The following is a 71871-nucleotide window of genomic DNA, read 5'->3' as shown; positions in this document are numbered from 1 at the left end:
AGAAAAATTGGCCTACAGATGAAGACCATGTCTACAGGCTCAAAAACTTCACAAGGGTATACCAAATCATGCAATCAGCAGCACAGTATCAAGTAGCAAGTAATGAAATCCAAGAATCAAGAACCAAGCCTAAGCAGAAATTTCTATCAAACCCTGTGATTCAAGTATAATCCATGTATAACTCACTAATCATAAGAGAACAAGAAAATCAATCAACTTTTTTTTATTGAAATCCAAACGTGAAAAACAAAGCTAAGAAAGGAAGTGAACTCCCTGTCCTCCTTAAGGAGGGTAAACAACATCAAGCAGCCGAAGCTCTGCATCTGTCTATGTCTCTACAAGCTGCTGCCGCTGTACTCCTTCATAAAAGGGCTTCAGACGATGCCCATTCACAGTGAAGGTGTTTCCAGTCTGCTTATCACTTAATTCAACTACACCATAAGGAAAAATAGCAGTAATAATAAAGGGGCCATCCCATCTTGATCTGAGTTTACCAGGCATAAACTTAAGACGGGAATTGAATAACAGCACATTCTGGCCCACTGCAAATTCTTTCCTCAGGATCTGCTTATCATGAAATTCCTTTGTCTTTTCCTTGTATAGGCGTGAGCTCTCATAAGCATCCAAACGAAGCTCTTCTAACTCTTGCAGTTGTAATTTCCTTTCTCCCCCTGACTGGATTAGGTCCATGTTACACTGCTTCACAGCCCAATATGCCCGATGCTCCAACTCCACTGGTAGGTGGCATGCCTTACCATAAACAAGCTGGTAAGGGGACATCCCAATCGGAGTCTTATAGGCAGTCCTGTATGCCCACAAAGCATCTTCTAACTTCTTGCTCCAATCCTTTCTATTAGCATTGACAGTCTTCTGAAGGATTTGCTTAACTTCTCTGTTTGAAACTTCAGCTTGGCCATTTGTCTGTGGATGGTATGCTGTAGATACTTTGTGGAGGACTCCATATTTTTTCAGCAAGGCATCCATGCTCCTATTGCAAAAATGTGAGCCCTGATCACTGATAATGGCTCGAGGAATGCCAAACCTACAGAAAATATGAGAACGAACAAAATCTACAACAACAGCAGAATCATCAGTTCGGGTGGCTTTCGCCTCAATCCACTTAGAAACATAATCCACAGCTAAGAGTATGTAAGCAAAACCAAAGGAAACAAGAAAGGGACCCATAAAATCAATACCCCAAACATCAAAAACCTCACAGAAAAGTATAGGGTTTTGGGGTATCTCATGTCTACGGAAAATGCTAGCTGCTCTCTGACAATTAGCGCAAGACTTACAAAACTCATAAGCATCATGAAATAGAGAAGGCCAGAATAAACCAGAATCTAGAACCTTCCTTGCAGTTCTTTGTGGTCCAAAATGACCACCACAGGGAGATGCATGACAAAAATTTAAAACAGATAGAGTGTCACTGTCAGGCACACATCTCCTAACCACTTGGTCACTACAAAATCTCCACAAGTAAGGATCATCCCACACATAGTATTTAGACTCACTTTTCAGTTTCAAGGTCTGAGCCTTAGTAGAGTCAACAGGTAATGCACTAGCAACCAAGTAATTAACTATATCAGCAAACCAAGGGAACTTACCTTGCAGCTGTAAAAGCTGCTCATCAGGGAATCATCCCCAATAGGTATAGGGTCAGATGAAGAGAGGTGATGTGGCTCAGATGATCAGCAACTTGGTTTTCCGCTCCACTTCTATCTTTAATCTCAATATCAAACTCTTGGAGCAGCAACATCCACCGGATGAGTCTAGGCTTAGCATCTGCTTTCTTTAAAAGAAATTTCAAAGCTGCATGGTCATGGAAACAATAACCTTAGTATCTAACAGATACGACCGAAACTTTTCAAGAGCAAACACTATAGCCAAGAGTTCTTTTTCAGTGGTGGTATAGTTGGATTGAGCAGAATCCAATGTCCTGGATGCATATGCAATGACATGTGGGGCCTTGTTGACCCGCTGAGCAAGAACAGCTCCAACAGCATAATTAGATGCATCGCACATCAACTCAAATGGGAGAGACCAATCAGGTGCCCAGATCACAGGAGCTATGGTTAGGCAGCGCTTCAGGTGATCAAAAGCTGCCTTGCATGCATCACCAAACTCAAAGTCAATGTCTTTCTGGAGGAGATTGGACAAGTGGAAGAGCAATCTTGCTGAAATCCTGAATGAAACGTCTATAAAAACCTGCATGGCCAAGAAAAGAACGAATTTCCCGCACAGAAGCGGGGTAAGGCAAAGCAGTAATAACATCAATTTTAGCAGGATCCACTTCAATACCCTTTTTAGAAACAACATGCCCTAAAACTATCACTGACTCAACCATGAAATGACATTTTTCAAAATTCAACACAAGATTGGTTTGAATGCATTTGTTCAGAACTCTACCCAGATTACCCAAACATGCATCAAAAAAAGAACCATAGAAACTGAAATCATCCATAAAAACCTCCATGCAATCCTCTAACAACTCAGCAAAGATGCTTACCATGCAACGCTGAAAAGTACCTGGTGCGTTGCAAAGTCCAAAGGGCATTCGCATGTATGCATATGTGCCAAAGGGGCATGTGAAGGTCGTCTTCTCCTGATCCTCAAGTGCAATGTGGATCTGGAAGTAGCCTGAGTACCCATCCAAAAAACAGTAGTGGGATTTACCAGCCAACCGCTCCAACATCTGATCAATAAATGGAAGAGGATAGTGATCCTTGCAGGTTTCCTGATTGAGCCTACGGTAGTCTATGCAGACTCTCCAACTATTTTGAGCTCTTGTTGTAATCAACTCATTATTCTGGTTGGCAATCACAGTGACTCCCGACTTTTTAGGGACCACCTAAACAGGACTAACCCGCTGGCTATCAGAGATGGGGTAAATCATTCCAGCTTGCAAGAGTTTTGTTACTTCCTTCTTCACCACATCTAGAATTAGTGGGTTCAAACGCCTTTGGGGCTGTCTCACTTGTTTAGCTCCTTCTTCAAGTAGAATGCGGTGCATGCGCATGGAAGGACTAATGCCAATAATGTCAGCCATTGTCCACCCAATTGCCCTCTTATTTGCTTTCAGCAGGGTTAACAGTTTATCCTCCTGCTCAGGTAGAAGGTTCTTTGCCACAATGACTGGTAGCTGCTCATTCTCTTCAAGGAATACATATTTCAAGTGGTCAGGCAGAACCTTCAACTCCAATTTCGGAGGCTGCTCAATGGATGGAAGAGGTGTAGTTGGTGGTGCAAATTCTGCAAAAAAACAAGTCAGCAGCTATGCCTGTAAACAAATCCTCAGAAACAGAATTAGGATCATCAATAATATCAGCAGGCAATTCAGATAATGCAGATTTACGCTCAGAATCAGATTCATCAATCAGTGCATCATTAAAACCAGAAAGATGTGATGCTATTTCAGCAGACACAATGCACTCTTGACTATCACCACAACCACAAAAATCAGAATCATTAGTAGATGAAAAATCAGAAAAATCAGCAAGGAATTCAGCAGAAACATCCTCACCAACTTCATCTATCACATCAATGCAGAAAACAGAATGCTCTTCCATAGGATGTTTCATGGCATCAAATATATTAAAATGCACAATGCTATCACCAAACTCCATGGAAAGAGTACCAGAATGAACATCTATCTTGGTCCTAGCTGTTCTCATGAAAGGCCTACCAAGTATGATTGGTGATCTATTAGTAGCAGTCTCACTCTCCATTTCTAAAATGTAGAAGTCAGTAGGAAAAATCAGATTATTAACCCTGACCAATACATCCTCAATCAAACCAGATGGGTGAATACTACTCCTATTAGCTAACGTAACCACAATAGTAGTAGCACACAAAGGACCAAGACCAAGAGACTTATAAACAGATGCAGGCATAACATTAATGGAAGCTCCTAAGTCTAGCATACAATCATGAAAAACAGAATTGCCAATCACACAAGGAATAGTAAATGTCCCTGGATCTTGACACTTTTTAGGCATAGGCTGGATGAGTGCCGATACATTCTGACTCAGGTTAACCTGCTCATCTCCCTTCAGTCTCCTCTTGTTAGTGCACAGCTCCTTTAGAAATTTGGCATATCTCAGAATCTGCTGTATTGCATCCAGAAGAGGGATGTTCACCTCAACTTTCCGGAAGGTGTCAAGTATTTTTTTATCTTGAGCCTTTGTTGACTACTTCTTTGACTGAGTGGCTCTCTGAGGGAATGGCAGAGGGATATAAACATCAGATGTATCAGTGCTCTGCTTCTTGGAGCTAGTGTCACTTCTCTTAGATGACTCAGCAATAATGTGGTTTGGCTCCTCCATTTGCTTGCCAGACCGCAGAGTAATAACACTCACATTTCCGCTTCCTTTTGGATTTGGAACTGTTTGGGATGGAAGGGAGCTGCCACTTGCTTGTTGATTTTGACTCATTGATGTTGCAAGTTGGCCAATATGTGTTTGCAGATTCTGGATGGAAGACTCAATCCTCTGCTGGAACTGCAGATTGTTAGTTGTCATCTGCTTCACTAAATCCTCCAAAGAAGGACCATTGCCACTAGCTTGTTGCTGCATTGGTGGCTGCTGTACTTGCTGTTGAGGTGCAAATTGTTGAAAATTATGCCTCTGTTGTGAAGGTACAAACTGCTGCCTCTGCTGGAATGGTGAATGTAAGAACCGGCACCGTTAATTAAGGTATTTAATTAATAAATTACGAGAAAATGGGAAATGATTCCATAATTGACCCTAATAATTATTTATGAGGCTTAATAATCGTAATAAGTGATTAAGAATGCTGAACCTTATGAAAATTGAGCCTGGCTGAACCTTATGAAACTAATTGGCTTTAGTTGTCCCTTTTCCTCTATTCGATATAGGGTTGGTAAAACGAGTCAACCCGGCTTGACCCGACCCGCATGCAACTCGAAAAAATGAGTCGGCTTAGAGTTGGCTAAAAAAAAAATGAACCAGAAAACCCAACCCAATCGGACCGAGTTGGGTTAGGGTTGGCTCGCGGGTTGGTTCAAAAATATAGCTTGTGGGTTGGCTTGAAAAAAATAGCTCGCGAGTTGGCTCGAAATTTGGCTTGTGGATTGGCTCGAAAATTGCTTGTGGGTTGGCTCGTTTTCAGCCTATTTAAATGAACATATAGTATTAATGCACTAGCTATGTGGCTTCCAACGACATAAACAAAGGATTACAAAATGAGAAATAAAAGAAAAATATTCTAGTTTTGAATTTTTTTTCACTACAAATTTGCACCAACATCAAGAAACAATCAGAACCACTCGCTACCAAATGGGAAAGATATTTGAACCAAACAGAGCTAGCACAGCCTAAGACTATAGAAATGGCAGGGATATGAGAAGATTAGGAATTTAGGTTTAGAGAAGGAAGGAAGACCATGACAACGTGTGGATGTTGTCCATTTTTGTATATTATATTTTGTATTTTTTATAATAAAAAAAAAACTCAACCCGTGAGCTGACCCGTTTGACCCGCAGTTTGACTCATTTTTTCTCGAGCTAGCTCGGGTCGGGTTGGCAGCTTATTTTTATCAACTTAACCCGACTCATTTTTTACGGGTTACGAGCCAACTAAACGGGTTGGCTCATTTTTGCCAACCCTAATTCGATATATCACTTTCAAACAACATCCTATTTGTTTTGGGGGGATTTGGGTTCTGATCATTGTGAAAGGGAACCGGTAGTTTCTCTCTCTCTTTTTGGTATTTTTATATTTTTTTAAATTGTTATTATTATACTTTTAATTTTTATTATCTAAAGAACTTGGCCTTTAAAGAAAACTTGTGTCCTAATTGTTTTTCTTCCTTTTCTTTTTTTTCACAATATTATTTTATATTTGTTTTATTTGAACTTTACTTACGTCAAGACCAATCTTTCAACCTCAGGATCAATCATTTGTCAAGTAACAACCAATTTCTTTATGGGAAAACTATTTCTACAGTGACTGTACCTATTATTATCTACAGTGGCTGCCAAAACGTCACCGTTTCGCTTAAACAATTAAAAACATCTAATCTAATCGGGGTTTTCTGAAAACTACTATTCACCATCCCTAATTCTTTCGCAATCCATAACTCAGCAAAGGCAGCGACAATCCATAACAGCGGCAACTGTAAAAAAGACTCTCTGATTAGATAGTGGAGGCAAAGCCATGTCCCTCTAACCCATCCCACATTGATAGGGTATATTTTCCTCTTCTTTTGTTTCATACTTGCATGTCTGATTTTGTATCCTCTTCTTTTACATAATTATTTTGTTAAAAATAGTATCGTATTTGTGTCTCTATCGAGATATAGCACGTGATGCCACAAATCAAATCCCACCCCAATTCCATAATTAATGTTGGAACACTAAAATAGAAATTGGGTTATTTAATTCACAACTAAACCCCACACACTTCCCACCCAACAAGATTTTAAATGTTATTCTTTTTTGCAAGTTGCAACTTTGTATTCTTCATTCAAAGACCATATTGGTTGTGATGACTTACTGCATTTGGTGTTTTAAATTTTGTGTTTATATTATTTGCAAGTGTGTCTCTTTGTTAAAGTTGCACGAAAAAGTCAAATTACTTTGTAAAAAGTATTAGAAATCTTTGTTGGTATGGTTGTGATGAATTACTGTATTTGGTGTTTTATGAGTTTGGTGTCATATAAATTTAGTTCATCTTCCAAGATTTTGGTATATATTTTCCAGATTAAAATGCCTGAGAAAAACTTGGTTATAATGTGAAGTATTTGCTTTAACAGAATGCAACGAGCTTATTTTATTTTATGTAACACCTCAGGTTCATAAATTTTATTCTAATGGGTGTTTTGACTGAACTAAAATAGTGCTTGCATTGTGAAAGATGATAGCCAAGCAAAGCAACAATTAAGCTTGAAAATACTGCCTTAATTTATAAATTAACAATGTCTGGCTTAATTCCCCTGAATTCCAATTTTCTAACTTGCTTAATTTTTTTTTATCTGAATTCCGTTTAACGTAGAGCATGTTTTTTTATCCATATTAAAATTTAAAATCAAATGCCTTTTTCTTTTGTTTTCGTTAACCATTTCCTTATATAAAACAAGTTTATTTATATATCCTCATTGTTGTACATTTGAGTGAGTTTGGTATCTATATTAAACTGGGTGGTGTTGCTTAAGTTGTGATATCTTTATCATGGACCACTCACAAATAACAACTATTGAAGACATGGACATAAGTGAAAGTTTGGTATCTTTTGACGATGTTGTTGATTTGGAGAAAGACATTGATGAATTTGGAGAAGATGATCAATGCGAAATCATGGAAGACAAAGATGGTGATTGTGGGGAAGATAATGTACATGAAATTGTGGGAGATGATGAAAGTGAATTTAGTGAAACCCCTATTTTGGGTAGAGTCTTTAAGACAGCAGAAGAAGCTTATGATTTTTATAATGATTATGCAGAAGGTAAGGGGTTTGGGATACGTAAGCACTACTATAGCAAGAATACGAAAACACAACAACTATATAGGTGGAGATATGTGTGCTCAAAAGCAAGGTGTCAAGAGACTAAATGACAAAAGAGTTGATGTTCATAATGTCAAAAGGCGAAGGGATACAAGGACTAATTTCTTAGCCATGTTCCAAATAAAGTTAGTAGATCAATCATGGATCGTGGAGAATTTCAATGATACACACAATCATCCATTGATTAACACTCATACAAAGGTGAAGAAGTTTACTTCTCATAATGATTTACGACGCTTAGAGTTTACTAAATCTATTGTTTCTAAGCTTTATCAAGAGGGTTTAACGTCTTCAAAAATTTCAAAGGTGGTGAACGCTATGGACAAAGAAGTTAATATACCCCAGTTCAAATTAGCACTATTATATCAAGCCAAAGAAAGAATAATGTTGGGCAAGAATGTCAAGGCATCATTAAACACTTTCAAAGGAAGTCTGCTCTTGATGGAGCTTTTTATTTTGATATGCATCTGGCAGAGGATGGCACATTAAGAAGCATCTTTTGGGCGGATGGTAGGTCGGGAGCTTCTTATGATCAATTTGGCGAAGTCCTTGTGTTTGATGTGACTTACAAAACAAATAAGTTCAAGTTTCCTTTTGCCCCTTTTGTGGGGGTTAATCACCATGGGCAATCAACTTTATTTGCTGCCGCTTTGTTAGAAGATGAAATAGAGGCAACATTCAAATGGTTATTTAAACAGTTTCGAACATGTAAGTTTAACAAGTCTCCGGTTGCTATTATCACTGATCAAGACAGAGCTATGGGAAACGCAATTGCTAAGATATTCCCAAAAGCACGACACCATTTTTGTGCGTGGCACATCAAAAAACATGTTATGGAGCATAGTCAAGCACTGTGAACACAATTTAAAGATAGTTTTGATGTTGACTTTCGTGAGTGGTATAAAAGTCGAAGCATTCATGAATTTGAAAGCAAGTGGGAAGCAATGAGGACTAAATATAATATTAAAGCAGGTAGTTGGTTGGCAAACATGTATAATTCACGTCACCATTGGGCAAACACATACTTGAAAGATACTTTTTTTGCCAGAATGACCACGAGTGGCCGGAGTGAGAGCATTAATGCATTTTTTTATGGATACGTCAACTCTAATACAATGTTAAATGACTTTGTTACCCAACATGACAAAGCAATCAAGTCTAGGAAGGATGCAGAAGAAGATGAGGAATTCAAAACTAGAAATTGAAAAGCAAATTTGGAGACTAATCATCCAATTGAAACAATAGCTAGAGAACGCTACACAAAAAAATTATTTGAGATCTTTAAAAGGGAGTGGAAAGCTGCCTTGTTTGATTACATTCATGAAAAGATCTCATCAAACGAAAATCTTATCAAGTACCAGGTAGGGTCTCGCGAAGTTAATAAAAAGTGGTGGGCGATCGTCGACTACCATTTGACAGAAACCTTCACAGCTTATTGTTCATGTGAAAAATTTGAGACTATGGGAATTTTGTGTAGACATATTTTATACATCATGAAGAATAAATAAATAATAACCCTTCCTAAAAAATATATTTTGTTTAGATGGATAATGGATGCAAGCTATATGGCTGAAAATCTTGTAGACATTCATGCTGAAACAACTTCTAATAAAGTCAGTGCATTGTCTTTGTGGTTGGTACGCTCCAAAATCAATATGGCTGTTTCTGAAGCAAAAGATTCTATTTCTGAGATTAGAAGACTGGACGCTATGATTGCTGAATTTTTGCAACAACAATTGGAAAGAAAGAGAAAGAGAATAGAAGACGAACCAATTCCTAGTATCGTCTCACAAGTTTCACTTATTAAAGATGTGCGCGATCCCACTCAATTTGTCAAAACTAAAGGGCATCCTAAGGTTGCTTCACGTATAAAATCCAGCATATAAATGTCATCAAAACAGCAAAAGACTTGCAGTTATTATGGAGGAAAGGGTTATAATAAGACCGGTTGTCAGAAGCAAAAGGTTTTTGTGTAGTTGATGTATGCGTTTTTTATTCCATTGAACTTTTAATTAAAATTTGCGTTGTTTTATTTGTAGATGGATGTTGCAAGAGAGAAGCAAAATGAATAACAATTACTGTACATATTTTCATGGTTTTATTTTGGTAAGAATTTATTTATTTATTTATTTTAAAATATAGTATTTCAATGTTATACACATGCATTTAATTTCTTTTTCTTATTTTCAACTAACAATTAGAAGCTTTGCTGGAGAATAGAAGTTGATGCAGCTATTCTAATTTATTTGGAGAATAAAAGTTGATGCAATTGTTCTAATTTATTTGAAATGACTTTGCAAGAGGAGTTGAGCTTTCCCAAAATATTTAGTCCCATTTAGTTGTTCTCTTTTGCGATTTTGATCTGACATTATCTTAAGTGATATTTCTTGGATCTGTCAAATGTTTGTAATATAATTGCGAAGTTGATTACTACATAATCAAAATTGTTTTTTGTTGGGGCGATCTATATAACCATCAGTTACTTGAGAAATATTGCAAGTATAATTGCGAAGTTGATACAGATGTTCTAATTTTTGATTGCTTACGTAAGTTACAAATATTGCAAGTTTAACGCTAAAACAAAAGAAACAGAGGTCAGTCACCAATGATGTTCCCTCGGAGACACACGAAGACATCTCCACTCGCTAGGCATAACTATCAATCAAACAAACACAAAACTTGGACAACCAATCCTTGCCAAGGATGATTTCCAAATTGGCCATCGGCAATCCTATCAGATCTACCGAGAACTCACGGCCATCCCACAGAAACGCTACATCGCGATGTACAGTGGTAGCAATCACACTTTTCTCCGGTGGCGATAGTCACCCGTAACTGTGGAGAAGCACAGACATGGGCAACTCAAGCCCCAAAGCAATCGGGGTAGCAACAAACGAATGCGTAGCCCCGGAATCAAACAATGCATCAACAGAAAAACCACCAATAGACACAGTACCTCTAACAAGGTTCGGAGCGCGGTCAGACTGCTTCCTATCCAAGGTGTAAACACGCCCAACAGAAAGTGGCACTACAGGTTCCGAAGTAGAAGCCATCGGAACCATCTTCAAAGGAACTGCTTGAACAGCTGCAGCTCTCGCCGTCGACGACGGACAGTATCTAGAGAAGTGGCCTTCCTTGCCACACTGGAAACAGATCAGCTGGCCTGAAGCACAACGACCAGCATGCTCCTTTCCGCACCCCGCACATCTCGGAGTAGAAGGAGGCCTAGCAAAACTCCCCTGCTGTGAAGCAGTCCTCTTGAACTGACCAGGCATCTGCGTAGTCGCCAACTGTTTAACCTTGCCCTTCCCAGCAAACTTCCTGTCCTTCCAGGACGTAGGAGCAGGAGTGGAACTAACAGTCCCCTTGGTCTCGTCGACCTTGGCCCTCTTGGCCTTGCTCACAATGCAGACATCCTCAATGTCCTTACACTGTTGAACCAGTGTACCAAAGTCCCTCGAAGCAGCTCCAGCAATATGCTCAGCAATCACCTCACTAAGTCCTGTGCAGAACTTAGCAGCCAGAAACATCGGAGTAGGAGGAACCATCCGGAAGTACGAAAACTTCACAAGTATAACAACCCTAAATATTGTATCATGATTAATGAAGAATTATGATAATTAATAAACGAGACATTTCAGATGAAATAGTTTATGATTAAGTAAATTAGAAGTATGGGTCCAATGGACCAAAGACATAAGCATTAGGGATCCAATGAATTCATGGATCAAAGTATAACCCAACAAAGGAAGTTTTAATTCCATTTAATGTGGACAAGTCCAAGTGATACAAAGAAAGCTCTATATGATAAAGTAAAGTCCAATAAGGTAAATGAAACCCAAATCAAGTTAAAGCCCAAAGTAAGGCCATGACATAATAAACCTAAAGAAGTACTATATGACTAGGAATTAAATTAGAATTCTTTCCCTACAAGCAAGAAGCCCACGGTTTTACTAGAGAAAACAAGCTCTAAGAAGTCAATTTAAAGTGTCATAAAATCATGGAAAAATAGGCACAAATTAGGTCAGGTTAATAGGTTAAAGGTCCATAATCTTAAGGAATAAATCATGGTCCAAAATTAAAGGAAATCTTTTCCTTCCAAGCATTTAAAATCCGCGGCCTAGGTGTAGGAAATGAATTTGATTTTATTTGATTTTCCAGCCATTAAATGCAAATCGAATTTCCTTAAGTCAAGCCAGTCAAATTCCTTTAAACAAGGAAGTTAGGATTATGATGATTAGTAGTCAATCACTTTCCCTAAATCAAGCAAATTGATGACAATATGTCAATCAATCAAATAATTCTGTTTCTTAAATCAAGGAAGCAACCTTTATGACGATTAGTCACACCTCATCAATCCCTTAAATCAAGGGAGCAACTTTTAATGACGATTAGTCACACATCATCAATTCCTTAAATCAAGCAATCACTAAATTTCCTTAATCAAGGAAATTGACATCATGTTCTTGTCCCTAAATTAAGCAATCTAACCTATGACAACAAATCACCACCTTACTCTCATTTAATGTGATCGAAACCTACCAGCAATCAAGTAATGGCAAGGCTTCTAGGTTGCCTATTTGAACAAGCTTTAGTCTCTCCTTTTTCCCTCTATAGCCGCGGCACTATCAAAGGAAAGAACAAAGAGTTTAGTTCATTTTGTGAAGTCCATGAATGCTTTGAAATGGTGAGTGTGTTAGTGAGAAATACCTAATTGTTCCAAGATCAAATACAAGCCTGGATCTTAGTCCTTCTTCCTAATAATTCCACCAAAGAACCCTTCATCTCTAAGCAAGAAAATCCCTCTTCTCCTCTCTTTAAGCTTGTGGCCTTGTATGTTCAAGGAGGAAGGAAGTTCATTCAAGAAAATTCAAAGTAGTCAAAGGTCAAGAAGTGTTTCCTTAAGTCGTTGATCATCATCAAAGGTAACCCTATGAACCTTCTTGGTTAGGAATGACATGTAAAAGCATGAAAGTGATATCCTAAGTATATGATCCCTAGAAGGCCGAACCATGTATGATAATTACAAGCATGAAGAGATGTTTAAATGATATGAAAGATGATGAAATGATGATGTTAGATTAGCATGTTTTTTTTTTTTTGATAACATAGATTAGCATGTTTAGTAGCCTAGGTTCTAAATCAATTTTGCATGATCATAACCTTAGTTGGCCGAATATATAAGATGATGTTTTGAATGATGCTCTAGGATTTAAATATGATAAATTATCAATAATGTTAGAAGCATGTTTTAGAAGTAATCCCTTAGGTATTTTAGGGCAATAAGGCCGAATGGTATGTAGCTAAAAGAGGTTTTATTTGATTAATGTTGAAAGGATCTAACCATGTTGAGTTAATAATATAATTGAAAGCATGTTTTAAAAATTATATTCCTAGATGTTTATCTATGGTGGCCGAACCTATACATGCCTAGAATGAAATCTTTAATAATTCTATTAAGTGTTATGATGACCTAATAATGTCCTAAAACCTACACAAGTGGGTAAGTAAGCAAAACAACTCCTCTAGGTAATTAAACCTGCAAAGCCGAGACCTATACATGGATAAAACACAAATGTTGAATGTTATATAAGTTACTAAAAGATGATATGATGATGCTAGGGAGTCAAGGGAGCAAACAGGCAAGTAAAGAGATCAAAAGTTGAAAGTATACAAGTAAAGAACGACAAGCACTGTAAGTGTTTACAGTTGTTGAAGTAATCTCTCTATGTATGCCACCATTATGAAACTATGATAAGTTATGGTCTGACTGCAATATGTTTATAGTGCTTTACATTATGTGATTATGATATTTTTGAAACTTAAAACCATGCTATTAAATGTTGGCCTGTGCACTGATACTCCAGTTGCAACCTGACGAGGACTCTGGGTATCTCCGTAAGTCCGTAAAAGCCGGCAGGAATATGATGATGATGATGATGGCATGATATTTTTATATGATGATGTTAAATGTTCCATTTTGTATTGTTATTATAAACTGTTGCAGGAGTAAGCGTCATAGTTGGAGAATGCTCCAGCTGTGAACCTTACTGAGATTTTCCCCAAAATCTCACCCCCCTTGACCACCCATTTCAGGAAAAGATGAAAGAAAGTAATAAGAAAGTTATGTGGGAAAGAAAGGGTAAGAGACTGGTACGTAAAGAAGAAGAAACTCCACCTACCTGGGAAGAGAAACTAAAGGATCTAACAGATAGAGGCCTATGGACTGAGGCTATGAAATTATTAATAGAAGCTTTTCCACATTATGATTTCGATGAAGCACTAAGTACACAATGGCTAGAGGAACCACAACCACATTATGACTGGGCTTATGATGCGGCATAAATTATGTTTTTATTTATGATTAGTTAATCTTTTTGGGATTACATTAAATAATGTTTAGTGTTATTTATTTTGTATTGACGTTTTAACGCTTTTAATTTTATATGGAATAAGTATGGTTATGTGTTTCCATTCCGCACTCTGATATTTGCATTCGTAAAGTTTAAATTTAGACTTCCGCGCGATGAATGCATGATGAAGGTGCACCCTATATGTATTTACATTTAGGGGTGTTACAACAAGCTCATTGAACTTGGCCAGGTACTCGTCAACAGACATCGAGCCCTGAACCAATCCATCAAACTCCCCCTGCTTCCTCTCCTGCGCATCGTAGGGAAAGTATCTGCCCAAGAAGCATTCCTCAAAGAATGGCCACGTCAAAACACGACCCTGCATCTCATAAGCACGAGAGGTGTTCGTCCACCATTCATGGGCATCGCCCTCCAGCATGTAAGTCGAGAACATCAGCTTTTGTGTGTCAGTGCGCTGCATGACCCGAAATATCTTATCCAGCGACTCCAGCCATCTTGCAGCAGCAATAGGATCTAAAGACCCCTCAAACACAGGTGGCTTATGCTTCCTGAAAGCATTCAGCTGGCGATCTATCACATCACGATCCTCAGCAGGCTCTACAAGAGTCTCCCTCGTCTCAGCGACATGAGCAGCACTGCCAATGTGACTCAGGCTCTCATCCTGAACACTAGGTGGAGGCGGCGGTGGTGGTCGAAACTGGCCTACAGCAGGACCAACCCTCATCTCCTCCAACATGACTCTCATCATCGTCATGTTCGCCATCCTGTTCGCCTCGAGGACATCCTCAGTGGTCCTCCGGTTCGCTTCATGAACCTCTTCTGCGGTTATCCGGTTCGCCTCGCGAACAGCGTCCATCATTGCCGCGTTGGCCAATCTAGTGGCCTCCTGATCGGCTATCCTAGCCGCCTGCATCTCAGCCAATGCAGTCAGGATAGGATCGGATTGATCCTCAGAAGTCTCTCGTGTTCTCCCGGATCTTACCATGACTCTGCACAAGTTACACAAATTGTGAGTTGATCAGGCCCACGCACTGTGATCACGTATGCATCTTCATAATAAGATTCGACGGAGTAAACACACAAGACAGACACAACCAAACATCCTAGCTATTGCAATACATACAGGCTTTTCCCTCGAACCATTGCTCTGATACCATAAATGTAACACCTCGTATATATCCGGTAATGTTATCATACTATCGTATTAAGCAGCGCTTATTTAAAAATGCAGAATATCTTTTTCTTTTCAATTATGATGTCATTATCATTACCAACTTGCTTATTAATCAATTAATAAAACATTGCCTGTATGTAATTGCAATAAAACAGCTAACTGAAATACCTCATAGCATATATAATATAAGTGTGTCTCTAGAAATCACGGGACTACCCACAAGTAGGCCGGACCAACTAGCAGGTTATACAACTCCAATCTAAAAGTACTAACAGAAAGTGTCATGGACAATCCCCATGCTCACTCAAATAAGGCAACAAGCCCAACATTAGTCTCAACAACAACATAATCATAAATAGCGGAAAGCGTAAACAACACCTAAATCCAGTCATGCCAGCAATACAACATAAATATCATAATCAGCTAAGCTCTGGCCTCCTGCCGCCAGAGGCATCAGTTCCTGTAACGCCCCGTTCTAGAACCGGTTTGTTAACATCGCATTATGATATTAAGCGCAGTTACAATCACATGGGTTCAATTAAAAATCCGGATAAATTTTTCATTTTAAAACGTACCGAACTTATAATACCCATTTTCGTGATCATAACCATATTACCTTGCGGAATCAGATAAATTAAGCTTAACATCATGTTCTTATTCCATTTTTAAACCATTAATTTACTTCCTATTTATTTCACAACTTTTACTATATTGTGGATCTCTTTATTAACTACGCGTGGCTTCAAACCGCGCTCAAATCGGAGCACTGTAGCCCAAGTTAGGACAATTTGAAGCAACACAAGAGAGTGTTGGTCACAGGTCCCGCGCGCTTCAGCGCGTTATCGGGCGCTAAAGCCTCCACCTGGGCGCTTAAGCGCACGGAGGCAGGAAGCATCAGGTATTTTAGTGTGGATGGGCGCTTAAGCGCGCATCAGGGCGCTCAAGCGCGCTATCCTGGGCGCTCAAGCTCCCATTGGGACGTTTTAGCGCGCAGAGACAGAAGCATCTCCTCCTTCAGTGGCTAAGGGCGCTCAAGTGCGGACCAGGGCGCTCAAGCGCGCAACCCTGGGCGCTTAAGCCCCACTCTGGGCGCTAAAACACGAGGGGACAGTAGCATCCCATCTTTCTGCAGCGAAGGACGCTTAAGCGCGAGCCAGGGCGCTCCAGCGCGCAATCCTGGGCGCTTCAGCCCCCACTAGGGCGCTCCAGCGCGAGGAGGCCGAATGCATTGGTACTCACAGGGGCAGCAGGGCGCTTGAGCGCGCTTTTGGGCGCTGAAGCGCGCTGCCAAGGAATTCCAATTCCCACATTTTTCAAGTCCAAGTCTAGGGGAAGATGCATCCCCATTCCAAACCCCAATTGTCCATGCCCCAAAACTAAATCCTAGCACTCATCCAACCTCTCCTCATGAGGTTTAGCTAGAATTTGGGCAGCATAACCTTTGTTTTCTCATCGTTTCCCAATTTAAACAAAGGGTACCTAATTGATTCTCAGCCCAACCAATTCAACAATTCAATACATAACAAGCATGCATATATTGAATTTCAAGTAGGCATCATTTACATTACATATCCTTTACAAATCATAGAACTTAGCTTACAAAACACTATGATCATTCCCTTGGCTCCCATCAACAAAAGGTGTAACCAAAGGCATGAGCATAGGCTAAGTTCATCCAATGAATCAAGATATACAAATGACCATGGGCTTTCAAAATAAAATCCTATACATGTCAACTACAAAAGGCATGCATAAACTCAAAAGAAATGCCACATTTCATGCATAATCCAGATATGGCCACTTGCCACCAGAGGCTCCTGCAGCATCCTTACCTGAAAGGGGGTCCCCACCACACGGGGTGAGATATACGAATATATCCAGTAAACCAGGGGTCCTTAGAGCATCTCTCCACCCCACAGTTCCATATCAGTGTAATAGCAATAACAATAATAATGCAGTAAATACATATCTATGCAAAGTGCAATACATCTCCAGGAGAAATCCCTCGAGCTCTCAAGCTGTCCTAAGGAAACTCAGATGCAAATAGTCCTACTGGCCAGCTAACTACCAAGTATGATTTACGCATCGTCATGCAACATACCAACATAGGGAAACACCATCCTATGCCACACCAAATGCATACACATACGTATAACAAAGCATTACACTATTTTACTGCATTTATATACACAATCACAACCTCTACCCTTTCAGGGCTTGGTAGAACAGTCAAGGGAATTACACCCAAGGTCCGAAGGCTTACCTCAAGCTTCAATTCGACCTTTGTTCACCACCAATGTCAACAATACTCTACTCCAAAACCAACACCTACACATGGTGTAATGCAATCAACACATTGCATCCAAGAGTATTTCACAATCAACCATCAACTACTCAATTCAAAACACTACACAAGTATGAGCTTACCGATTCCAATGAGCTACTCAAGCTCCATAGCTTGCTCAAGCGGTTGATCACTCACGGTCGGTCCAAATGTCTCAATCCTAGACATTACAAGGACACAATCATCAATCAACCAAGCCAAACCATTTATTAACAATGCAAGAAATCCAATATCAAGCATCATATTCTTGCCATTTTACAAGTATACTCATTTAGCTATCTAAGCTCATTTTCACCGATTAAATGACATTCCTAGCATTTTCCATAACATGCTCTAAGCTCCATTCTTCCTAGAACATAGCTAATTTAACAACATTTCATCAAAATCCCTAAAACACTATTCATAAACCCTAACTCATGCAAATTTCAAGGAATCATGAGGTTCAAGGGTTAGAATCTTACCACCAATGGTCACACAACCAAGCAAGGAGTGTTCCTCAAGCTCCCATGGAGGTTGAACTTCCCAAAACCCCAAAATCTCTCCAATGGCCGAATTTTTGAGAGGCAATATCCCTCTCCACAATGCTCCTCACTCAAAACAAAGCAAGGATTATGAAAGAGGACGAGATTCTAAGCGATTTAGGCTTTTGAACGGATGGATTTGGTTGAGATTTGCTCACTCTATGATCTCCCCTTTCTTCTTCCCTCTCTTCTCCCTCTCTTCTCTTCTCCTTCTTTCTGTTGTAGTCGACGGCAATGGGGGGAAAAATGGGGATTCTTTTGGCTTTTAGTCACTTAACATAGGTTAAGTGGCTTTAAGCGGGTATTGGTTCATCTATCTATTCAACTCCAATAATTACCAAACTTTACCCAAAAGTCTGGAATATTATTCTAGGAATATTGCTATTTTTATTTTTATATTTTGGACACTTTCACCAGTACCCATTTATACCCCTTAATTTTCACTGAGTACACTTTTTAACTCCAAAGTGACTCAGATTCATTTAATTAAGCATTATACTTAATTTCACTCAGTAAAACATGCTTAATTAATTAATTACACTTGATTTACTAACTAATTAAGTTGGGCTATTATAGTTCCCATACTACCTGAACCTGAAATAAGCATTCCCCAAACGTGGGGTGAGATCTCTAAACAAGAAATCTCAGTAAGACAAGGGGTCCTCAAGGATCTTCCACCCCAAGCTCACTTACATGTACAATATAAGTTCAAAAGCAGTTTATCATCATCAGTTCTAAAATAGTGCAATGCAGCAGATAATCATGTCATGTGTGTCAATTCTATTCTACTGGCCAGAGAAATGCAAGATTTATATACGCCAAATACCCACACATAGTGCAAGACGCCACTTACATTCACCCCGGATCACCATATCGTATGACGCCACATACTCAGGCTGACCGTCAAGATGAAACAACACATGCATATTAAAAGCCATTACACATAAAGCTCAACAACATTTCAAATATTCAAAGCATGTAACACAGTATGCCTATAACCATACCCCCATGGGACATGGTGGAACCACAACATGGCTAAATCGAGGACACGAGAGCTTACTTTGCAAGCTAACACCCAAAGCCAAGAGTCCACAGCTCAAAGTCCAAACACAGCAGATTCACAATCTGTTATGGACCAACAATACATCAACAACATGCACCGCAAGCATACAATATTAAGACAACGCCTTTCCATTACGTTTTACGTCTTAAAGCTTCTCACCAAAGAAGTTCAACTTCCTCAAACTAGGGTCCACAAACCCATAGATCAGTTCTGGATGAACAGTACGCTACTGTTCCTCGGAAACCCAGAATATCCGGATATTCCTCGGGGACATATTCGGATATGCAATATCCGGATATCTCAAAGGCAATATCCGGATATCAAATATCTGGATATCAATATCCGGATATCCAGATCCCCATATCCGGATATCAATATCCGGATATTTTACGGCCAATTATCCGGATATTTCGCGAAGATATCCCTCCAAGGTTACATTTTTATCACTTTCAAACGTTAAAGAATGCATCTTTATATTGTTTTAGGGTCATACCACTGTTGGTTACATGTTTAACTCCTTAAACATACCAAGACACCTTTTTTACTCAACAAAACACAAGATCAAGGTTAGTACAACTTACCAAAGCTCAAAACAGAGCAACAATGGCTCTTGGAGCTCACCACACTGCCTCTACAAGTCTGACCTTCAAGGCACACGAAAAATACCACTCAAGCAAGGATCTTTCTTCACAAAGTTTGCTCCTTGGAGCTCCAACAACCAAAGAAGAAGCTCACACCCTCACATAAGGCCACTCAGCCCACAAACTGACTTCACACAGCCTCTCAACTCAGAACAAAGCTCTCTACACACACACAAAGGCCACTCACACAAGGCTCAAGTGTTTGGAGATGAAGAAACCAAGCAAAAGTGACACTTGATCTCTAAAAATAGTGAAGAAACTCAAAGGAACAGAAACAAAGACTGACCAGCCACCAACTCACGCACAAAGTTGATGAATCAACCTAGGGTTATGTGCAGCTAACATATATATAGACACTTAAGCACTAATCACACAGTATTAACTTTAATTGCTACGCTTAGCATTTTAATCCCAAACTTTGGATTCTTAACCTACTCAATTTTACAAGAATTATCATATTTTTCTTATAATTTTCGGAGCACCTTTCCGGTACGTGCTTTTCATAGCCAGTACCAGTTTCTGGCACCTGCTCTCATTATTTGGACTTGAAACTCGGTTTACAAGTCCTACATATTATTCTAGTAATTATCATGCACTTATTACAATTTTCCGGGATACTCTTTTAGTACGCATTTACACCGACTAGCAGAACCGGTATCTGCACTTTTCTTCCGAAAAGAAACTTTCAGCATTCTTACTCACTAATTATAATTATTAAAGCCTCATAATAATTATTAGGGTCAATTATGGAATTATTTCCTAATTTCACATAATTAATTAAATCCCTTAATTAATGGTGCGGGTTCTTACAGAGACGAAAGGAAATACATACGGTAACCAAATATATGTAATTAGATGATCATGTCATTAACCTAACTAGCTTTGGGCAACAAAGCATTGCTAGTGCTCTGTGTTGTCATTAAATGAGTTGTGGGCTTGTTGGGCCCAAGCCCATTTATGTCAGTGGCTATGTTGGGCCTAATGGGTCACACACTAACACCTTATTGTCTTGATGAATATAGCATTAAAGGTATTGGGCCTAATAAAGGTTGTTAGCCCAAGAAGAAGTTTGGAAGCCCACCTAAGAGGGAAAGTGCGCATGGTACATGTAATGGGCTTGGATTTGAATTTTGAATTTAAATGTTTGAACGTTTGAATTTAAATGTATGAATTTGAATTTGAATTGGCTATGAAAAGTTGTTTCATAACAAAAGGATAAGATAAGATCTAGTTGGAACAAATCCCAAGTATCAAGAAGAGATCTTTGGGCATCATCCAAGGCTGATTTGGGGCGCTGATTTTGGGGTCTTATGATGGTCATATGAGAAACCAAATAAGCTCCAATCAGATTTGGTTGGTTGAGAGAATAAGTGAGTAACTCGGTTCAAATTTGAATGCAACTACTCAATGTATTTGGACTCTTTTTGGGCTGAATAAGGGCGCACCATATGGCTGGCCATATGATGGTTATTAAGTTAGATTTTTGACTAGGTATAGACTTAGTCTCATGAGGATATGATATGATAGGAGGTTGTAGGATAGATTTGAATTGCAACAACTCCACTTATTCCTCCACCATCGGGCGCTACATAGGTCAGATTTTTGGGAGAAAAATCTGATTCAATTCAATTATTCTCTCATCTCCAAGTGTGCTTCCTTTTGTGAGGTTCTCTTTAGGGTTTTTCGAAAATTACCTAGCCTTTTCTCATAGAATCCATGCGCCACTTTGTGAGTTTTTCATGCTGAAAAATTCACTCATCTAAATACATTAACCTTGCCTCCTTCTTCTCCTATTGGGAAGCCTAACCTTGCCTCCTTCTTCTCCTATTGGGAAGCCTAAAGTGTCTTCCTTGTGGAGTTCCTTTGGTGGCTTTTCAAGAAGGGTTCTTGCATCTTGACGTAGGGTGGTGAGGATCAACGTTAGAGGGTTTGAACCTTCAAACCTAACACTGATCAACTTGGGGTTTTGAATCGCGAACAAGGTACATCATACTGTCTTAAAGCATCTATCTTGATTAGCATGTGAGATTCCGCTTTGTAAATTTTTTGTTTTCATCCTCACATGCCATCGACCTTCAAGACCATTTTCTTTCATGAGAAAAGTTGTAAAAAGAAACAATAAATGTTTTTTTGTTAAAAAAAAACACTGTTAAGAAAGTAATATATATTTGATTTTATCTCTCCTAATCACACGCACACAAAATTAAATTATTCATCTAACTGGATTTAGTCTATTCATTATTTTAGAATAATTCATTCTTTTATTCTTAATGTCTTATGAGTGACCCTTGTATCTCGTTTTGGTAAAGCAGCCGTGCTAAAGGAGTAGTAAACATTTACTCCGATATTAGATCATCTATTTGTATTTTTTATTTTATTTTTGTAATAATCTATTTGTATTTAGTTGAGGAGAAAGAGTGATAAACTAGTTAATTTATGATAATAATCAAACAGATGAACTATTACCGATTAAGAGATGAAAGGAGAAGTTCACAATACATGCACTAATATTTAAACAAACAAAACGTATCCTGATTATTAATTTGATAAGAGCCAACATGGTTTTATTAGGGACACAGAAATAAACTTTATTGTCCTATCATTACGTTTTTTGTCCTCCTTTAAGGAACTGCGCTAGATGCGAGAACTGAAAGACCAGGAAAGAATGTCATGTGTTTCAACATCATCGCCAGTGGCACCAGAGAAACCAATTCTGACCCATTCCGGCAGAACACCCCCCAAGTCAATTGTTTGTGCGAGGGTAACAAATTTTTTTGGAGGAGTATTAAAATAACCAAACACAACAGTCAATTCTTGAGCATTGGAGTTATAGCTTATACTAGCTTTTCCTATTGATCCTTCAGGAACAGAATTAATAGGCCAATCTGCAGTTCTCAATGATTCAAGAGAGTCTATGTCTATTCCAATATGAGGAGCTATGGGTACAGGAATGGGATCCCATACATTTCCGAAGCTGTCAAACTCAACAGCCAAAATTTGATTCTGGTTTGTGTTGAAAGCAGTTTCAGGACTAAATAGTCCAAGGAATCCCCCAGTTGAATTTTTTGGAATTCTGGGGTCAGCATCAAATGGTATCATAAAGAAGGCCAACCCATCAGCATGGATTTCTCTACCAGCTGAGTCCACCATGAATGAGAACTCAGTTTCAAAGTCTGCAAGTTTGCCTGTGCTTTTGTCCCACAGGCGCACTGGTGGAATATAAACAGCTCGACCAACACTGTGTTTCTGGAGAGTAATACCATCTGGTCCATCTCTTCTTGTTAGTTGTATAACCCCACCTGATGGACGGGCATCGCCAAGATAACCAATATCAAAATTTTGTTCTGGCCCGAAACTTGAGAAGCTGAATGAAAATGAATCAGACTTAACATTGCTTAGTTGCAACAAACAAAAGAGGATGATCGTAGGCAGAGCAGAAAACAGGTTGTGTGTTTTAAGAAGAGTTTTAGCCATGGTAGATATATTACTTTAGAACTTGGTTGGGGTGCATGGCAAATAGGGAGGCGTGATATATATATATACGAGGTTTGCATAGGCCAGCTATAAGAAAATGATTAAGTACTAATTGCCGAACAAGGCAGCTTACATAGTAAACTGGGTAAAAGCACCGTTTTAAAATTTTTGGACAAAAGAATTGTCCGGTTAAAGTTGCTTAGATAAGATTTTTCAAAACAGTTAAACATGTTACTTATACTTACGGGACTCATGCCACGTCAACGCCATGTAAGCAGTTTCGTTACCGTAAAACTTCGGAAGACCATAATTTTTAACTCGGGTATCCAAATCAGATGATTTTTTTTTATTTCACATCTTTTTGAGATCTACACAATAACACCTTATTTGACATATTTTATCTCCTACAAATATAGTTTGAATTTGTAACAATTGTACCACAATTACAAGAACGTTTAAATCCAAAAGATCCTGATTATGGTCTTTCAAAATTTTACGGTAAAAAAACTGTCTACGTGGTGATGACGTGGTCCAAAAATTTTAAAATAGTGCTTTAGCCTAGTAAACTGAGTGGTCTAAACTTGACCTTGGAAAATCCAAGCAATTAAAGATTGATTAATTGTAGTGTGTGTGTATGTTTTGGTCAAAGACTTGCATTTTTGCTGTTTGTCTCAAACTTATGGACTCCTCAGATTGCAACAAAAAAATAGATAAAATCAATACATCTGAATTTTTCATTAACAATGAGACCAAGGTACGTAAACGTAATATTAAGCTGTCAAATATTGGGAGTTGCATTTTAGGTTGAAAAAAATCAACATACTATGAGTAATTTGTAGTCCTACTATTCAGTTATTAATGTGGTCAGTATCCGGTGACATCCAGAAACTCTTTAATATTTGTTAGTTAACATAAAAAAAAAAAAAATACTGGAGTCTGATTCCTCCAGCTAATGTTCAACAACAATAACAAAAAGTTAGACGGTGTTAATTGGACTAGTAAAGGGTTATTAAAACAATGAAATTCTGACTTTTCATTTGACCATGTTAGCATGCAGATGTCCTTTTGGGTACAATCAAGCACGATAAGTTAAAAACTAAATGGTGAATGACGATACAGATTAGCATCGTTTGACTACAATATTAAACTTTTTAGGTATTTCATAGCTATATGGGGAAATAAGTTAATTTGAAATTAATAGGTAACCAAAAAATCTGAAATTTTGATTGAGAGGAGAGTTCATGAGTCAGATGCCATACTCATCATCTCACGTGGGCTAGTTTTAGAATAATTTTATATTTGACAAAATAAATTTATATGTGATAAATATTAGTTTAATTAAATTTTTGGTTCAATGTAGTCCTCATACGATATTATTTCTTTTCTAAATTTGTCTAATGTCAAAAGACATAGTGTTCTGCCTAAGGCTGAGATGTCTAACCAGAAGTTAGATGATTAATATTGGATCTGGTGCTTCCTCTCTAGAAATCTATAAATTAGGTATCTTGGAGGCAGCGAATCACGACACACTATATGACGACGTTAGCCAGAGGGGGTGTGTGTGCGCTGTGTGATTGCATAAAAGTAGGGTTAAAAGAGATCAGTCATACCTGTGATCTTTAGCTCCTATTTATAGTGCTTACCTTTGGGCTTGCATCACTTGGGCCTTCTGTGGGCGTGGGACTCATTCAGGTCCGTAACAGTTGCCCCCTAGCTCGGTAGACTGAGTATTCAGGGTATCGAGATGTCCGAGTTACGTTGTTCGACGTTCACGTTTCACCCCGGTTTGCCTTCATTCCAGCGTTGCTTTTACCTCGGCATCACTTTCACACTGTCGGTCTGACTCGAGAGGATGGACGAGGTTCTTCAAGCTACTCCAGATATAAGCTCTATCCGAGATGAATCACCTGAGATATGATAAGGTTTCCTCTTTTGAAAAACGACTTCTCTTTCCTGGGAAACGATTCTCCTCTCACGTAAAGATGATTACTTTCAACGTGGCCCTCCTCAACCAATGCGACGTGTGCCACTACTCCTCCCCACGCTGTTTCGCATTAATTGCCACTGTAAAACGTCCCTCAACTGTCTTGTCTATTATCAATTTTACTCTTGTGCCCTTGCCTTTTGATTTCGCGGGTCTTTTCCTATTTAACTTCGGTTTTCCCATTACTTCAATATTATGGTTTTCACTCTTTTCACCTTTGCATTATTCTCACCGAAACTCCCTTTCCCTTACCATCTTCGTAACTTCCCTTTATAATTTCTCCATGTTTCTTTTCTTCATACTCCTTCAAGACCTACTTCAGGTACGTTTACTAGCATCCTTTTTATTTGTTTCTGCCTGTTTATTTTCCTACAATGTTATTTGTTGCTTTGTCATTCTCTCGACATGCTTTAAACTTGTCGCGTACGCTATTCTGTCACGATAAGCCTGGTACTGCCACATTTTCTTTTCCAGTATGCCATTTTGTTCTTATTTATCTGGCTACACTTCATTCATTTGCATTGCATTTTCTGTGTGAAACCTCCTTGCTATTGCTTATCTTCCCCCCTTTCTTAGTTCGAAAACTCTTTCTTGGGATGGGTGAGAGGAACTTCACTATTCCAGGGAGATCCACTTGCCCTCGTATCTTCGGTCATAGCGATGAAATTAATGCAGAAGAAGAAGAGAGGTATACAGAGGAAGAAGAAAAGTTCATCCAGAACCTACCTCCTGGTCCGAGATTTTGGTTGTTCGGTAGACCTCGAACCGAGGAGGAAATTCAGGCTGCCTTACTTAGAGGCTGTCGAGGTGGTGAGACCAGGGGAGTATCTTCATCTTGCCCCCCAACCAGAGGATGCGGTCGAGGTTTCCGTCGTAATGTAGGGGTGTTACCAAGACGTGTTACTCATAATCTAGGTCAAACCCCCACCCCTTTACACCTAACCCCAACTTCAACCCATAACCCTGCTCCTCTTCACACCCCTTATCAGACTGTGTCGGCCAACTCGGGTAGTAGGAATCTGGATCCTTGTTTTAACTGTGTTTACCTTAGTGCTCAATTTTTTTAAAAAGGAAACGATTTCATGGCCGATCTAGTGTTAGGAAGTTGTTCACATCATCCTGGCTCATCTACCCCTGCCCCTTTGGTAACCTCATACGACTCTTCAGGCTCTTCCCATAGTAGTAGGTTTAGCTCAGGTACGTTCTTTGCTACGTACTTTTCCTATTTTTAATCCTCCCATTTTGTTGTTCTAGGTTTTTATGGAGCCCCCTTCTGCTGAGTTAAACGTGGAGATTACCTCATCTAGCCATGGGCAGGAAGCCAAGGTAAGCCCAGCCGAGAAAGGTTCTGCACCTGTCAGCAGTACTCTTCGTAAACAATTTCCATGGGTCACAGAGGAAGTTCTGAGCTTCAGATCTGTCATGACTACCGAAGAGATATCCGGGTTTCCCATAGGTAACCCAGTTGGATTAAATACCTTCTGCCCAGCAGAAGACGAGCCCATTTGCTAAAGCCATAATCCTGAAGAGCCACACTTTTTCTTTTTTTACCGTGACTTAATTACCAAGATTGGTATCTGCTTTCCTCTTTCTCCTTTTGGAATACAGCTTTTAAACTATCTCCTCCTTGCTCCTACTCAAATTCATCCCAACGATTGGGCCTATATCATTGCCTTTGAGCAACTATGTGCATCCTTGTCCATGACTTGCACTGTTGTTCTTTTTCTTTATTTTTTTAACATATATACTCCTCGCACTGGTTCCGAGCCTCCTCAATTCAAAGGGTGGACCAGCATCCGTGGTCATGCCAGCAATCCCTTAAGGAAATTGTTCTCCATTTATAGTGACTCTTTCAAAGACTTCAAAGGTTTATATTTCAAAGTGGTTGCCGAAGTCAGAGAAAGACCATGGTTTATTGGGGAGGATGGAGAGGGAAGGTTTCCTCTTTACTAGTCTCGAGAGCATCACCTGCGAAGGTCGGCTGATTTTAAACTGAGATTATCGGTGGAGGACAAGGCTAATGTTAAGACCTTACTAGCCCATGTCGGCTCTCAAGTCCATTTAAGTGCAACTTCTTTGGTTGCTAGATCTCATGCCAACCTACCTCAAAATAGTATGCCTTTTCCATTTCTTCAAACACGTCTTTTAATACTTGTTTCTTTTTCTTGTTGTAATTGTACTTGCCTGACTTGCAGATTGTCAGATGGATTCTGCTGCGGATGAAGTACCTGACTACGAGTTGCAGCTCGGCCTCCTGCTGCTGCTAAAAGCAAAGGATTATTAGTCCTTCCGCAGGTGCCACTTCCTCCATCTCGGCCGTTAATCCCAACGTGCTGGATCTTACCAATGGCGCTGATAACTAGTTGGACTCGGGGTGTAACCAAGCTTCTCCTGCTGAAGGCATCAGAGGTACCACTCGTGTCGTGTATCTGTAGACCGAGGTTCCGCATCACCTACTCCTCTTCCTGCCGGACTTAGGAGAGGAGCCACACAGCTCCGTGGTGTTACCCGCCCTCCTTTTATAAGACTGGCATCGTCTAGAGGGTCGAGATGGAAGAGCTGCAGAAGGCTGAATTATACGCTTTCAAGGTGGCCTCACTATTAAAGCCTTACTCTCTGCTGTTGGAGAAGCACTCAGAGATCTGTGCTGAGAAGGATGCACTCTAGGTTGATAGAGATGCACTCCGGGTTGATCGTGACAAGCGATCCAAGAGAATAAAATTTGACTGTTGCTGCTGCTGAATTAAAATCATCTTTGGAGCAATCCAAAGCCGATTTGAAACTTGTGGCAGATTCTTTTGGCCTTGATCCCAACAAAGAGTCCCTCATCAATTACTTCAACGAGAAATTAACCTTGCTAGCCGAGAATGAATCGAGAACAACAACTTTGGCTCTGAAGAATGAAAAGCTGAAATCTGACCTCCAAAGTTTGCAGTCTGACTATGAACTTAGCCAGACCGCTTTGGATAAAGCTGTTGGTTCCGCATTTAATAATGCAGTAAATCACATGAAGTACTTCAACCCCGAAGTGACGTTGAATACTGTTCAATTAGATTATTTTGGCTGTGTTCGGGGTGTGGTTTTTATCCCCCCTCCAGCTGATCCCAATCTGGGAGCTGCTGAAACTGTCATCGTTAACCCGGAAGCTGAGGACGCTAGGCAACAATTTGAAGCTGAAGTCCAAGAGATGTTTCGGAGTGACCAGTGGTCTGAATGAAGATCCGGGATGCCAGTTTACTTTGTAATAACTTTTCCTTTTTATTTTGATTTTTTTTAATGTCGGTTTAACTTGCAAAGACTCTTTCCCTAGATTTGTGACAAACACCGTATGTGTTACCATTCCGTGTGCATCTTGAACTCGTCATTAATTGATTTTCCAATAGCTTATCAACCTGATCAGGGTTGTTTATACTACTTGGCATTTTTGCTTATAGCAATATTTTCGCTCTTATTTGCAAGGACTTGGAAGAGTTTTAAGGGCGTCCCCTTATTTTCCAAGTTTGTACATGTCGGGTGGAACTTGCCATCTCGCTCTTGACGAGATGGGTTCCATTACCTTAGTTTTACGTTTGGCGAGAACTCTCAGTCCTGCTCTTGGCAGGGCGGGTTCCATTACCGTAGCTTTGATGCCTGGCTAGAACTCTTGATCTTACTCTTTAGCAAGACGGGTTCCAATACCTCAGTGTTTGTGCCTAGCTAGAACTCGCGATCTTGCCTTTTGGTCAAGTCGGGTTCCATTACCTTAGCTTTGGTTCCTGACTAGAACTCACCATCCTTACCATTTTGGCAAGGCAGGTTCTAATACCTCGGATTTGGTTCCCAGCTAGAACTCACTATCCTTGTCATTTTGGCAAGGTGGGTTCTAATAACTCGAATTTAAGATAGACATCAGATCTTTTGAAAAATGGACATTGTTTTGTTCAATTTATTCATAAATGACTTTGAAATAACGGAAAAATTTCTTATTCTTTAACTAAAATATTGCTTCAACTTGTCTGCATTCCATGTTCTTATGATATTTTTCCCTTGCGGAGTCCCCAGTATATAGGCTCCCTTCAACAGCTTTTCTTTTATTTTATATGGCCCTTCACCACTTTGGAGCTAGCTTTCCTTCGGCCGCATTTCGTCCTCCGATGTCAGCTCGACGAAGAACCAAATCTCCTACCACAAACGATCTAGACTTCACCTTTTTATTGAACCAGTTTGCAACGAGCTGTTTGGCTGCAAAGTTTTTGCAGTGAGCCATAACCCGGGTTTCATTTATCAAGTCCAGTTCCACCGCCATTTTTTTACTATTTTCTTCTCCAGTTTGTGATAATGCCTGGATTCTTCTCCAGGACGGCTCTCCCAACTCCACTGGAATCATGGCCTCACATCCATAGGTTAACCTGAATGGCTTTCCCCTGTGGACGTCTACATTGTGGTTCTGTATCCGCATAGTACGTAGTACAACTCTTCTACCCATTTCCCTTTGGCAAATTGCTCTATTCTTTTTCTCAGTCCTTCTATAATGACTTGATTGGCTGCTTCTGCCTGACCGTTGGTTTGGGGATGCTCCACTGATGCAAAGCGATGTCGGATATGAAGGTTTGCCATTAATTCCTTGAAAACTTTGCTTGTGAACTGGGTTCCATTATCAGTAACTACTTCAGCCGGGATCCCGAACCTGCAAATTTTATTTCTCTCGAAGAAACGTTAGATTTTAGCCGAGGTAATTGTTGTAATTGGCTCTGCTTCTATCCATTTGGTAAAGTAATCAACTGCCACTATTAACCATTTTAGTTGGCCCTCTGCTACCGTAAATGGACCCAAAAGATCCATCCCCCACTTAAAGAACGGCCACGGGGCGGTAATTAAGCTTAACTCTTTCGGGGGAGCCAACAGGTTCTTTCCGTGTTTCTGACATTTATCACATTTCTGCACATGCTCCTTGGCATCGTTGCTCATGGATGCCTAGAAATAGCCAGCTCTAACCGCCTTCCGAGCTAACACCTTACTTCCCACGTGCTGGCCATTAATTCCCTAATGGATTTCAGACAGGATGTACTGTGCCTTATGCGAGTTCAGGCATTTCAGCAAAGGTGAGTAAATCCCTTTTTGTACAGCTGCCCTTCCACCATGGTATACAGTGTTGCGTCTTTGACTAATTTCCTGGCTTCTTCCTTTCTTGAAGGTAGCGTACCATATTCCAGGTAATCGATTATGATAAGACGCCAATCATCCATCCCTGCTATTTGCATTACGCATGTGGGTTCTGGGATGTTCTGCTCGACCACCGTCCTATGATTTCCTCTTCCTTTGGTACTTGCTAGCTTGGATAATATGTTAGCCCTGCTGTTTTCATTCCTTGGAATATAGATGGCATCCACCTTTTCAAATTCCATCATTAACTGCCCAGCGGAATCTAAATACTTTGTCAGCAAAGGTCCCCTAGCTTGGTAGCTCCTTGCAATCTGGGAGGTGACTAGTTGAGAATCGCTAAACACCTGCAGCCTTCGTGCTCTGAGTTCCTTAGCCTGATGTAGCCCGACTATGAAGGCTTCGTATTCTGCCTGGTTATTCGACGTTTCAAAACCAATTTGCATGGAATACTCAACGACTACACCTTCAGGGTTTTCGATGATTAGCCCGGCTCTGCTCCCTTTCGAGTTGGAGGAGCCATCTACATACACTTTCCAGGTATCCGGGCTGTTCCAACTCTCATTTTGGATTGAGGTAAGCTCCTTGACAAAATCTGCCAGTGCTTGGGATTTGATTGCTTTGCGACTTTCAAATGTGATATCAAATTCTGATAACTCAATAGCCCAACTCATCATTCTCCCTGCTAAATCAGGCTTATAAAGGACCTGTCGAATTGGCAGGTCGGATCTGACCATAATTTTATGCCCTTGGAAATATGCTCCGAGTCTTCTGGCAGAAATTAACAGAGTAAAGGCCACTTTTTCTAATTTCTGATATATGAGCTCCGCCCCTTGTAAGAGTTGACTTACGAAGTAAATCAGCTATTGTCCTTCTTCATTTTCTTGTACTATGACCGAACTGACAACAGCATCACCCACAGAGAGATACAGTATCAGAGTTTCTTTCTCCCTTGGTTTTGTCAAAACTGGTGGGGAAGCTAACTGCCTCTTTATCTCTTTGAATGCAGCTTCACATTCTGAAGTCCACCCATATTGCACTTTCTTCCTAAGTAACTTGAAGAAAGGTAATGTTGTTTCTGCAGATCGAGGCAGAAACCTGGTGAGGGAGGCCAATCATTATGTCAATTACTGTATTTCTTTCTTGCTCATAGGGGCCTTCATTTCGAGCACAACTCTTCACTTTTCCGGATTGGCTTCAATGCCTCTGTGAGTCAGCATATAACCCAAGAACTTTCCCACGAAGACATCGAAAGCACATTTTGCTGGATTCAACAGAATGTTATGCCGCCTCAATTTTTCAAAGGTTTGCTCCAGATCTTCAATATGCACCGTTGAGTCTAGTGACTTGACTATCATGTCATCTATGTACACTTCAACATTCCTACCTAGCTGGTCTGCAAACACCTGGTTCATCATCCTTTGATAAGTGGCTCCTGAGTTTTTCACCCAAAAGGCATCACATTGTTACAATAATTTGCTTTCTCTGAGATGAATGCTATTTTCTCCTGATCTTCTGGGTGTAATAGGATTTGATTGTATCTGAAGTAGGCATCCATGAAGGACAACATATGGAACCCGAAGGAACTATCAACCAATTGGTCTATGTTAGGCATGGGGTATGCGTCCTTCGGACATACCTTAATCAGGTCGGTATAGTCCATGCATACTCTCCACTTTCCATTTGGCTTTTTAACCATTACCACGTTGGATAACCAGGTGGTATATTGTATTTCTCGGACGAATCTTGCTTCTAATAGCTCCTTCACATGATCCTCCAATACTTGCCGACGTTCTGGGCTAAGCTTCCTCTTTTTCTGAGCTATCAGCTTAGATCCTGGATACACTGCCAATTAATGGTAACAGAAAGCAGGGTTTACCCCAGGAATTTCTGTCGATTTCCAAGCGAAGACGTCCTTGCTATTCCTCAAGCATGTGATGAGCTGATTCCTTACATCTTCTGTTAATCCTTTGCCGATCTTTGTAGTCTGCCCCTGTTCTCCGATGGCTACTTCTTCTAATTCTCCGTCGAGTTCTGGCCTCGGCATCTAAATATCATCCGTCATATCCAATTCCACCATGTTAACCGACGCCTTCCCCTTCTGGTTTGGATCGACGTGACTGACGTTGCTTTCTTTGATCTCGGTTGAAGGTTTAGGTCCACTTTCCACCGCTCTAACTGACTTGAAATAACAATCTTGAGACTCCTTCTGGTCCCCCGCAATGGTGATCACTGTGTTTTGCTTACCAATCATCTTAGTTTTCTGATGCTTGGTGGAAACCAACATATCCCAATCATGAATAGTTGGCCTTCCAAATATCATATTATACTCAGATGGAAAGTCGGCTACAATGGACCATACCCTTTCAGATCTGTATGCCTCTTTCGATCCTAGGATAAGCCTAAGATCAATATACCCTTTGGGTAGGGTATTACGGTTGTTTAACGCAATTAGGGAAGTGTTGCACGGCTTCAGGTCCTCCTCATCTAAGTTCATCTTTTTAAATCCCTGCCATAAAATTATGTCGGCGCAACTGCCATTGTCCACAAAGATTTTCTTGACTCTACAGTTGACTAACGTCCCTGTAATGACCAGCCCGTCTACATGTCTTGGCATCACATCTTCCAACTCTTTTTAGGTGAAGTATAGCAACGGCGGCTCCGGCTTGCCTTCTTTTTTGAACTTAGGTTGCTCTCTGATCGAAAGCACTTCCCTCAAGTATTTCCTTCTGGCATTCATGATAACACCTCCTTCGCCGAAAGCCCCACTAATAACATTGCATTCAAACTCTGGCTCAACGAACTTATTGTCCTCATTAGCCGGCTTCGTACCCCGGCTATCTTCCTTAAGTCTCTTTTCCTTTGTCGGACTCATAGGCTGACCTCTTATTTTTCTGTTGTTCCTCCATCCTTGGGTCTTTATCAAGTACTGACGTAATTGACCACCCCTGATATGAAAGGCACAATATCATTGATCTAACCCGGCTTGGTTCTACAAAGGCCGAGGTCTGTCAACCTTCTTCATATCGGTGGAGGCCACTTCTCTCATGAAAGGCACAATACTAAGATTGATCTAACCCGGCTTGGTTCAACAAAAGACGAGGTCTATCAACCTTTTTCATATCGATGGAGGGAACTTCTCTGTAGTATGCCCGAGCCTTTCATGGAAGGCACAATACCGAGATTGATCTAACCCGACTTGGTTCAACAAAGGTCGAGGTCTGTCAACCTTCTTCATATCGGTGGACGCCACTTCTCTCTAGATTTGTGATCTGGGTGTATTTAAAGGCGCATACTTCTTGAATCTCCCCCTCACTGGAGTTCTTTCGTCTTGCCTTTTACCCCGAAACTCATTTTACCTCAGATTTTTGGACTTCTACATCGGGTTAGGATGGTGCTTCTGATCCATGTTCTCAATCTCCATCTGTTCCAACTCCAGGTACTTCTTTGACCGAGCCGTGAACTCTACCAGCGTTCTAACCGGGTCTTTGTATATTTATTTGGCCAACCTAGAGGAGCCATGCAACCCTGCTATTACCAGGTGCAGATGAACATTTTCAGACAATCCTGGAACCTGTAAGGCTGCCATTTTAAAAAATCCAAATATTTCTGTAAGGTTTCACCGGGTTGCTGCCTTATTTTCCCCAGCGCAGATTCTGATTTTGGTTGTTTCTTGCTAGTAGCAAAATTCAGCAAGAATCTTCCGCCAAATTCTTCGAAAGATCTGATGGATCCCGCCGATAATGACGAAAACCATGTTTGAGCCGCTCCTGTCAACGTAGTTGCAAAAAGTCGCGTGATCAAAGGTTCTTCTATCCCTTTGATGTACATGGTTGTATCAAAGGCATCCAAGTGTACTTGGGGATCCTGCGTTTCGTCGTACTTGAGGAGCTCTGATAAATTCAGATTCTCTAGGAAGGGTGCATCGACAATCTCGTCCACAAAAGGACTATCATTGTACTTCCCTCTATTGTACTTTCACCTATATACCCCGGACACGTCATTCGGGTTCCTGAAGAGATGCCTGTCACTTGGGGGCAAGAGACTCTCTATTTTCCTCGTTGTACCCTTTCCATCACCTTGGCTTCCTTTATGTCGAAGTTCTTGATAACGAACCGGGTTAGTGACGACCCTTTGAGCTCGGCCATCAGCGTTTCTCGCCTGACTCCGGGTTTAATCATTGTTGCCCTGATGGATCCTCCCTGATCGGGGGAATTGATTGTTGCCCAGGATTCGATCTTGAGGGCTGCCGGTAACCACTTCTAGTCGTCTTCACCATTCTAACCGGTGGCTATCAACCACGTGATTGTAGGAAAGTGGGTTCGATCCCCACAGACGGCGCCAATGTTCTGCTTGAGGCAGAGATGTCTAAACGGAGGTTAGATGATTGATATTGGATCTGGTGCTTTCTCTCTAGATACCTATGAATTAGGTATCTTGGAGGCAGCGAATCATGACACACTATATGACGGCGTTAGCCAGAGGGTGTGTGTGTGTGCGCGCTGTGTGATTGCATAAAAGTAGGGTTAAAAGCAATCAGTCATACCTGTGATCTTTAGCTCTTATTTATAGTGCTTACCTTTGGACTTGCATCACTTGGGCCTTCTGTGGGTGTGAGCCTCATTCAGGTCCTTAACACATAGGAAATAGGATTCAAAGATGTATTAGAATTGATAAGAAAAACATTTGCTGTAAGAAAAACAATAATTAATTTTCAAAAATTTAATTATTTATCGTAGATATCCGAAACATCGTTTTATATGACGCTAATTAACCCTAAAAGGCTTAAAAAAAGGAATCAAGAGTTTTAAAAATAGCTTATTACAAATCATTTGTAAACACATCTAAAATAAAAATAAATTAAAATATAAAATTTAAAATTATGATATTGCCAAAAATAAAAAGTTGAAACCAAAAATGTTTTATGCATGCTCGATTTTAAATCAATTTTAAGTACATCATTCTCTCTTACTAAGAAAAGATTTTACCTTGATTCTACTCTGTGTGTTTATTGATATCAACCTTTTCAATATCCGCAAGTTCCCCAATTAAGGACTATGTGTGAAAGAATTTCAAATTTGATATAATTCTACTTTATCAATACAAATGTAAAAATCTAATGTGTGTTTATTTCCTCTTCCTAGATGGGTTCATCCACAACGTCGGTTGCTTCTGATTGTCCTGGACAATGACATTCTCTAATACATTTGCTAGCAACTACTAACTCAATTGGAGTATCACCAATAGCTTCTACTCATAGATCGGAGCAACTATCACAACGGAAAGCCTGATTTCATATTTTACCGGCAAGGACTTTAGTAATTGGACTCGTGTGCTCCATAGTCTTCATTGAGATACAAGGCTCTACTTTTGGAATGAAACTTACTTATGGAATAGCATCACCATCAACCAATGTATTTGTATTACAACCTGGCAAAGCTTTAAATATCGCTATACAGTCATTATCATTACTAGTGTTGCACACATCTAATTCTTTAGGCTTACTAAATCATTGTATATATACAGATTGACATATAAAGCAAGCGAACACTAACTTCATTAGTACCCTCCATTGTTACAGCGTAAATTTGAGCTATGACCAGAGCACAGGCTAAGGTAACCCAAGAATCGTTGGTCTGGCAAGTCTATCATTCACAAAAACATGTTAAACAAAAGAAAAATTTGCAAACGAAATCGCCCAATTTCAAGTTTTACTGAAATTTCGACAAAGTTTTCACTAAATTTCTAACATCCCAAAAAATAAATCATACACCTAACAAGCACGGTATACGTCACTTGCAAGCAATAATAAAACAAAGTCTATGATTCAGACTTTGGAAATTTAATACAAACCAAAATGGTTTCTGTTGCTACTCACGGCAAGTGCACCGATCGTACAAGTAATATAATGATTAAGTAAGAGATTGTTCCCACGAGGATTACGGTTCAAGCACCAATTCACTATCGCAACTTAAGTTGGACAATCAAAGTTGTATTTGGAAACAGGATTTGAATTGCAAAATTAAAATATTAAATATTAAAGCTAATTACTTGGAAGAATTGAAGACAAGAAATTAAAGATTTAAATAAGTTGATAAAATAAAAACGTAACTAGGGGTTCGATTTCCTTTAATCTCTTTATTACATTTGAATTCCTTCTTAATGTTAACCGTCCTTAATATCAATCTAATCGATTCTTTCTTATATAATTAGAGCTCAATTCCTTGTTACCCTAAACCTTCACGATCTAAGAAGAACCCTAGTTCCCCGGTTATTCCCCAAGAACATGAGCATTAAGTTCAAGAATCTTAAAGATTACACAAACCCTATGTCTATCCCTAGAATCATAACGTTTACGATGAAGTTATCAGATGGATCACACACCAACATCCCTATTGTCATGTATTTACCGATGATCATTATATAAGATTCAAGCCTATATAAAGCATTAAAAACAAATAACTTCATTCATGATATAAAGGACAATTAACAGACAAATTGTTCAAAGCATAATAAATCGACTAAAATCCATCTAACCCTAACTACTTAAAGAAATAGCCAGACATAGAAAAATCAAGAACAAAAGACAATATAAAAGCTCCCCCAAACTCCATAGGTGATTGGTAGATCTTCAATATCTCCAGTGAACACTTGACGTTGATCCGTCTTCGCTGCTCACGAACATGAATATGATGTTTCTCCGCGTTTCCTCCGCCTCCAAGCACCAAGAATTATTTTGCAATGTAAAAGTTATGTAATTCTGGTCCCCAATGGTCTTTTTATTGGTCAAGAGTTCGTATTATAATTGAACACCTTGAATGGGCCTAAGTTAGACCTGTCGGGGCGCTTAAGCTTGCTTCACCGCGCTTAAGCCCCCTAGGATAGTGATTGTAGATTCGTGTTGCGCGCGCGCTTCTCGACTTGGAACTTCTTTCTTGTCACGCGTTTAAGCCCTGAGTTGGGGGCTTAAGCGCCGAGAGGCAGTAGCTATTTGCGTTTTTAGGGAGCTTAAGCTTCGAAATAGGGGCTTAAGCTCCCTCTGCTAACAACTTGATAAGATCTTCAATCTTCTTGTTTTCACCTTGATTCATCTTCTTTTCTGATTTGATCTCTCTTTATCCAAATCTTCATATTTGAATCTCTTTGTCATCAAATCCTTTAAAATTAGCAAAGATAATTCATTTGATTAATAATTCATAAAATTCATGATTATCTTATTAAAACCCTAGTTTTTGACTTGTTCAATTAGATAATTTACATTATTTTAGTACATAAAACAAGATAAACTAAAGGTTTATCAAACAATTCCCAGATTTGAACATTGTTGTCCTCAACAATTAAACAGAATAAAACTATGGGAAGGTTTGTAGACGACTAGTTATGCTTAATGAATAACAGACAAGAAACTGACCAATAATGAGATATCAAAGTATTTAGTTTAATCACAATGATACATCGAGTTCAAGCAAACAGTCATAATTCATTAGTCATAAAATCATCACATAAGTTCTCAACAATAAGAGTAGTTTAATTCAGATCCACAACACCCTCTCACTGGATTTTTATTTATTCACTCACACTCAGTGTTTAAGGGTATGTGTTTCACTCTTACTTTACTGAATTAACACTACCATAAGCTTGTTTATATTCTCACTCTCCACAGTCTTACTGGTATACAAAGTCAATCAAGAGGTCTTTGTTAAGGTTGTAACGTGGCTTAGGTAAAAGAAAAGGAATTATCTGGGTAAGTGGCTTAATATTACTGATCTAAATTCAATTTCAAAGAGGAATTTAAATATGACTATTCAACAGATTTCTCTTATTTTTCTCCTCTTTTCTTCTTCCACTTATTCATATAATATGAGTCTTTTATTTCTTTTCCTTTTTCCTTTTGTTTTTTTCTTTTCTATTTTTGTACAGATAACAGTTCAACCTTTTTCTTTTCTTTTCCTTTTCCACCACTTTTTGTCTTTTTCCTTTTTTCACCTTTTCTTCCATACACTAGAGTTTGATTTTCTCTTTCTTGATCTAATTATACCTAATTCCTCATTTAATTTTGAAAATTAATCAGTTTAGGTGAGGATGTGTGTGGAGTGGCTATTCATAATATGTGATCATTGAATAAATAGGCCTAGCCTCAAAGGGGCTTAATCTAAGGATAAATATCAGGGTGGCTATTTGGCTATCTAGCTTTTAGAAAGAATGCCTCTATCATTTCAACAACTGTGTATCACAGACCATTTCAAAGAGAAACAAAACAAGTTCTAGAGTGATTCAACAGTAAAGTTCACTCCAAAAATAATAATTTCTGTTTAGGCTCAAAAGCTTACGGCTAAGGGTGTGAGACTCATGTTTTCACTCTCTATTTGATCACTTTAGTTATTCTTCTCTTATTCTAGTGTACTATGAAGCATGCTTGACTGACACTCGTTTATGTTATGAAAATAAATTTACACGTCATACTCTTAATCTCAGATATCAAACAATTTCATGTAATCACTCACTGTGCATACACATCAAGCTCAATGGAAAAATTTTAAAAATTTCACCATTTTAAATTTTCACTAAATATTTAGTGATTTAGGATGGATGGGTACTTAAACTAATTTGAAAACTCAAAATTTTTAAAGTAAACTAATATATATGAAAACTTAAAATAAACTAGTACTTGATCATAATAATTTTAAAATAAACTAATACGAAATATTTAAAATCATATAATATGAAAATAATATTGAGAAACTCCCCTGAAAAACTGCATTTGTAATTTGGATATTTCTGTGTACTCCGTGTAATCATGAGTTTCTCCTTTCGACCATGTGAAGTTTATGGTCTGATAAATTGCGTGGTACCCATTCCCAGATTTAAATTTTGTTGTCCTCAACAATAAATTTAAATCTAAAAAGAATCCTAAGCAAGAAATCAGAAATTTGTGATGTTGTACTCGGCACAAATGTCACAGATAAGAAACTATGTTGGCATGTCATATATCCACAAAAATAATATCATAGTCATGTCAGGATCAGTCTCAATATACATCCCATGTCAACATGCACTACTAACAGCAAAACATCAAAATAAGAAAAATGAACAAAACATAAAAGTCTGAAAACTGATAGGAGGGTCAATCTTCCTCCATATCAGTGGTGGGTGCGTCCTCCTCCTCTGCATCCTGCTCAGCCTCGGCTCCGTCATCAGCAGCATCAAGATCATCAATGTATATGTCAGTGTGGTCCAGTGTGATGTCAGCAGTCATGTCGGCCTCAACGGGGTCGGCAGCAGCAGCATCAGCAGCAGTGTGTGGAGGTCATGCCTGTCGCCTCCTCATCAGATCCAGGATATGATGGATACTCAAAGGGTAATATGTAACACCCCGTATATATCCGGTAATGTTATCATAATATCGTATTAAGCTGTGCTTAATTAAAATGCGGAATTACTTTTTTTCTTTTCAATTATGATGCCATTAACATTACCATCTTGCTTAACAATCAATTAATAAAATATCGCCTGTATGTAATTGCAATAAAACAGCTAACTGGAATACCTCGTACTCATAGATAATAAAAGTGTGGCTCTAGTCACGGAACTACAACAACGTAGACCGGACCATCTAACAGTTTATACAACTCCAAATCAAAAGTACAAACATAAAGTGTCATGGACAATCCCCATGCTCACTCAAATATGGCAACACGCCCAACATCTGTCTCAACAACAACATATCATAAATAGCGGAAAACGTAAACAGCATCCCAAATCTAGTCATGCTAACATAAAGCAGTAAAACATAATCAGCTAAGCTCCGGCCTCCTGCCGCCCGAGGCATCAGTACCCATACTACCTAATCCTGAAATAAGCATTCCCCAAACGTGGGGTAAGATCTCTAATCTAGAAATCTCAGTAAGTCAGTGAGTCCTCAAGGATCTTCCACCCCAAGCTCACTTACATGTGCAATATAAGTTCAAAAGCAATTTATCATTTATCATTTCTAAAACAATGCAATGCAGCAGTTAATCATGCCATGTGTGTCAATTCTAATCTACTGGCCAGAGACAGTGCAGGTATACGTCTATCACCTACACACCGTGCAAGTACCACTTGTATTCACCCCGGTACACCGTCTTGTATGGCGCTACATACTCAGGCTTCCCGTCAAGATGAAACAACACATGCATATTAAAAGCCATTACATGTAAAGTTCAATCAACATATCAAATATCCAAAAGCATGTACACAACATGCATAAACCATACCCCCATGGAACATGGTGGAACCACAACATGGCTAAACCGAGGACATGAAAGCTTACCTTGCAAGCTAACTCCAAAATCCAAGAGTCCACAACTCAAAGTCCAAACACAGCAGATTCACGATCTGTTATGGACCAATACTATATCAATAATAATGCAACACAAGCATATAACTTTAAGACAACGCCTCTCCTTACGTTTTACGTCTTAGGGCTCCATACCAAGCCATAAGTCCTTAAACACAACGATTCTGAGTTAGTTCGTTAATTACAGAAGTTCAACTTCATCAAACTAGGGTCCATAAACCCCCAATAGCCTACTGTACACACAGCACAGCTACTGTTCCACGAAATCCCAGAATATCCGGATATTCCGCGGGACCATATCCGGATATGCAATATCCGGATATCTAAATGGACATATCCGGATATGCAATATCCGGATATCCATAATCCCATATCCGGATATCTAATATCCGGATACTCAAAACCCATATCCGGATATCACATATCCGGATATTCCTCGGGCACATATCCGGATATTTCACGACAGAATGCAGAAAATGCTTTTCGTGAAGATATCCTTCCAAGGTTGGGTTTTAACGATTTAAAGAACCAAAACATGCATTTCTAGGTGTGTTCAACATTACCCAACAATAAGTTATCATCTTTAAGCCTTAACATGCATCAAGCTTTCATTTTTAAGTTCAAAGACTCAAGACCAAAGGTGACAAGGCTTACCAAAGCTCAAAACAGAGGTTGGAGGTGCTCTTGGAGCTCACAATCAGCTCCCAAGGTGCTGACTTCAAGGGTGTACAAAAATACCACCCAAGCAAGGATCTTTCTTCACAAAGAAAGCTCCTTGAAGCCTCACAAGCCAAGAACAACACTCCTCAACAAGAATGCCACCAAACCAGAAAACAACTCAGCTCCCACAGCCACCACAACTCAGAAAAAGTGCTCACCTTTCACTCACAAAGATGATTCCCACTCACCCAAGGTGTTTTAGAGAAGAAAAGGGGAAGAAAGGCTACAAGGGAGGTTACACAAAGGTGGAGAAGGCCAAGGCAGCAGCCACCAGCTCCAAACTCACGTAGAGAATGTAATATGGCCTAGGGTTTAGTGCCCACTAAGGCTTATATAGTGGTTTAACAATTAAACACACAGTATTAACTTTAATTGCTACGCTTAGCATTTTAATCCCAAACTTTGGATTCTGAAACTACATAATTTTCTAAGATTTATTATATTTTTCTTATAATTTTCTGAGCACTTTTCCGATACGCGCTTTTCCAAGCCAGTACCGGTTTCCAGCACCAATTCTCATTATCTGGACTTGAAACTCGTTTTACAAGTCCTACATATTATTCTAGTAATTATCATGCACTTACATTAATTTTCCGGGACACTTTTTCGGTACGCATTTATACCGACTAGCAGAACCGGTATCTGCACTTTTCTTCCGAAAAGCGACTTTCAGCATTATTACTCACTTACTATAATTATTAAAGTCTCATAATAATTATTAGGGTCAATTATGGAATCATTTCTTAATTTTGCATAATTAATTAATTAAATACCTTAATTAACGGTGCAGGTTCTTACATTCACCCCACCTTTTTAGGATTTTGACCTCAAAATCAGAAACATACCTGGTCGAAACTCGGGGTACTGCCGGAGAAGCTCGTCCTCACGCTCCCAAGTACACTCCTCAGGAGTCCTTCCGGTCCACTGCACCTTGACCATCGGAATGATCTTGCTCCTCAGCTGCTTCTCGGCACGATCGACAACCTTTAGTGGACCTAAGGGAGTCTTTAAGTTCTCCCGAACTTCCACATCATCCGGTTGCACCACGTGGGAAGGATCTGCTATGTACCTCCGAAGCTGAGACACGTGAAACACATCGTGGATGTTGGCCAGGTTCGGAGGCAAGGCAAGCCGGTAGGCAACAGGTCCTACTCTACCAAGAATCTGGTATGGCCCAATAAATCGCGGGCTCAGCTTCCAAACTTCGAGTGCCCGTCCAACACCGGTGACCAGTGAAAGTCTCACAAACACGTGCTCACCCTCACTGAACTCCAGTGGTCGATGCTTGACATCGTAGTAGCTCTTCTGATGATTCTGCGCCTGCTTCAGCTTTTCCCTGATCATCTGGATCTGCAGGGTGGTATCTTGGACAAAGTCCAAGCCAAACAACTCACGATCCCCAACCTCCGACCAGCAGGTAGGTGTACGACACCTCCTACCGTAGAGCGCCTCGTAGGGTGCCATGCCCAGGCTAGCATGAAAACTGTTGTTATACGAAAACTCTACCAATGGAAGGTACCTATCCCATGCCGAGCCCTGCTCCAACGTGCAAGCCCGCAACATGTCCTCCAAGGTTTGGATAGTCCGCTCAGTCTGTCCATCAGTCTGAGGGTGATAGGCGGTACTCAATCTCAACTGCGTACCAAAAGCTCCCTGCAGCGCCTCCCAGAACCGAGATGTGAACTTCGGGTCCCTATCACGGATGATACTCACGGGCACCCCGTGAAGCCTCACAATCTAGCGAACATACAGTTTGGCCAACTGCTCTGCAGTGAAGCTCACCTTCACTAGAAGAAAATGGGCAGACTTCATCAGTCTGTCCACAATGACCCATATCGAGTCACAGCCAACCTGAGTCTTCGGCAGACCCACAACGAAGTCCATGGAAATGCTCTCCCATTTCCACTCCGGAATCTCGAGAGGTTGAAGTTTACCATAAGGCTTCTGGTGTTCAATCTTCACTTTCTGGCAAATCAAACACTTGGACACAAAGATAGCAACATCTTTCTTCATGCCCGGCCACCAGAAGTTCTTCTTCAAGTCTTGATACATCTTAGTAGCACCAGGGTGGATAGAAAATTGACCCTTATGGCCTTCTGCCATAACCTCTTCTGTCAACGGACCTCGAGGAACCACAATCCTCCGCTGGAACAAAAGCAATCCATCATCATTCCAAGACACACCGTCTTGGTTCTTCACATAATCCAGACACTCTCTATGAACTTGTGCCTCTTTAATCTTTTCTAGCAGCTCGTTCACAACATCTGATGCTTCCAACCCGAGAAGTACGCTCGCACACGGAGTGGTCACTGCCAAGTGGCGGAACTTCTCAACCACATCGAAGTTACCAAGTAGCAAACTGGATGAACTACTGGATTTCCGACTCAAAGCATCAGCTACCACATTGGCCTTGCCAGGATGATACCTTAGCTCAAAGTCGTAGTCCTTTAAGAACTCCATCCATCTCCTCTGCCTCATGTTCAACTCCTTCTGGTCGAACAGGTACTTCAAACTCTTGTGGTCGCTGAACACCACAAACCTCAATCCAAACAGGTAATGCCTCCAAATCTTGAAAGCAAACACAATCGCAGCCAACTCCAAATCATGAGTCGGGTAGTTCTCCTCATGAGGCTTCAACTGCCTCGAAGCAAAAGCAACAGCTCTACCAGACTGCATCAGCACATAGCCCAGCCCCTTTCCAGAAGCATCACAGTAAAGCTCAAACTGCTCCTCAGGATCAGGAAGGATCAACACAGGTGAAGAAGTCAATCTCTCCTTCAACTCCTGAAAGCACGCCTCACACTCGTGAGTCCACACAAATGGAGTCTCCTTTCGGGTAAGGCGAGTCAAATGGAGAACCATCGTGGAAAAACCCTTGATGAACCTCCGATAGTAACCGACCAAACCTAAGAAGCTCCTCACCTCCGTAGCTGTCTTGGGCCTCTCCCAATCCAACACGGCCTCAATCTTGTTGGGATCCACTGCAACTCCATCTGCTGAAATCACATGCCCCAGAAACTTGACTGATTTGAGCCAAAACTCACACTTAGAAGGCTTAGCATAAAGCTTTTTCTCCTTCAGCACTTGCAAACCTATCCTCAGATGCTCCGCATGCTCCTCCTCAGTCTTGGAGTAGATCAGAATATCATCAATGAAGACAATCACAAAATGATCCAGATACGGCTGGAAAATCCTGTTCATGTAATCCATGAACACTGCCAGCGCATTTGTGAGTCCAAACGGAATCACCAAATACTCAAAATGACCGTATCTCGAACGAAACGCGGTCTTCGGGACATCCTCCGGCTTCACCCGAATCTGATGGTATCCGGACCGGAGATCTATCTTGGAATACACACAAGCACCCCTGAGATGATCCAACAGATCATCAATCCGAGGAAGGGGATACTTGTTCTTGATGGTCACCTTGTTCAACTGCCTGTAGTCGGTGCACAATCGCATTGTCCCATCCTTCTTCTTCACGAAGATGACCGGTGCTCCCCAAGGAGACACACTCGGTCTAATGAAATCTTTTGCTGAAAGATCCTAAATATGCTTCTTAAGCTCAGCCAACTCCGGTGGCGACATCCGATAAGGAGCTAAAGCAATCGGCCCCACACCGGGCAACAAGTCAATGGAGAACTCTATCTCCCGCTGTGGCGGAAACTCAGGGATCTCCTCAGGAAACACCTCAAGGAACTCCCCCACCACAGGAATGCCAGTGATATCCTCCTGTGTCCCACTCCCCAAACCACCCAACATGACATAACCCAATGCCCCTGCTCGCAACGCTCTCCTGGCCTGCAGCAGTGAAATGTATGGCGAGGAACTAGCTGTGGAATCACACGGAGACATCACCACTCGCTTTGCACAACAATCAATCAAAGCACAGTTTCTAGACAACCAATCCATGCCCAGAATAATCTCAAGGTTGGCCATCGGCAACCCTATCAGATCTACCGAGAACTCACGCCCATCCCACTAAAACGCTACATCGCGATGTACAGTGGTAAAATCACAAATCTCTCCGGTGGCGGTAGTCACCCGCAACGGTGGAGAAAGCACAACACTGGGCAACTCAAGCCCCAAAGCAATCGGGGGTGGCAATAAACGAATGAGTAGCCCCGAAATCAAAGATAGCATCCACAAAAGAATCACCAATAGACACAGTACCTCTGACAAGGTTCGGAGCGCGGTCCGACTGCTGCCTTTCCAGTGTATACACTCTCCCAACAGAAGGTGGCACTGCAGGTGCCGAAGAAGATGCCATCGGAACCATCTGCAAAGGAACTGCCTGAACAGCTGCAGCTCTCGCCATCGACGACGGACAATCTCTAGAGAAGTGGCCCTCCTTGCCACACTTGAAGCACAACAACTGCCCCGTAGCACAGCGTCCCACATGCTCCTTCCCACATCCCGAACATCTCGGAGTGGTAGGAGGCCTGGCAGAACTCCCCTGATGTGAAACAGCTCTCTTAAACTGACCAGTCGCCTGCCTAGTCGCAAACTGCTTTCCCTTGCTCTTATCAGCAAACCTCCTGTCCTTCCAAGAAGTAGGAGCAGGAGTGGAACCACCTGTTCCCTTGCTCTCCTCAACCTTGGCCCTCTTGGCCTTGCTTGCCACGCAAACATCCTCGATGTCCTTACACTGCTGAACCAGTGTACCAAAGTCCCTCGAAGCAGCACCAGCAAGATGCTCAGCAATCACCTCACTAAGTCCCCTGCGGAACTTAGCTGCCAGAAACAACGGAGTAGGAGGAACCATCCAGAAGTGTGCAAACTTCACTAGCTCATTAAACTTAGCCAGGTACTCATCAACAGACATCGAGCCCTGCACCAAACGATCAAACTCTCCATGCTTCCTCTCCTGCGCATCATAGGGAAAGTATCGGCCCATAAAGCACTCCTCAAAGAATGGCCACGTCATGACACGGCCTTGCCTCTCAAAAGCACGAGAGGTGTGCGTCCACCACTCATGGGCATCGCCCTCCAGCATGTAAGTCGAGAACATCAGCTTCTGTGGGTCTGTACACTGCATAACCCGAAAGATCTTGTCCAGCGACTCTAGCCATCTCGCAGCAGCAATAGGATCCAAAGACCCCTCAAACACAGGTGGCTTATGCTTCCTGAAAGCATTCAGCCGGCGATCAATCACATCACGATCCTCAGCAATCCCCACAAGGGGCTCCCCCGTCTCAGCGGCATGAGTAGCACTGCCGATGTGACTATGGCTCTCCTCCTAAACACTAGGTGGAGGCGGTGGCGGTGGTGGTAGAGCCTGGCCAATAGCAGGACCAGCTCTCATCTCCTCCAACATGACTCTCATCATCGTCATGTTCGCCATCCTGTTCGCCTCGAGGACTTCCTCAGTGGTCCTCCGGTTCGCTTCACGAACCTCAGCTGCGGCTATCCGGTTCGCCTCGCGAACAGCTTCCATCATTGCCATGTTGGCCAATCTAGTGGCCTCCTGATCGGCTAACCTAGCCGCCTGCATCTCAGCCAATGCAGTCAGGATAGGATCAGATTGATCCTCAGAAGTCTCCCGTGTTCTCCCAGACCTTACCATGACTCTGCACAAGTTACACAAATTATGAGTTGATCAGGCCCACGCAATGTGATCACATATGCATTATCATAATAAAATTCGACGGAGTAAACACACAAGACAGACACAACAAAACATCCTAGCTATTGCAATACATACAGGCTTTTCCCTCGAACCATTGCTCTGATACCATAAATGTAACACCCCGTATATATCCGGTAATGTTATCATAATATCGTATTAAGCTGCGCTTAATTAAAATGCGGAATTACTTTTTTTTCTTTTCAATTATGATGCCATTAACATTACCATCTTGCTTAATAATCAATTAATAAAATATCGCCTGTATGTAATTGCAATAAAACAGCTAACTGGAATATCTCGTACTCATAGATAATAAAAGTGTGGCTCTAGTCACGGAACTACAACAACGTAGACCGGACCATCTAACAGTTTATACAACTCCAAATCAAAAGTACAAACATAAAGTGTCATGGACAATCCCCATGCTCACTCAAATATGGCAACACGCCCAACATCAGTCTCAACAACAACATATCATAAATAGCGGAAAACATAAACAGCATCCCAAATCCAGTCATGCTAACATAAAGCAGTAAAACATAATCAGCTAAGCTTCGGCCTCCTGCCGCCCGAGGCATCAGTACCCATACTACCTGATCCTGAAATAAGCATTCCCCAAACGTGGGGTAAGATCTCTAATCTAGAAATCTCAGTAAGTCAGTGAGTCCTAAAGGATCTTCCACCCCAAGCTCACTTACATGTGCAATATAAGTTCAAAAGCAATTTATCATTTATCATTTCTAAAACAATGCAATGCAGCAGTTAATCATGCCATGTGTGTGAATTCTAATCTACTGGCCAGAGACAGTGCAGGTATACGTCTATCACCTACACACCGTGCAAGTACCACTTGCATTCACCCCGGTACACCGTCTTGTATGGCGCTACATACTCAGGCTTCCCGTCAAGATGAAACAACACATGCATATTAAAAGCCATTACATGTAAAGTTCAATCAACATATCAAATATCCAAAAGCATGTACACAGCATGCATAAACCATACCCCCATGGGACATGGTGGAACCACAACATGGCTAAACCGAGGACACGAAAGCTTACCTTGCAAGCTAACTCCAAAATCCAAGAGTCCACAGCTCAAAGTCAAAACACGGCAGATTCACGATCTGTTATGGACCAATACTATATTAATAATAATGCAACACAAGCATATAACTTAAAGACAACGCCTCTCCTTACGTTTTACGTCTTAGGGCTCCATACCAAGCCATAAGTTCTTAAACACAACGATTATGACTTAGTTCGTTAATTACAGAAGTTCAACTTCATCAAACTAGGGTCCATAAACCCCCAATAGCCTACTGTACACACAGCACAACTACTGTTCCACGAAATCCCAGAATATCCGGATATTCCGCGGGACCATATCTAGATATGCAATATCCGGATATCTAACTGGACATATCCGGATATGCAATATCCGGATATCCATAATCCCATATCCGGATATCACATATCCGGATATTCCTCGGGCACATATCCGGATATTTCACGACAGAATGCAGAAAATGCATTTCGTGAAGATATCCTTCCAAGGTTGGGTTTTAACGATTTAAAGTACCTAAACATGCATTTCTAGGTGTGTTCAACATTACCCAACAACAAGTTATCATCTTTAGGGAAGAAGGCATACCTTGAATGTCTTGTGTGAATAAAGAAGGAGTAAAGGACAATGGATGATGATCGTAGGGAAGAAGAGCAACGATTCCCGGTGGTGGCTGTTATATGTTTGATGATTTGGGTCTTGGGTGTGTGAGTTCTTGAGGAAAATGACAATGGTTGAGAGAGAAGAGGGTTTTAGAGAAGGAGAGGTTTTGTAAAGATTTGAAGTGTAAAAAGGGGGAAGAAGAATAAGGCTTTTTAAAAATCTGATTTGATAGGTCGTGCTTAAACGCAGTGATGGGTTCTTAAGCGCGGAGGGGCTGAGGCTAAAGGCTGGTTTTTGTCTTCAGCGCGCTTAAGCCTCCTTCTGGGGGCTTCAGCGCGCTCCTCGATGGAAATTTTCTTGGTGTTCAACACGCTTAAGCGTCCCATATGGGGCTTAAGCGCGCAGGAGCAGTGACAATCCTTATCTTTATGTGTTTTGCACGCTTAAGCTTCCCTTTGGGGGCTTAAGTGCGCTCTGCGATTGGAATTTGTTGGCTGTGGATCGCGCTTAAGCCTCCTTCCGCGCGCTTAGGCAGAGGAAAATGGTGTTTTTCTTCAATTAGCGTGGTTAAGCCTCCATTTGAGGGCTTAAGCGCGCCCTGGGATTGGAATTTTAGGCTCGAAGAGCGCACTTAAGCGCTATCCTGCGCGTATAAGCGCGCTAAGGCCGAGAGGAATTATGAATTATGAGGCTTAAGCCTCCCCTTGGGGTTTAAACCCTCTATACTTAGAAAAATTCCTTACACATAACACATGTAATTGTAATAAAAATCATGTACCTGAGCATGCTTTATTCCCACTTAGACCTGCATTTTCATCTCAACAAAAATTGATCATCCACCTCAATGTTTTTATTTTTCTATGACTAAGAACTAAATTTTAAACTTACCTAAACTAAAAACTGAAATTGAAACTAAACTAATCAATTTAAAATTCTGAATTTAAAATACTGAAAGCTTAATTACTGGGTTGCCTCCCATAAGCGCTTGTTTTACGTCACGAGCTTGACGTACCTCTTTTACGTTTCTGCAAGAGCAACGGTGGTCGTTCCTCTGTCAATTTCTCCTCCAAGGTATGGTTTCAATCGCTGCCCATTCACCTTGAAGCTTCTGTCAGAATCAAGTGGACTAATTTCCACTGTACCATAAGGACGTATTTCTTTCACCAGAAACGGTCCTGACCATCTAGACTTGAGCTTTCCCGGAAAGAGTCTCAACCGGGAATTAAACAGCAGAACTTGTTGTCCAACTTTGAAGTCTCTGCCTAATATTTTTCTGTCATGCCACTTCTTGGTTTTCTCTTTGTAGAGGCTGGCACTTTCATAAGCTGACAATCTGAATTTGTCTAACTCATCCAGTTGTAACAACCTCTTTTCACTTGCCGCTTTTGTATCAAAATTTAAGAATTTGACAGCCCACAAAGCCTTGTGTTCCATCTCCACCGGTAGGTGACATGCTTTTCCGAACAACATTTGAAACAGTGACATTCCTATCGGTGTCTTGAACGCTGTCTGGTATGCTCATAATGCATCATCTAGCTTGCGAGCCCAATCTTTCCGGGAGCTTCCCACTGTTTTCTCAAGGATACGCTTCAGTTCCCGGTTTGATATCTTCACTTGTCCACTGGTTTGTGGATGATATGGTGTGGCAATGCGGTGTCTGACGCTGTATTTTGCGAGCACATACTCAACTTGTCTGTTGCAGAAATGTGTGCCTCCATCACTGATCATTGCTCTTGGTACTCCATACCTCACGAAAATGTTCTTCTTGATGAAGTTGACTACGACCCTAGAATCATTGGTAGGCAAAGCAACTGCTTCCACCCATTTAGAGACGTAATCCATCGCCACCAATATATATTTATTTCCGTATGAAGTGGGGAAAGGCCCCATGAAGTCAATGCCCCAAACGTCAAAGATTTCAACTTCCATGATATTGTTCAGTGGCATTTCATGTCTTTTTGATATGTTCCTCGTTCTTTGGCAACAATCACAAGATTCCATGAATTTTCTGGCATCTTTATATAAAGTGGGCCAATAGAACCCACTCATAAGAACTTTTACAGTCGTCCTTTCTCCCGCGAAGTGGCCTCCGTAGTCTGAACCGTGACAGTGCCATAGAACATCTTTCATCTCTTCTTCCAGGATGCATCTTCTAATGACTCCAACAGAACATGTGTAGAATAAGAATGGTTCTTCCCACAAGTATCTTTTCACATCACGCAGAAACTTTTTCCGTTGTTGCCATGAAAACTCCTTAGGAATTGTCCCAGCCGCTTTGAAATTTGCAAAGTCTGCAAACCATGGTGGAGTGTCCACTGCAAGAGCTTGCTCATTCAAAAACCATGGCAGTGTGCTGACTGAGAGGACTTGTTCATCTGGAAACTCATCTCTGATTATCAATTATGAACTATCTTGAAGTTCTTCCTCTTGAAGTCTAGAGAGATGATCAGCTACCCGGTTCCCTACTCCCTTTTTGTCTCTGATTTCTATCTCAAATTCTTGAAGTAGAAGCATCCACCTAAGTAGTCTTGGCTTAGCATCCTGTTTAGTCAATAAGTATTTCAAGGCAGCATGATCAGTATACACAATAACTTTAGATCCTAGCAAATAGGTTCTAAATTTATCAAAAGCATATATAACTACTAGCAATTCTTTTTCAGTAGTAGTGTAATTCATTTGTGCTTCATTCAGAATCTTACTAGCATAATATATAACATGCAATAGTTTATCTTTTCTTTGACCTAAAACTGCACCTATAGCATAATCACTAGCATCACACATCAATTCAAAAGGTAATTCAAAATTAGGTGAAGTGATAATAGGTGCGGTAGTCAATTTTTCTTTCAAGAGATTAAAAGAAATCAAAAAATTATTGTCAAAGTTGAACTCTTCTTCTTTGGCCAATAATTTGCAGAGTGGCTTGGCTATCTTTGAGAAATCTCTGATGAAGCGCCGATAGAAACCTGCATGTCCAAGAAAACTACGTACACTACGCACATTAGAAGGAGGGGGAAGTTTTTCTATAAGTGAGATCTTTGCTCTATCAACTTCAATCCCCTTCTCAGAGATCTTATGGCCTAAGACTATTCCATCTCTTACCATAAAGTGGCATTTTTCCCAGTTGAGTACTAAATTACTCTCTTGGCATCTCTGCAAAACACAAGCAAAGTTAGTTAAGAAAACATCAAAAGATGAACCGAAGACAGAAAAATCATCCATAAATATTTCAATAAAATTTTCAATCATATCAGAGAATATGGATAGCATACACCTTTGAAAAGTGGCAGGTGCATTGCACAACCCAAAAGGCATACGTCTGTAAGCAAACACACCATAAGGACAGGTGAAAGTTGTCTTCTCTGATCTTCCAGAGCAACTACTATCTGATTATGTCTCCTGTAGTCGACGCACATTCTCCAGCCGATAATAGTCCTTGTAGGAATCAATTCATTGTTTTCATTACGTACCACTGTAATCCCTCCTTTCTTTGGAACTGTTTGTACCGGACTCACCCATGCACTGTCAGAAATTGGATAGATCATACCAGCATCCAAGAGCTTCACGACTTCTTTTCTCACAACTTCTTTCATAGTTTGATTCAATCTTCTCTGAGGTTGTCTGACTGGTTTCACATCATTCTCCATCAATATTTTATGAGTGCAAAAAGATGGGTTTATTCCTTTCAAGTCTGTAATAGACGATCCTATAGCTGTTCTGTGCTCTCTCAACACTTTCAATAATTTTTCTTCTTCGACAGTTGACAAATTTATATTGATGATCACCGAGTATGTCTTTCTTTCTCCAAGAAATGCATATTTCAAAGTAGGAGGAAGCTCTTTCAATTCAACCTTTGGAGCTCCTTTAGTAACATCATCAACCTTCTTTTCTAGCTTTTCAACCTCTTGTTCTCCTTCTGTTGCTTCAGTTGCATTTTTCAGTAGATCTTCTTCTAATGACTCCAATTCCATCAGTGGTTGGAGTATTTCATCGATAGTATCTAACACTGCATCATTGATTACATCAACCTTGAAGCAATCTCCTCCGTCGGAAGGATGTTTCATAGATTCAAGAACATCAATCGTTACGGTCTCATCATTAACCCGTAACATCAACTTGCCTTGCTCTACATCAATCATAGCCCTTGCAGTGGCTAAGAAGGGTCTTCCCAAAAGTAAGGGAATTTCAGCATCCTCTTCTATGTCTAAGATGACGAAATCCGCAGGGAAAATAAATTTATCAATCTTTACCAATACATCTTCAATGACTCCATCTGGCCTCCTGGTAGATCTGTCAGCTAACTGTAGTGAAACTTTAGTCGGCTTCAATTCATGAATTCCCAGAGCCTTGCAGATGGATAGTGGCATAAGATTAATACTAGCTCCCAAGTCACATAGTGCCTTTCCCACATCAATGTTGCCAATTTCTATGGGAATGCTAAAACTTCCAGGATCTTGGAGTTTCAGAGGTAACTTCTTCTGAATTATAGCACTGCATTCTTCTGTCAAAGTCACTGTCTCACATTCTTTCAGTTTACGCTTTCTTGATAAGAGATCTTTCATAAACTTTGCGTAATTTGGCATACTCTCCAAGGCTTCAGCAAATGGAATATTGATTTGCAACTTCTTGAAAATGTCAAGAAACTTGGAATACTGCTGCTTTTTGATTTCCTCTCTGAACCTCTGCGGATATGGAATCTTTGCATAAGGTGAGAGTTCCAATGGCTTTTCTTGTCTTTCCTGAGCTTTCTTTTTCTCCCATTTGAACTCTTTCTTTTCATGAACTGTTTTCCGTGCAACGGATTCTTTCTCAACTTCTTTCTCTTTTTCTTTTTCAATTGCAGGTTCTTCAACTTTCTTTTTCTCAACTGAAGGCTTGATCACAGGTTTAATTACTATCCTACTTCTAGTGGTAATGGCCTTATAGTGCGCATTTGGGTTAGTGTCTGTATTACCCAGAAGAGTTCCTGGAACTCTTTCAGAAATTTTCCTGGATAATTGCCCGATCTGAGTTTCAAGATTTCTGATTGATGCTTCTTGATTTCTCATTGCAGTTCGGGTTTCTTGCATAAAGGAAGTTGTCTCATTCCCGAAAGTCTCTAAACCTTGGATGTAGTCATTAGTTGTTCTTGAGAGTTGTGTCAAGGCTTTCTCCAGCTTAGAAGGATTACTTTGTGAAGGTTGTGACTGTTGTGGAATAGATGGGTTGAGTTGGTGCTGAGTTGACTTATAATTGAACCCAGGGTGATTTTTCCACCTTGGATTATAAGTATCACCATATGGACTGCTTTGATTTTTCTGGAAGTTTCCTGAATTCCTCTGATCATTCCAGATCCCATTCACTGATGCTGCTTCATTTCCTCCAAGAGCTCCACAATTGGTGTTCTCATGCTCTCCACCACAAAAGTCACAAACTAGTGGAGTTGGCTGTGTTTGGACTGCTGATGCTTGAAACTTTTCAAACATTGATGTGAGGGATGTCAATTGTTGAGACATTGCCTTCTGTGCAGCCAACATAGCATCATTGTTTTCCAGCTGATATATCCCTTTTCTTTGGCTGTGTCGGAACACTTTCATTCTCTAGAGAAGCCATAGATTCAAATAGCTCCAATGCTTGAGTGGGAGTTTTCTGTCTCAATGACCCTCCTGCTGCGACATTAATGACCATTTTGGAAGCAGGTGTTATTCCATTGAAGAATATCCGTACCTTTGGTCCAGGTTGCTCTTCATACTGAGGACATCTTCTTTGCATATCTTTAAATCGTCTCCATGCAGTACAAAGAGACTCCCCTTCCTGTTGGGTGAAATTTGAAATTTCATTGACCAACTGATTATATTTGGTCATGGGGAAGAAGTTAGCCAAGAATTTGGCGGCTAAGTCATCCCATGAAGCAATGCTTCCAGTAGGTTGTTGATGAAGCCACTTAAGAGCTTGATCTTTCAAAGAAAATTGAAACAATCTCAGATGGACGACATCATCTGCTACCCCGTTCATCTTCACTGTGTCACATATCAACAAGAACTTATCAAGATGAATATGAGGGTCTTCTTCGTCACCACCAGCAAATTGATTTTGATGAACTACAGAGAGTAGAGCTGGCTTAATCTCAAAGTCGTTCGCAGCAACATTTGGTCTGATGATGCATGAGGTATTTCTTGGCACGCTCGGAGTGAGGAATACATCCATCAACTCTTCTAGCGGACTGTTGTTGTTGTTGTTATTCTCTGCCATTGTTTCTTCCTCTCTTATCACAAAGCTTGATGCTTCTTTTTCTTATTGTCTTCTTTCTTTGGCTAACTTTCTGTTTCTTTTTGCTGTTTTCTCTATCTCTAGGTCGAATTGCAAGGAATCGGTGTCAACGGTATCTCGCATAAACCAGAAAACAGATTATATAAAAAAATAAAAATAAAACTGAATTTAAATAACAGAAAATAAGGTCCAATCTCAAGAATTAATAGCTACTATTAATGTTGAAATAGTAATCCCCGGCAACGGCGCCAAAAACTTGTTGCTACTTACGGCAAGTGCACCGATCTTACAAGTAATATAATGATTAAGTAAGAGATCGTTCCCACGAGGATTACGGTTCAAGCACCAATTCACTATCGCAACTTAAGTTGGACAATCAAAGTTGTATTTGGAAACAGGATTTGAATTGCAAAATTAAAATATTAAATATTAAAGCTAATTACTCACAAGAATTAAAGACAAGAAATTAAATATTTAAATAAGTTGATAACAAAAAAACGTAGCTAGGGGTTCGATTTCCTTTAATCTCTTTATTACGTTTGAATTCCTTCTTAATGTTAACCGTCCTTAATATCAATCTAATCGATTCTTTCTTATATAATTAGAGCTCAATTCCTTGTTACCCTAAACCTTCACGATCTTCGAAGAACCCTAGTTCCCCGGTTATTCCCCAAGAACATGAGCATTAAGTTCAAGAATCTTAAAGATTACACAAACCCTATGTCTATCCCTAGAATCATAACGTTTACGATGAAGTTATCAGATATGGATCACACACCAACATCCCTATTGTCATGCATTTACCGATGATCATTATATAAGATTCAAGCCTATATAAAGCATTAAAAACAGATAACTTCATTCATGATATAAAGGACAATTAACAGAAGAATTGTTCAAAGCATAATAAATCGACTAAAATCCATCTAACCATAACTACTTAAAGAACTAGCCAGACATAGAAAAATCAAGAACAAAGACAATTTAAAAGCTCCCCCAAACTCCATAGGTGATTGGTAGATCTTCAATATCTCCAGTGAACACTTGACGTTGATCCGTCTTCGCCGCTCACGATCATGAACCTGATGTTTCTCCGCGTTCCCTCCGCCTCTAAGCACCAAGAATTGTTTTGCAATGTAAAAGTTATGTAATTCTGGTCCCCAATGGTCTTTTTATTGGCCAAGAGTTCGTATTCTAATTGAACACCTTGAATGGGCCTAAGTTGGACCTGTCGGGGCGCTTAAGCTTGCTTCACCGCGCTTAAGCACCCTAGGACAGTGATTGCAGATTCGCGTTGCACGCTTAAGCGCGCTCCCACAAGTTACACAATAAATTCTTAAGATTCCTAAGAAAGCAGGAAACCTATATTCAAATCCTAGCATAAACTAAATGCATGAAACACCTAATAAAAATATGGACATTTGCCAAAACTTTTGAGAGTTTGTACACTTCTTTTTATATATGAATAAATAAATAAAAATAATCTAGGGGTGTTCAATTTCAACTAATATACACGCATTGTGGATTCATATCTTGAATCAACAAATATTTGGATTATCCAATGAGTGTAGCTTAGTTGGCAACACATGCTAAGTAGGTGAGAAGAGAACTGATTCCTACCAAATACATATTTAGGGAGGGGTGAGGATATTTAACTATGACCAAGCACCGACTCGGGATTAGTCTTATAGCCGACTCAAAGTGTTGAAACTTGTGGGATACCCGGGGGCCAACTCACCTCAAAGAGATAATTAAAGTCGGTATAAAAAAATAAATATTTCAATTTTTTTGAATCAACGCTAGGAAATTCACCTATCAAGCAAGACTATGTGTGTTAAGTCTAGTATATATAATCGAGTAAAGCCCCTTTTGGATCCCTAACAAAAAACACGATCCTCACTTTCGTCCCTTACAAAAAAAATTAACTTTTGGTCCCTCTACAATTCCAGTTCTTTGAAAATGTGGTCTCTTAGAAATTCAATGAAGAACCAAATTAGTCCCTAAAAAATGACTAATATGAAGCTTTTTTAAAGGGACGAAAGTGGGGACCTAATTTTTTGTTAGGGACCCAAAATGGACTTTACTCTATATAATCTAAAACAAATAAAATCAAGAGTAAAGTCCCTATTGGGTCCCTAACAAAAAACACGGTCTCCGCTTTCGTCCCTTATATAAAAAAAATCAATGTTTGATCCCTCTACAATTCCAGTTCTTTGAAAATGTGGTCCCTCAGAAATTCAATGAAGACCCAATTTAATCCCTAAAAAAGGACAAATATGAGTATTTTTTGTAAGGGAAGAAAATGGGTACTTTAATTTTTGTTAGGGACCCAAAATGGGCTAACAAATAAATTCAATGACGATGACTAAAACATATAATCTCATATAAATAAAATAAGAAAATATAATGAAGATTAATTAAATGAATCAATAACGAATTAACAAAATGAAGTATTTAATCTTGTTTTCTTCGGGTCTTGATTACAAATCATGTCTAATATTTGTCCATGTTTCACCAGAGTGTTGACTACCTTTAGGCTGGCAAAAAATTTAATTTAACATTTTTTAATAAAATAATTATGCATTTATTACATTTTTAAAAAAAAATACAGATGTATTGCACAATGTCACGCCCTTATTGGGCATCACATGTCACGTCCAAAGAGGGCGTCACGTCCTGGTGGGTGTAAGAACCCGCACCGTTAAAATAGAAATTTAATTAATTTAATTATGAGTTAAGAGACAAATTCCATAATTAACTTTGAATAATTATGAGAGAGCTTAAATAATTATAATAAGTGACTAATAATGCTGAAAGTCGCTTTTCTGACGAAAAGTGCAGATACCGGTTCTGCCTCACAATATAAGTGCGTATCGATGAAGTATCCCAGAAAATTATGAAAAGTATGTATATAGCACTAGAATAATATCTAGGACTAGTATAACAAGTTTGGAGTCAAAATAATGAGAACGGGCATCAGAACTGATACCTACTACGTAAAAGAGACCTACAAAGTACTGCGAAAAATATAATAAAAATATGACAAATCCTAGAAAAATGGCTAGGTTCAGAATCCAAAGTTTAGGATTAAAATGATAAGCGTAGCTATTAGTGTTCATACAGTGTGATTAAACTTGAATGGGCTATAAATTGTAAATGGGCTCAAAACCCTAGGCAAAAATTTGAGTTACGTGAGTACCTTGGCTGCTGCCACCTTCTCCTCATTCTGAAAACTTGAGTTTTCCTCCATTGTTGCACCAAACTTCTACCTTTCCTTTTGATCCTTCTCATCAAAATTTGTAAACACTTAGTATTTGGCCTTGTGGAAGTGAGAGGCTCTTGTGAGGGGTGGCTAGGGGGCTGAGTTCTTGAGTTGGGTTATGGGGGGTCTTTATCTTGGCATTTGATGGTGCAAGAAGCCATTCTTGTTGATAAAAGACCAACCTTGATGCTCATTTTCGTGCTCCTTGAAGTCAGAACCATGGGAGCTGCATAGAGAGCTCCAAGAGCATTCGTTTTTCTGTTTTGAGTTTTTTGGTATGCATCACCACCCTTGTTCTTGAGTTTTCTTTGGAAAGAATGAACATTGATGCATGGAACAAGCTAAAGTTAATAACTTAAGGGTGGGTAAGGTTAAACACAACTACAAATGCAGGTATGAGCTTCTAGAAACGTTAAAAGAGTAACCTTGGAAGTGATTGTTGCGTAAAATCGGCAAGTGCACCTATCGTACCAAGTAATAAAAGGGTAAGTAGAGATCGTCTCCACGAGGATTGAGGCACCTAAATTATTTTAACTATTCCTTTCTTGTTGGATGAATAAAATTGATTTGAGAGTAATTGTGTTTGTAAAAATTGAGAATAATTCAAAACTTGTGAAAAATTCAAGGATACTTTTGAAAACTTGAGAATAACAAATTAAGATTGAGAAAATATGTAAAAGAATATTGCGGTAAAAGACACCAACACCTATCTGATCCCCACCTTGTAATATTAATTAGTGTTTACATTTAATTACCCATTGATCAAACAATTCACCATCTATCAATTGATTGGTTAAGCCCTAATTCCTTAGTAATCTTAACTTTATTAACCCTATTAGAATCCTAATCCCTTAGAAATCCTTTTTCAAGTTTATCCTTTAAACCAGTGAATTTTCCACGTTTGCAATTCATGTAACCTATCCCTAGTGTATACATGAATTGTTATTTTACCCTCTGTCAGGAACTAGGATTTCAATATTCCTATTGAAAACCCTAACCCTCGCAATCCCAAAAGAATGATAAATTCTAGAAGAATTATAAGATGAAGAACAAGATAAATTAAATGTAATTGAAATAATTAAATATAAAAATTAACCAAACTACAAGGGGTTCACATCAAGTGTTGTGACCCTTACCACAATAATAAAAGACTAGCCAGACATGTTCATGTCTGACAATTCAATGTGTAGAAAAGAATTCATAAAAGAAACTAATAACCAGAAAATTTTGGAGAAGAAGCTTGCTACGCGTTCTGCCTTCGTCAATTTCTCTCCGTGCAAAAGTTCTTTACATTTGGTTTCTGACTCCTTTTTGTAGCCACTGGCTAAATCAGGTCACAATCTTCCCAAAAGATTTGATTTTTATTTCTGTTTTCGTCCAAATCACAATTCAGGAAACAATCAGCACGAAGCCGCACGATTAGCGCCAGATCCACGCTAATCACGCGGTGAACCAGTGGATAGCTCTTTTTTGGCGCGGTTATCGTGAACACCGTGCCATTAGCGCGAACTACAGTGGTTTCTGACCCTTCTTCCTATCTTGTGGCGCGATACGCGCCATCTTCATGCTAATCACGTGAAGTAGTGGTTCGAAACCCAACTTTTTTTCATGCTTTTCTCCTGTAAAAACATACAAACAGAGTGAAAGTGTGCCTGAAGGAAACTTATCAAGGATTCATTAAAAATACTACTTTTTATCACTGAATTATTGTCAAATCCTTGTTCTTTTTTCCCTGAAATACCTATATGCTGAAGTCACATCAGTGATATCTCGCGAAATGTAAGAACTGTATTCTGTCGCGAAATATCCGGATATTAATATCCAGATATGGGACTTGGTGCTATCTGGATATGGATATCCGGATATGGCCCCGACAAATATCCGGATATTCTGGAAATTTCGAGACTGTCACTGTTCTATTCTGACAGAATGGTACTATGGGTTTATGGACCTAGATAGGTGAGTTGAACCTCTGTAATAATTGAACTAAGTCAAAGTTGCTTAGATTAAGGGCTTAAGGCTTTGGGAAGAAGCCTAATGGCAAGAAACGATAAAGAGAACGTTGTCATTATGTCATGAACTCTTAGATTATAAATATTGATATGGTTGCTGGTCTAAACAGATTGTGATTCAGCTATTTGTGGACCTTGAGCTAGTGTGGACTTTGGCTTGGATATATTGCTTAGAGGTAAGCTTTCGTGTCCTCGATTTTGCCATTGTTGGTTCCACCATACCTTATGTAGGGATGGTTTATATGCATGATGTGTTTTCATGTATTGATATTTGAAATGCTATTCAGTTGTTAAGTGCAAGTGCGTTATGATATGTATGTGTTGTTCCACCTAGACGGGAAGCCTGAGTATGTAGCGTCATACAATATGGTGATTCTGTGGGTGGGTGCAAGTAGCGTCTTGCACTGATTGTAGGTTGTAGACGTATGTAATTTCTGCATGTTCTCTGGCCAGTAGGATTTTGACACACATGACATTATTATATACTGCATTGCAAAAATTTTGGAACTTATACTGTTATACTGCTTTTAGAACTTATATTGCACATGTAATTGAGCTTGGGGTGGAGAGATCCTTGAGGACCCCTTATCTTATTGAGATTTCTTTTTAAGAAATCTCACCCCACGTTTGAGGCACATTTTCAGGTTCAAGTACCTCGGGGGTTGATACCTCGGGTGGCAGGAGGCTGGAGCTTAGTTGACTGATGCATGCTGATTATACTGTTGTGATTAGATGTTGATATGTTTATTGTCTTTATGTTATTATTGAGCTGAGAATTTGTTGGGATTGTTACCTTATTTGATGAGCATAGGAATTGTCCATACCACATTAATGTTAGTTATGCTTTTAGCTTGGTGATGTATAAATTATCAGGATAATGTCCGGACTACGTGTTGTAGTTCCGTGACTAGAAACACATCTATATATGAGGTATTTCAATTAGTTGTTTAATTGCAATTTACATACAGGCAATATTTTATAAAGGATTTAAGTAATCAACTTGGTTATTAATAATGACGTCATAAATGAAAAGAAGAAGTTAGTTCCGCATTTTAATTAAGCGCAGCTTAATACGATGATATGATAACAAACCGGGTATACACGGAGTGTTACAGTGGATCACGCCCAAACCAGGCGTGACATGTGACGCCCAAAAGGGGCGTCACCCACCCACCCTATAAAAAAAACCCTTTTTCCATTTTTACCATTTCACTAGCACCCTAACCTCTCTCCAACCAAGTTGTGCTCTCAACCGTCCGTGGAATTTTTCGTAGCGAAGCTCGGCCAACTTAGGTAAGTTCCTAATACCTGCTATGTATACGTTTAAATTACAGTGCTATGTTACGAATATGTTAGGATTTATCGTATATTAGAGACGTAGAAAATAATGATAGTGACTTAGGAATTTTGTACTATGTTATGAATGTTGTAATGACTTAGTATGATTTTTTGTTACGTAGCTATTATTATTATTATTTAATTATGCTTTGGGGTTTAGCGTATATTAGTGATTTAGAAAATAGTGATAATGACTACGTAATTTGTGTACCATGTTATGAATGTTGTAGTGTTTTAAAAACTTGTTAGTGACATATGTGTTGTTATTATTATATAATTATAAAATTATTAGTGACTTAGGTTTTAGTATTATGTCATTGCGATTTAATTAGTGTCTGAAGTTTAATTATTAATTCATGACAAATAAATTAGTGTACTACGTATTAATATTGTGTCAATAATTAAGAATGATGGTAGAGAAGAGATGTGAAGAGTGCATAGAGTGGTTGGGGATTATAGAGTTTTTTGGCCCATTCACATCCAAGGGGGGGCGTCAGGGCCGCATGTGTCACACCCAAAATGAAAGCAACTGGCCTTGAAGGCCGTAGCATGTGAGAGGGAAAAATAAAATTTTTCTTATGCGGAATCACACATGCAATCAAGAATCATGCTTTATGACAGTATGATGTTACTTTGTTTGTGAGTTCAAAACTCCAAGACGATCAGTGTTAGGTTTGAAGGGTTCAAATCCTCTAACGTTGATCCACACCACCCACGTCAAGATGCAAGAACTCTTCTTGTCAAGCCACCAATTGACCACCACAAAGAGGCTTGCTATGCGCTCAATAGGTGAAGAAGGAGGCTAGGTAAATGTGTTTAGAAGAGTGAAGTCTTCAGCATGAAAACTTCACAAGAGTAGGGAATGGATTGGAGTAGAATTGGCTAGGTCTTTTTCTGAAAACCTTAAGGAGAACTTTCCCCTAGTATGCGCACAAGAGAGTGAGAGAGTGAGTGAAATCAAATCAGAATTTTCACTTAAAAAACCAATGAAAGTGGCGCACAAGAGAGGAGAAAAAGGTGGAGTTGTTGCAATTCAAAATTCCCAACAACCTACCTTTGAATCCTCATGAGACTAGGTCTCTATCTAGTCAAGATTCTGAACTAATGGTCATCATATGACCATCATATTCATGCGCCCCATTCAGCCCCAAAAGGGGTCCAGATACTTTGAGCTGTTGCATTCAAGTTTGAACCAACTAGCTCACTGATTCTCTCAACAACCAAATCTGATAGGAGCTTGTTTGTTTGAAAAAGATGACACTCATCTCCAACCAAAGTGGCGCCCCAAATCAGCCTTTTGAGATCTCCATAGATATTCTCTTGATACAAGGAATTTGTTCCAACAAGATCTCATCTTATCCTTTTGTTATGAAACAACTTTTCATAGCCAATTCAAATTCGAATTCAAATATTTAAATTCTAAATTCAAATTCAAATTTCAAATTCAAATTCAAATTTCAAATTCAAAATTCAAAATTCAAAATTCAAAATTCAAAATTCAAATTTCAAATTTCAATTTCAAAATTCGAATTTCAAAATTCAAATTCCAATTTCAAATTTCAAATTCAAAATTCAAAATTTAAATATTTGATAATTAATTTAACCAATTAAATTAATTAGTAATGTCTTGGACCATCCAAGCCCATTAACCATACCATGCGCCCTCTCCCTCTTAGGTGGGCTTCCAAACTTCATCTTGGGCTAACAACCATTATTAGGCCGAATACCTTTAATGCTAGATCATCATGACAATAAGGTGTTAGTGTGTGACCCATTAGGTCCAACATAGCCACTTACATAAATGGGCTCGGGCCCAACCTATTTAATGACAACACAGAGCACTAGCAATGCTTTGTTGCCCTAGAGCTAGTTAGATTAATGACTTGATCATCCTATTACACATATTTGGTTGCCGTATATATTTCCTTTCGTCTCGGTTACCTTCCCAAAAATCTAGGGTAAGGAAACGTATCAACCCTTACGGTTTAGGGTAAGCTTTATTCAAAATAGGGAATCTTCAATTTACTGACTCTAAAGGCAGATCATCTCATGATCTCTTTTACTATGCACAGATTCTCGAGTCCCTGTAAATTTCATCCCGATTTCTCCGGTTTACAGATAACCTAATCTCTCACAGAGATTTGACGAATTCCTTCAGTTTATCAACCTAGCCCTGTGCTCTTTCAGGACAAGCCCAACAGTGTACCTATGAGTCTCCATGTTCCAGGAAGACGAGGTATACAATCAAAACATGCATTCTAGAACACAGTCTAGGTAATAACTTCTGGTCTAAAGAAAGACATACCCAAATATAAAGAGACTACTCTAATGATACTCTCTGTGAGATTTCCTCATAGAGTCTCTTTGTGGGTCTGTTCAGTGCGAGCCATGCCCTTATAGGTCCACCCACGACTTTAGCTAAGACATCTCCATATCTGTAGCTCATGAGGTCTTTACCTTGCATCCGAATACAAGTAGATAAGTCGTGCTAGTCTTACCCGAGATCACTGATCCCCACTCTTAGTGTCTCTAGACTAGGAACATAAAATTAGGAATAAACGTGTGGTATCCTTGAATCCTCATGATCGTGATCTCATCACAGATACTCAAGAGATACCTGTTCTATTCCAAGGGGTTTATCCAGTTACTCATATAAAATATTAACAATAATCTTGAGACAAAATATGAAACAGGATAAAGAGTGCTTTTATTTATTTGCGACAATATAAAAGATCCACATATGTCCTAATCTAATCAAAAGATTGTCTCTAGGACATCGATATTCTAACAAGCTCCCACTTGGCCTAGAGCCAATCTGACCTAAGTCTTATACCTAAAGCCTCATAATGACTATCATGTTTTCTCTGAGAAACAACCTTTGTCAGAGAATCGGCTAGGTTATTATCTGTGGGAACATAATCCATCTTAACATCCTTCCTATCAATGATTACTCTAATCAGGTGATATCTGCGGAGCACGTGTTTAGATCTTTGATGAGACCTAGGTTCCTTTGACTGCGCAATGGCTCCAGTGCTTTCGCAAAGCAACTGTATGGGCTCATCTACGCTTGGAACCACCCTTAGTTCAGATATGAACTTCTTGATCCATACGGCTTCCTTAACTGCTTCTGAAGCAGCTATATATTCAGTTTCTGTCGTTGAATCTGCTGTTGTCTCCTGCTTGGAACTCTTCCAAGATACTGCCCCACCATTTAAGGTGAATACGAACCCTGACTGTGACTTGCAGTCATCTTTGTCACTCTGAAAGCTGGCATCAGTGAACCCTTTCACTGTTAGCTCATCAACCCCACCATAGACCAGAAACGCATCCTTAGTTCTTCTTAAGTATTTAAGGATGGTCTTGACTGCTGTCCAGTGACCCTCTCCAGGGTCCGACTGGTATCTTCTCGTAATGCTCAAAGCATATGAGACATCTGGTCTCGTACATATCATGGCATACATGATGGATCTAATAGCCGAATCGTATGGAATTTCACTCATGCGATCCTTCTCAGGCTGTGACTTAGGACACATAGCCTTTGAAAGATGTACCCCATGACTGACGGGAAGAAAACCCCTTTTTGACCCTTCCATGCTAAACCTCTTTAGCATCTTGTCAACATACGTGGATTGAGATAAACCCAGCAGCCTCTTGGATCTATCTCTATAGATCTTTATACCATGTATAAAGGTCGCTTCTCCCAAATCCTTCATGGTGAAGCTTTTTGAAAGCCACTCTTTCGTTATTTGTAATGTGGGGATGTCATTCCCTATTAACAATATGTCATCTACATAAAGTACCAGGAAGACGACATTACTCCCACTAACCTTCTTGTAAACACAAGGTTCATCCTCGTTCTTGATAAAACTGTTACTCTTAACGACTTCATCAAAACGAATATTCTAACTCCTTGATGCTTGCTTTAGCCCATATATCGACCTTTGAAGTTTGCATACCATATGCTCCTGATCTTTGATTTCAAAGCCCTCAGATTGTGTCATGTACACTTCCTCCTTCAAGAACCCATTCAAGAAGGCGGTCTTGACATCCATTTGCCAAATTTCATAGTCGTGATATGCCGCTATTGCAAGCATGATCCTAATAGATTTGATCATGGCAACCGGTGAGAAAAATCTCAGCATAGTCAACTCCTTGTCTTTGACGATACATGCTTGGTCGAACCGAGAGATGCTCGGGAATATTTCTTTCAGAGAGCAAGAGTGTAGAGTAGTAATCGGGATTGCCAACAGGAGCAATCTACTCTGACTAAGAGCAACCCTCTTAAACTATACGCAAGCGTACGTATCAAGCAATATAGGGTATTGTAGCCCCAGATTTATCGTCCTCAGGGAGCAGTTGTGAAGTAAGAAGTGCTAAAGGAAACTTAATTTGTAAAATGGAGCAATAAAAGAAATTACTATTCTCAGCTAAGCTTCACAAAGAGCAATCTCTGGGCAGCTAGTTAAACAATGTTAACCATTCTGAACCAGATGAGAGCAGTGAATGACTTAACACGGTCATCGAATAAAAAGGCATCAATTGAAGTAACTTTAAGAGCAGTCAACGAAATGAAAGTAAGAGCATCAGCTGGTAAAACACAGTTCAGTTATCGTGAAGAAAAGGTTGTGATAGAAGTTGAGTTAAGATTAATTTCAGAAAGAAAAAGATCAAGTAGGTGTTACGGGTTCCATGTTTTCATCCCTTTGGTCAACCCTACTTGGTAGCACATTTTACAAGTGGATTTTGCTCCTTCCCTTGTTTTGCTATAGGTAAGCAGAGGGTAAGGCCTTACTCTCCACGTTACACCATAGTACTTGGAGTTATATGAAGGAAACAATGCTGCCTTCTCAAAAGAGCATGGATTCACATGGCAGTGCTCCTCATTCCAGGTGTTTCTCCCTTCTTTCTTCAGGCTAAACTACCCCAGGATTTTGAGAATGCTCCACACGCCTTTGTCAGTGTTTCATTAACCGAGTGGTCCCGGGATGAGGTTGCCAGCCCAAAGGGTTTCACAAAATCAATAAATTAAACCAAAGAGCAACTCAAAATTCATTTATAAAATATGTGTTCCTTACAAAGCTATCCTAAGACAAAAGGGATTACTTCTATGGAACCCTCACCTACTTAGAGGAAGTTAGCTCCTAGTGAGCATTTTTACAAAAAAAGAAAACAAAGAGACAACGAGTCCTAGGATGGGTGCTGATGATCCCTTTTATGAGGATTGCTTGTTCCTTTTATAGGGTTCTTCATTTGATCTCTATTGTTCCTTTCATCAAGGGTCGTGCTTTGTCTAAATCCTCTCCAATGGTAGCTTTACTTCTTGCCAGCTTGGCCTTAAATGGAAGTGGTCCCCCTTGCTTTTGGCTCCCTTTGTGAGTAGGAGTATCGGATTCAGGGAGGCACCTCTACTCCTTCTGCTGTAGCTGACGTGGCGGCTCCCCATTGCTCAGCTTCTTTGCTTTCGTACTGTAGCAGAGGCAGCACCTCCACCTTCTCTGCTAGAGCTGACGTGGCGGCTCCCCATTGCTTCCTTTGACTGCTGTTGTACTATAGCAGACTTCTTTTTCCTTTCTGCGCAACACTCCTTCTTCTCTCTTCATTTTGTGGTTCCTTTTGATGGGCCTTAGGTGTCCTGAACAAAGAAAACTAACCCAATAGTCATATGTGAAAAAGATAATGTTAAATTTGCTCCAGGTCTACCTTAATTCCCACTTTCGGCATTGCTCTGGTCCACTATTCAAAACAGTTGCTTTATATGAAAAGAAGAAGGTTGAAGGGGGTGATTTATAACCAAAACATGGGTTTTGTGGAACAATTTACACTTAATGGGCCTCAACTCTTGAGGACTATCAACACCCCAAAACTAGATATTACTCGTCCCGAGTAATCCTTCACAACCAACAGTCTTCTTGTGACAGGCTAATGCTCCTTGAGATTATCGATGAAGAGTTAACTTAACTCCTCCCATTGCTTCATTAGAGCACTCATCTGACTTGTGAGTTTCACCAGCTTCATTGTGTGTGTGAACTCTTCCATTCTTTTAGTTAGTTTCCCACAGAGTTGCTTCCGGATTGAACTTTTTGGCTTGATTTCTTCTCTTACTTTCTAGCTCTGTTCTCTATTTCTTTCTTTTCAGGTCTTTTAACTGGAAGTCAATTACCCTTGTCTTTGCATAGGGCTAACCTTCAACAGTATGCTCTTTGAGCAGCTCTTGCTCTCACCTTGATGACTTGAGCTCTTTGAGCGAAATTTTGGAGTAGAGGAGCTGACCCTTTTTTTTTTTTTTAATAGGGGCAGAGTAATTTACTTAAACAGCCTGAAGTTCTTTCCTTGGTAACTCAATAAGTCCACTGAATAACAGAGTGTCCGATTTTTGGAATGCTGCTTTTTGTGCATGGTGTTGCTCCAAATCAGAGTGATGCCCTATCTTGCTTTGTTAGAAAATGTAAACTCTTTAGGGAATCTCAAGGAGCAGAATCCTGGGCAAAAAGAAGCATTGAGTAGATCAGGACACTTAGGACGGTAAACTTAGCAAAAATTAAAAACAATATTTAAAAATAAAACAGGGTGGCGAATCCCTGGTACACCACAGAAGTCATTTATCTAAGAGCAAAGTCAGTAACATTCCACCACAAAACTTTCAGGCATTCATTCCAACAGATTTAAACAAGTTAAAAAGGATAGGGAACGAATGAACCTGGGGTCACCATAGCGACCCTTAATGCTCTCCAGTTTCTTGTCTTGCTCCGCTAAACGGAGCAATTGTTATTGCTTCTGGAGGGAAGACATTTGGAAACGGTGGATATGGAGTTTGTCCCTTGAATTTTTCTCCCCAGTTACTGGAGAAGATTTGATCCTGAGCTCGGTAGTACAATCGGAGCTGAATTTCCTCCTCTTTGCTTTTCATCAATTCATCTTTCAAGAGCCTGATCTCCTCCTTCCAGTCTTTCCTGCTTTTTTCGTGGGCTTGCTCCCTTTCTTCCATTTTCTTGTTCATCATCTCTACTGCTTTCACCAGGTCTTTTACCGTGTTTTGCAAGGTTGAGGATCCCTCTCCTTCCTCAATCTTTTTTTTCTGCAGCAGTGGTCCAGCATTTTTTATCTGGTCAAGTTCATTCTGCAAGGCCACCTTTTCTTTGTTGATGAGCAAGCTGGCTTCTTTCAGAGATTGCAGCTCCCTTCCAACTGTGTCTTCTAAGGCTTGCACTTGAGTGGCTAGAAGGTCTGCTCCGAGACCAAACATAGTTTGACATTGAGTCATGTCAGTTGTCTCGACTAGGAACTGCCTTCGTCCACCCCTTGCAGGAGCTATCTTAAAGGGGAGTTTTTCCCTTCTTAGAATTTTCTGAGGTTCTTCCTTCACATTCCCCGAAACTTCAGCTTCCTCTTCTTCCTCCTTTCCTTCTTTTTCTTCTTTCTCTTCTTTTTCTTCTTCCTCCTCACTTTCCAATCCTTCATTGTCTCCGATTCTTTTTATCGTGGACTGATCAATGTCCGACCCTTCTGGAATGATTTCATCTGAAATCGGGATGTTGGCCTTTAAACCAGCCCTCTTGCATATTTCAGTGACCAGACAAGGGAAAAAGAAGGGGGAGTTTCTTGGTGCATTTGCCACCAGTTGTTTGTAGATAATCCTCCCAACATCAAACTTCTTCTTAGTCAAGACGCAGAAGACCAGCACTGCTCTTTCCCAGTTCACTCTAGAGTCGTTGCTCACGGGAATCATACGGGAGTTAATAAAATGCATCCATACCTTTGCTTCGAATTTGAGTTGCTTCCTAGGGATGGATTCCTTAGTTCCCCAGGTTGCTCCCTCTTAGCCTATTTCTCGGAGCACTTCTCCAGTTATGGCCTCATCTACTCGGCCAGCACAGTATATATCGAACTCATCTTGTTCAACAGGAACTGAAGCAGTATTGTATGCTTCGTTGATTTCTTCAGGGGAGAAGTCTACTTTCACGCCTCTGATGAAGAGTTTTGGAAGATCTTCTTTCTTCATTCCCTCTAAGAATGCAGTCATGAAATCAGTGCGAGCCCTTGAGGGAGGCTCAATGAAGAGTTCCCAATCCAGTTCTGCTATATCCTCGGTCAGCCATCGGTCGAGATCTCCGTGTTTGGAGCTACTGAGGACTATGCCCCGTTCTGGTATGACTGTACGGTCGACTGTGGTTTGCTCAGGTTTGAGCTTTTTCCCTGTTCGGGTCCTCTTCTTAGAGATAGAAGCAACAAGTATGATGGCCTTTGGACGTGTCATGGTGTAATGTTCTGAGTATGAGGGATTGAGTGGGGAGTAAAGGTTGGATTTTTGTGGGTTGAAGGAGAAAAGATTATGAGAATGAAATAGTAGTTCTGTGTTTATAAAGGAACGAAGGAGAGGATGGGAAGGTTAAAACGCTCTGTATGGTGGTGATCGTGGCTTTGCTGAGTGGCGGATATGGGGTGGAAGAGCGTCTGCTGCACATAAATGCCTGGGGGAAAGCAACTGTCCTCTGCTCTGACGATTTCTTCTTTTTGAAACTGCTACTCTCGCTTGATTGGATGGATGTGACAACACGACGTGGAGCTATTATCCTTCCGTTGCTTCCGCCACTCGGTTTTCTCTTTCTTTTTTCGTATGCGGCCCATTGCAGGCCCTTGGGTTAAAAGGGGCAAGTGGATCAGCCCAATTAGAACTTGGTTTCACATTGAGGGATCAAATTCTAAGTGTTGGTTGCTCCTTGCTTTTGGGATCAGGTTGCTCAAGAGCAACCCCAAAACTAGCTTCCTGCAATGGTTGGCACGTTAATTTTCTCAAACAAAGACAATAATAATAAAAAGAACGACGGGGAAATAAGTCTGGGTTGTCTCCCAGTAGCGCTTCGTTTATAGTCTTAGCTCGACTTGTTGCTCCTTGAGTCAGACATCAGCTGGGTCATCGAGATGAGAAGTTAGTTTCTCATGCTCCTTGATCCCTCTATTATACTTCTTGAGTCTGTGTCCATTTACCCTGAGCGTTGCTCCAGATGTTTCATGAGCAATGGTAAATGCTCCATTGGGAAGTGCTTCAGTGATTGCATAAGGTCCCTCCCATCTTGATTTCAACTTTCCAGGAAACAGTTTCAATCTGGATCGATACAGCAGTACTTTGTCTCCAACTTCTAACTCTCTCTTGATAAGCTTTTTATCGTGCCACTTTTTCATCTGCTCCTTGTAGAGGTTGGCGTTTTCATATGCCTTGCTCCGGAATTCTTCCAGTTCAACCAACTGGAGCAACCTCTTTTCCCCAGCCATTCTGGAATCCATGTTTAGCAATGTGATGGCCAGAATGCTTCGTGTTGAAGTTCCAGAGGCAAGTGACACGCTTTTCCAAACACCAACTTATAGGGGGAGCAGCCAATGGGCGTTCGATAAGCTGTTCGATACGCCCATAGGGAATCATCCAATTTGTTGGACCAATCTTTTCTATCTGGGTTTACGACCTTTTCCAGGATTTTTTTTATCTCCCTGTTGGACACCTCTACCTGCCCGCTGGTCTGTGGGTGGTAAGGGGTGGCAATTTTATGCTGCACTCCATATTTCTTCAGGAGCAATTGGAATTGTTTGTTCACGAAGTGTGTACCCCCGTCGCTGATAATTGCTCTAGGGGTTCCAAATCGAGTGAAAATATTCTTTTTGATGAACTTCAGCACTTTCCTGGCATCATTAGTGGGGGTAGCAACAGCTTCTACCCATTTCGACACATAGTCAATTGCAACAAATATATACTTGTTTCCAAATGAAGGTGGGAAAGGCCCCATGAAATCAATGCCCCATACATCGAACAATTCAACCTCCATTATTGGAACAAGGGGCATTTCATGCTTTCTTGTAATGTTCCCTGTTCTCTGGCACCTGTCACATTTTTTAACAAAAACATTAGCATCTTTAAATAATGAGGGCCAGTATAAACCTGACTGCAGCACTTTAGCTGCTGTTCTTGCTCCAGCAAAGTGTCCTCCATAAGGGGAATTGTGGCATTGCTCCAGTATTTTCTGTTGTTCTCCTTCAGGGATACACCTTCGAAGTAATTGGTCAGAACACCTTTTGTAGAGCAAAGGGTCGTCCCAGAAATACTGCTTAGCTTCATGATGGAACCTCTTTCTCCCTTGGTGATTCAAGTGGTATGGCTTAATTCCGGCAGCCAGGTAGTTTGCAATATCTGCAAACCAAGGAGCTTGTTTTTCAGCGATCATTAGAAGCTGCTCATCAGGGAATGTCTCCTTGATATGATCTCCTTCTTGTGGGCTTGCTCTCTCTAATCGAGATAGGTGGTCAGCCACCTTGTTATCACTTCATCTCCGGTCCTTGATCTCAAGGTCAAATTCTTGGAGCAACAGTACCCATCTAATTAGTTTTGGCTTTGCATCCTTCTTAGCAAAGAGTTGCTTGATTGCTGAATGAT

General features: G+C 40.2%; 5 protein-coding genes across 5 annotated transcripts; all 5 read right to left on the bottom strand.

The window, feature by feature from the left end:
• Window positions 1–22274: 22274 nt before the first annotated feature.
• On the bottom strand, window positions 22275–23114 carry LOC133287106 (lectin 8-like). The gene has a single exon (XM_061484663.1). It carries the CDS (start codon window positions 23112–23114, stop codon window positions 22275–22277), a length of 840 nt encoding a protein of 279 aa, XP_061340647.1.
• A 6071-nt stretch (window positions 23115–29185) lies between these two features.
• LOC133287105 (uncharacterized) lies at window positions 29186–29536 on the bottom strand. The gene has a single exon (XM_061484662.1). It carries the CDS (start codon window positions 29534–29536, stop codon window positions 29186–29188), a length of 351 nt encoding a protein of 116 aa, XP_061340646.1.
• A 20074-nt stretch (window positions 29537–49610) lies between these two features.
• On the bottom strand, window positions 49611–50078 carry LOC133287104 (uncharacterized). Its single transcript, XM_061484661.1, has one exon. It carries the CDS (start codon window positions 50076–50078, stop codon window positions 49611–49613), a length of 468 nt encoding a protein of 155 aa, XP_061340645.1.
• A 33-nt stretch (window positions 50079–50111) lies between these two features.
• LOC133287103 (uncharacterized) lies at window positions 50112–54106 on the bottom strand. Its single transcript, XM_061484660.1, has 3 exons — window positions 51926–54106; window positions 51002–51743; window positions 50112–50908 (listed from the first exon to the last, which is right to left on the bottom strand). Exons 1-3 carry the CDS (start codon window positions 54104–54106, stop codon window positions 50112–50114), a joined length of 3720 nt encoding a protein of 1239 aa, XP_061340644.1.
• Window positions 54107–70346: 16240 nt separating this feature from the next.
• Window positions 70347–70733, bottom strand: LOC133287107 (uncharacterized). Its single transcript, XM_061484664.1, has one exon. The coding sequence runs from the start codon at window positions 70731–70733 to the stop codon at window positions 70347–70349; it is 387 nt and encodes a 128-aa protein (XP_061340648.1).
• Between the last annotated feature and the right edge of the window lie 1138 nt (window positions 70734–71871).

This window comes from Gastrolobium bilobum, unplaced genomic scaffold (genome assembly GCF_033153095.1).
Source record: "Gastrolobium bilobum isolate Gb01-03AN ecotype WA unplaced genomic scaffold, APGP_CSIRO_Gbil_v1 utg170299, whole genome shotgun sequence".
Lineage (NCBI taxonomy): Eukaryota > Viridiplantae > Streptophyta > Magnoliopsida > Fabales > Fabaceae > Gastrolobium > Gastrolobium bilobum.
Note: the sequence above shows the minus strand (reverse complement) of the source record. Positions and strands in the feature narration are given on the sequence as shown.

What these genes read in the sequence shown, in the direction of transcription:
- LOC133287106 (XM_061484663.1), bottom strand. Translation starts at nt 23,114, where the DNA reads ATGGCTAAAACTCTTCTTAAAACACACAACCTGTTTTCTGCTCTGCCT.
- LOC133287105 (XM_061484662.1), bottom strand. Translation starts at nt 29,536, where the DNA reads ATGCGGATACAGAACCACAATGTAGACGTCCACAGGGGAAAGCCATTC.
- LOC133287104 (XM_061484661.1), bottom strand. Translation starts at nt 50,078, where the DNA reads ATGTCACTGTTTCAAATGTTGTTCGGAAAAGCATGTCACCTACCGGTG.
- LOC133287103 (XM_061484660.1), bottom strand. Translation starts at nt 54,106, where the DNA reads ATGTTGGCTGCACAGAAGGCAATGTCTCAACAATTGACATCCCTCACA. An exon ending in AACTTTCACCTGTCCTTATG is followed by an intron (nt 51,744 to 51,925) that starts GTGTGTTTGCTT and finishes TGTGTTTTGCAG; the next exon opens with AGATGCCAAGAGAGTAATTT. An exon ending in AGAGGAAGAACTTCAAGATA is followed by an intron (nt 50,909 to 51,001) that starts GTTCATAATTGA and finishes AAGCTCTTGCAG; the next exon opens with TGGACACTCCACCATGGTTT.
- LOC133287107 (XM_061484664.1), bottom strand. Translation starts at nt 70,733, where the DNA reads ATGGATTCCAGAATGGCTGGGGAAAAGAGGTTGCTCCAGTTGGTTGAA.